The sequence below is a fragment of the Euphorbia lathyris genome, chromosome 7 (genome assembly GCF_963576675.1).
Source record: "Euphorbia lathyris chromosome 7, ddEupLath1.1, whole genome shotgun sequence".
Taxonomy (NCBI): domain Eukaryota; kingdom Viridiplantae; phylum Streptophyta; class Magnoliopsida; order Malpighiales; family Euphorbiaceae; genus Euphorbia; species Euphorbia lathyris.
Genome location: NC_088916.1, coordinates 38,962,742 through 39,034,830, shown reverse-complemented (window position 1 = coordinate 39,034,830; position 72,089 = coordinate 38,962,742). Strand labels below are relative to the sequence as shown.

The 72,089-nt window shown below is 36.9% G+C and overlaps 1 protein-coding gene and 1 long non-coding RNA gene across 3 annotated transcripts; one reads left to right on the top strand and one right to left on the bottom strand.

The window, feature by feature from the left end:
• Window positions 1–4,839: 4,839 nt before the first annotated feature.
• LOC136201454 (uncharacterized) lies at window positions 4,840–5,353 on the bottom strand. Its single transcript, XR_010673843.1, has 2 exons — window positions 5,175–5,353; window positions 4,840–5,072 (listed from the first exon to the last, which is right to left on the bottom strand). It is a non-coding gene; the product is annotated as an uncharacterized lncRNA (long non-coding RNA).
• A 38,160-nt stretch (window positions 5,354–43,513) lies between these two features.
• Window positions 43,514–60,801, top strand: LOC136235718 (double-stranded RNA-binding protein 1). Of its 2 annotated transcripts, none has more exons than XM_066025611.1 (5): window positions 43,514–43,836; window positions 45,688–45,781; window positions 45,872–45,994; window positions 58,404–58,663; window positions 59,615–60,801. In XM_066025611.1, exons 2-5 carry the CDS (start codon window positions 45,721–45,723, stop codon window positions 60,416–60,418), a joined length of 1,248 nt encoding a protein of 415 aa, XP_065881683.1. In that variant the 5' UTR covers window positions 43,514–43,836; window positions 45,688–45,720; the 3' UTR covers window positions 60,419–60,801. The 2 variants fall into 2 exon arrangements, with proteins under 2 accessions (XP_065881683.1, XP_065881682.1); XM_066025610.1 differs by having other exon boundaries at window positions 45,677–45,781.
• The last annotated feature ends 11,288 nt before the right edge of the window (window positions 60,802–72,089 follow it).

Sequence of the window (72,089 nt, the reverse complement as noted above, 5' to 3'; positions counted from 1 at the left end):
TTGGCCCTTAAAATCGACATCAGGAAGGCCTTTGACACCTTAGACTGGAACTTTCTGCTGGCTATTCTTGATCCCTTTGGTTTTTCGCTCAAGTTCAGGAACTGGATTCTGGAGATGCTAAGATCCGCTAGAATGTCAGTGTCTATTGGAGGTGGTATCAAAGGGTTCTTTAGCTGCTCCTGTGGTGTCAGGCAAGGTGACCCTCTCTCCTCCACTCTCTTTGGGCTGACTGAGGACTTTTTGAGCAGATGGATTTCAAAAATGGTTGAGGATGGCAGACTGCGTCCTATGGGATATACCAAGGATGTGGATTTCCCATCTCATCTCCTCTTTGTTGATGACATGTTGCTGCTTTGCAGGGCTTCGATAAGTAATATGAGGTGCATTAAGGAGGTTTTTGATTTTTATGGATCTATGTCTGGTCAGACGGTTAACTGGGATAAGTCACATGCTATTTTTGGCAACCATATCCCTGCTTCTCGTAAAAATCAATTGGCGGACATTCTGGGAATAAGGACAGTTTCTCTTCCCATCACCTACCTCGGTGTTCCGTTGTTCCAAAGAGCTCCCCGCTCTAGGCATTTGCAATCACTTACTGACAAATTTCTCACACGTTTCAGCTTATGGAGAGGTCAATCTTTATCAATGGCTGGAAGGCTAACACTAATCAAATCATCATTGACTGGTGCTCTTGTTCATTCGTTCATGATCTATAAATGGCCAATTGGGTTAATCAAGAGAATCAACAAGGCTATCCGCAACTTTTTCTGGACTGGGGACAGGGATCGACGAAAGTTCATCACGGTTCCTTGGAGGGTCTGCTGTAGGAGCATTGAGCAGGGAGGATTAGGTATCAAAGATCTCAGCCTCTTTAATTTGGCCCTCTTGGCCAAGCTCTGCTGGGATTTGCTGCAGGGGAGCGGATTCATTATTTCTCTGCTTCGAAGCAGATTCATGGACCCCTCGGGATTGGAAAAGAGATTCATCATTAACTCCTCTATTTGGTGCTCTTTGAAAAATCCGTATGGAATTGTTACAAGAGACTCGGTATGGTGGTTTGGGGAGGGTTCCAATTTGAACTTTTGGACTACAAAGTGGATAGTTCCTGCTGTTGCTGACCAGTTGAACATTCCAAGGAAAAATCAATCCAAACTATTCAAGCCTTTGCATGAACTTCGGGATAACGGAACTTGGGGAAATCTGGATTTTCTCCCTTCTAATATCCAGGATAATATCAGGCAAGTTGACAGTGTCGGCACTGATGACTGCTGCATATGGCAACCCGCGGATTCTGGACGGCTTACAGCTAAAGAAGCCTACTATTACATGTATCGGAGGGAAGCAGTTAATTGGCGGAAAACGATATGGAACCCTTTTATCCCTCCTCGAAGAGCACTCACATGTTGGTTGTTGATTCATAGAGGCTTAACGGTCCAGGAAAAATTGCAAACAAGGGGCTTCTACCTAGCGCAGAGGTGCGAATTATGTAAAGAGAATGGAGAATCTTTGGACCACCTGTTTTTCACTTGTAGAATAGCAGCAGGTCTTTGGAGGCTGGTATGTTGTGCTAATTCGGTTAGATGCCCGGCGTTCACCTTGGCGGAATTCTTTAATCAGGTCAGAGACGTTCGAACTAATAGGAGATGCAGGAAATGTTGGCTTTTCTCTGCTGTTACCTGTGTCTGGTATATCTGGTTTATCAGGAATCGTGCAATATTTGACCAAGAGCTTCCTTCAATCCAAATGATTAATTACAACTTGCTGTGTTTTATCTATGAGTTTGCGGGAATTAATGTTGCCCGAAATTGTCCGCCGCCTGAACCGGATATCAGAATCATTCGCTAGATTCCGCCGTCAATAAACTGTCTCAAGCTCAACTCGGATGGTGCCTCGGATGCCAACGGAAGGGCAGGTGTAGGGGGCATTTTCAGAAAGCACAGAGGTTTCGTCCTTGGTTGCTTCGCTGCTCTGTTGCAGAACTCTTCTGCGCATATTGCAGAATTGCAGGCTGTCATTATGACGATTGGGGAGGCTTGGGACAGGAACTGGAAGTCGTTGTGGATTGAATCGGACTCTAGCTATGTGGTCACTCTTATTAACAAGCAATCCAAGGATGTTCCTTAGAGAATCAGAAAAGAGTGGCTCTCCTGTCTTCAGAAACTTGCCGGAATGAACTGGAAAGCATCCCACATCTTCAGAGAAGGCAACCGAGTGGCGGACTGTCTCGCAAGCATTGGACAATCATCAGGGGCCAAGTCGTGGTGGACAGCAGTGCCGTCAACCTATCAGGGTTTCGTTTCGGATGATTTATTCAATGTAGCTCATGTTCGTTTTAGATAGTTGTTGCTTTCTTTTTTCTCTTTTTTTCTTTGCTTCCTCCCCCTCTGTATTCTCTTTTCATTTTTTTGGTAATAATATAATCAGGTTGTAGGCTGCTCCGGGGGGTGCCAACCTAGTTGGGATGCTCGGACTGCTTACGCGTCCCAACCTTCATTCAGAAAAAAAAACTTAATTGAATTGCATAAAATAATTATAATTATAATAAATTATATATATAATGATATATTTTATATATAAATAATTATAATTACAATAAATAATGATAAATTATATATATATATATATATAATGATAAATGATATATTATATATAAAAAATATAATAAAAATTATATATTATATATATATAATAAATTGTAAATTATATATAAGTAATTATAATTATAATAAATAATGATAAATTTATATATAAATAATACTAAATTATAAATTATATATAAATTATAATACATTATATATAAATAATTATAATTATAATAAATAATGATGAATTATAAATTATATATAAATTATAATACATTATATATAAATAATTATAATAAATAATGATGAATTATATATAAATAATATTAAATTATAAATTATAATAAGTAAATAATCATTTATAGTTATTATTATAATAAGTAAATAATTATTTATATATAAATAATTATAATAAATAATGATGAACTATATATAAATAATACTAAATTATAAATTATATATAAATAATACTAAATTATAAATTATAATAAATTATATATAAATAGTTATATTTTTTTTTGGTAAAAATGGAAGAAAAAACAATCAAACAAAAACCTAACCCGGGATCAGTCTAGGAAGACTGACCCCAATCCTATCCTTAAGAAGAGAAGGTAACAGAAAAGAAGGAGGAACGGAAAGGGTAGAAACACCTAACATCCCCCCATGCCCAGCAGCTGCCAAGCGATCCGCCACGCGGTTTTGCTCCCTATAAATATGGGAGAAGGTAAGAGAATCGAAGGCAGGACGAAGCCTCAAGATGGCTTTAATGAGATTCTGACTCTTAAGACAAACAGTCTGTCTATCCGAAATCCTGTTGATAGCCTCCAAATTGTCAGACTCCACCGAAAGTCTTTTAACACCCATGCGAATGGCGAGTTTAATGTCAGACAAGATCCCCCAGAGATCCGTAGTAAAGGAGGAGCCCGTACCTAAGTTATGGGTAAACCCAGCCAGCCAGGCGCCACCAGCATCCCGAAGAACTCCACCAGCAGCAATTCTGCCATTACTAAGGCAGGAGCCATCCGTATTCAACTTGACAACCCCTTCCCTAGGCTTCCTCCAACCAACTAACTGGACCTCTTTAACCGGGGAGGGGTGAACCAGGGGCTCTCCTTCAAAACTCTTTGTAATAACAGAGAGTTTTTTCGAGAAGTAAAACCGGAGGTCAGGAATAAAGACAGTCTTCTCAGCAAATAACTCTTCATTCCTCCATTTCCACATTTGGTGACAAATAATAGCGAAGAGAATAGCCCCGTGCTCCATACTGGCCAACAAATTCTCATTAACGCCTTTAGAGAACCAGTCAATATCAGAGAACCCCATAAAGGAATGAATGATGTGGTGAGGAAGGACCCCTTCCCAAACCTTTCTACTATTCGGGCAATCCCTCAAAGCATGGCACAAGGTTTCCACATGGCCGCTGCATCTGCTACAGGCACCAGATACAGCCAAGTGCCTTCTGTGTCTATCTGCATTCGTGAGGAGCCTGTCTTTGACTCCCAGCCATAGGAAACTCCTAATGCGGTAGGGGACTTTGAGGGCCCAAATGGACTTCCAAATTTCCAAGGGAGGATCAGCCCTATTAGGGGTAAAAGCTTCATAGGCCGATATATAAATAGTTATAATTATAATAAATAATGATGAATTGTATATAAATAATATTAATTGTAAATTATATATAAATAATAATAATAATAATTTATATATAAATAATTATAATAAATAATAATAATTACTTAAATTAACTGAACTGAATGTTGCTGAACTGAATTGAACTTACTTATACTCAATTTAAGTCAAAAAGAACAGAGCCTAAGGCCTTGTTTGATAAACCACTTAATTGCTTAAATTAAAATGTTAAGCACTTATTTAATTTAAGTGCGTTTGATAACGGTTGTTTTTCCACCACTTAAATTAGTTAATTAAGCTAAAAACCACTTATTTTGATAAGTCAAAATATTTAACTTATCATTTTAAGTTAAACATTATCAATTAATATTTTTTTTTAAATTAAATCATTCAATATTTTCATCACTTATAATATTCAGCACTTAAAATTCAGTACTTATTTTTTCAGCACTTAATTTTCAGTTTTATCAAACAACACCCAAGTCTCAAAGACAAATTTAAGAAAACTGATGAGTTTGTATTCTAACATTTACTAATAAGTATATAGCTTAAACATCAAAATATGTAACCTGCACAATATCTTCGGTTCTCATTTTAAATATAGAGCTTCAAAATATCAAATGAGGAGTAATTGCAACACATATCATTTGATTATATTATCCAACAATCCAACTTATTTCCTCGTACCTTTCTTCCTTCCAACTAAAACCACTTAAGCAACAAAACTTTATAAGAATCGACAAAATTGGAGCTGCTTAACAGCTTATAATTGACATAAACAATTTAAGCTTGAATCCGACCTGTTTGTTGAAATGCCACACAGAGAGTCTATGCTTTTGAAAGTAAAATTGAAAGAAAAACCTGTTGAAAGACGTCAAATTGAAAGACAAATCATTTATACACTAACTAACCTAGGGTTAAGGATCTAAAATAAAAATTGGAAGACAAATCAACTACATTAACCTGGCTTGAGACCAATTCTAGCGAAGAACAGAAACTGTGGAAGAAGTGGCGATGGACGATGTTTGAGTCCTGGTGGTAGCCGTCATCGGGAGTGGAGAAGAAGGTGAGAAGAAATTGGATAAAGGCAGACAGGGGCGAAAATGGATTTAGAAGCTGGAGCAGAAAATGAAGGGGAGGGCTGGGTACTGCTTCTATCTATATTCCTAAAGAATTGCTTATTTCTATTTATTTCTCCTCCTAAGAGGTTGTTTGGATGAGGGTATTTTAAAGTAAGTGAGGGTAAGTGAGAGTATGTAATCTTATTTGTTTTGAGGTATAATGGAATGTAATAGTAACTGAGGGCAGGTGAGGTGAAATTTGGCTAATTTTCTTTCTCCAAATTGGAGAGTATGCAAGTGACAGATCTTTCTTTTTCAAAATTACCCTCTATGTTTATTTTAAATTAAGGCATTGTTTGGATATAAAAATAATTTATATATAATATAAAACAGTAACGATGGAGCTGATGTGTCACTTCATTTTTTTAGTGATAAAAAATATAATATAATATATAATATATTAATTTTAATTATATTATTATATTATCTATAAAAAATATTATTTTATTCGTATTGTATCTAAGAATTCTACAGAATTTAAATTAATCCTTAAAATCTCTCTAATTCTCTGCATATCTATATTATAATATAAAACAGTAAAGATGGAGCTGAGTTGCAACTTCCTACTTTTTTACTGATAAAAAAAATAATATAATATATAATATATTAATTTTAATTATATTATTATATTTATCTATAAAAAGATTATTTTATCCGTGCTATATCTAAGAGTATTACATAATTTAAATTAATCCCTAAAATCTCTCTAATTCTCTGCATGTATTATAATATAAAACAGTAACGATGGAGCTGAGGTGTCACTTCCTCCTTTTTTACTGATAAAAAAATATAATATATTAATTTTAATTATATTATTATATTTATCAATAAAAAGATTATTTTATCCCTACTATATCTAAGAGTTCTACAGAATTTAAATTAATCTCTAAAATCTCTCTAATTCTCTGCATATCTATATATATAATATAATACAGTAACCATCTACAACGACTAGTGTGAATCGTTTTCTGCCCAAGCTGACCATCGAGAATAATCATCTACCACGACTAGTGTGAATCATTTTCCGCCCAAGCTCAGAGGCTGAACAAGGCTAGAGAGATCTAGATGCAGTAGTTCCAAAAGACGTTTGGTTGATACAAGATTTTTACTTTTAAAAATTTTATAGTTTGCTTTGCAGATTGACAAGCATTGCATAGGTGATTCTTTTCAAATTGCAATATTAGCAAACCTTCAACTAATTGCTTTCTTGCTAATTTGGCCAGAAGGTCCATGCTTACACGACCAAGTCTTCTATGCCATAGGAATGAATTTTCTTCCTTTAAGACAAGACAAATTTCTTTTAAAAACTTATTTTCCATATTCAGCATAAAAACATTATCTATCATAGGAGCAGTATGGATTATAGAATTAGTCTTACTATCGACGATTTGACATCCAGAGACATCAAATGTAACTCTTTTGTCTTTATCACAGAGCTGAGCCATGCTCAGTAGGTTAAACTTTAGGCCTCTAACTAGGGAGACTTCTTCAATAGCAGGGTTGGTTCCGATGGATCTAGAGCCTACTATTCTTCATTTCTTGTCATCTCCAAAACTTACAGTACCTCCTCTTTTTCGTTCGAGTGTGATGAATTGAGTTTCATCACCAGTCATGTGCCTTGAGCATGCGATCTCTATATACTACATTTTTTCCTACTATGGACATATCAGGTCAACCCGTATCATAATCAATGCCTCTTAGGTACCCAAGTCTTTTTAGGTCCTTTAGGGTTAGTTTTGACAAGTTTTATATTTTCATGATTAAAATAGTCATTCTTATGCTAGCACATATTTATGACTCTTAGGGCCATATTATATAGAGTCTTAGGCATGGTTTTAGGCGTATTTATGTGTAATTATCATCTATTTGCCATAGTTTATGTAGTGTTTTCTCCATTACACACTTAATGTGCACTTTGACGTGTTTCGGGTACAATTGAGGAAGAAATAGAGCAAAATCAAGGTTGAAAATATTCTCTACTCGGCAAGTAGGTTTTGATACTCGGCGAGTAACATTAGCTCCTCGACGAGCTAATTAACTCGTCCAGACCAGACAGTCATCAAGCCCAGTCAACGAAGTTAAGATAAAAGTCAACCATAGAAGCTTGAAACTGGCCATCTACTCGGCGAGTAAGCCCCTTACTCAGCGAGTAGACTTACGAATCCTGCTCTTTCAATTATCCAAATCAAAAAGAAACACTTCAATCTGATTCGGAGATGGAGAGAAGACCTAATTAGACTAGAATAATGATGATAACACTATAAATAGAAGTTAGAACCATTGTATTATATACTGATTTTTAATTAGTCTTAGTTTCAGTTTTAAATTAGCTTTTATTTAGTCATTTTACATTCAAGTAAGTTCAGATTCGTTTTGTATTCAATCAACCAATGTACATTCGTCCCTTAGTTGTAAGATTTCAATATTTGGTTTGTTCTTCATCTCAATTCTATCAATTTACTTATTACAGTTCAATTCTCTTCATCTCGTATCTTCTCTCACATTGAATCTTAATAGTAATTGATGAACATGAGCTCACTCTTCCTTCATCTTATCCCCAATCTGTGTTTTAGTTCCATCATGAATTAAACCGCCATTTGGCTGAGATTAATGGTGAACTACGTTTAGCAATTATGGTTTAAGTCAAGTTAATGTTTAAATTGTGTTGTGAAAAGAAATAAATCAAAAGATTTAGTTAGTGTATATACTGAATAACCTAACCAAGTGATTAATATAGGTGTTGGATTGTGTAGACTAACCAAGCGATCAATCCAACCAAGCAAACCCTAATTTTACCTATACCCTAACCGGATAGTGCGGCTTTGTAATCTAGGTCGCGGCTTAACTTTAGCTTTCATTAATATTCATGCTTCTTAGTAACTTAGAGATTTCGCCTAATCAAGCACCGGTCTAAGGAATTAGGAATAGAGTTGATAATCTTAGGCCGAGGCTATTTACTTCTTAAGGAAAGTATAGTCTTTTAGGTTTAGATCTTTGTCACATCACTACACGACTTGACACCATAGGAGATAAACATTGGGATCCTGATATCTCATCCTCTCACTCATTCATAGAACAACCCATTATTAAATCATTGCTTTTATCTCTCTAGATTAATTAATACAACAACCATTTTAATCGATTCATTAGTTAATATATGATTTTAGTCGAGTAAGGAATAGGAAACTAGTCTCTGTGGGATTGATACCGTTCTTAGGAACGTTTACTACTTAACAACGATAGAGTCCACTTGCTCTTAGGAGTTAGATACGTTTTATCGCTACCAGTGACATGACCTCTTTTTCCACAGAAGCTACATCTAGCTTCTGATCTGTTCTTCCATCCATTTCTATTGGAAGCATAGCTTCCGAAGGTTTGTTGATGGTAGCTTTGTCTTTTCGGAGTCAAATGACTGAATAGATGTGATGTCCTTTCGGAGAGTCTTGGACTCCTCCTGGACTTGTGTGACAAACTTGTGTATGATTTTTAAAATTTCATCCTTCCTAGTATTGTCTTGAAGGAGATGTCAGATGTCTCCAAGTTTTATCTCTTCAATTTCATTACATCTTCAAGTTAAGCTTGTGAATCTCAAATAATAAAAACCCAGGATCCATTAAGCAAATATGAAGTATCAGACCTATCCAGTCTCTCAAACTCACAAGCCCTAACTTTTCCTATTTTGGACCAACACAAACTAAATCATAGATTATGGAATTGTTATTAATACTACTATTTTCATCGGGGTGAACAATACTAAGCCTAGACTTGACATTCTAAACAACTTCATTAATCAAATTAATACAAGACCCATACGATGATAAAAAAAATACAACAGATTGAATAGAGGCAACAAAATCAGAAACCAAGGTGAAATCAGGTGTAAGATGAACACCTATATTAAAAAGGCGCCGTTAAAGAAGAGCATCTCAAATGCCAACCATCCATACCCATGAACCAATTTATGCATTTCGAAGCATAAGTGAATGAAATGTTTTATCATCTACTCTAGTGTGTTGAAAAACTTGATTGAAAATTACTAATAAACATGTAACACGAAGAGATCTAGTTATATAGTTCTAATGCTATCTAGGGAAAAACTAGGATAGATACCATTAACTTCTGAAACTAATTCTCTATGAAAGTAACTTGTATAGCAATTCATATCAACACAAGTGTCAAGTCTAATCATGAATATCAATTTTGAGGCACAATCATGAAACATAGAAGAGAAACTAGAATATATCAGATATGACTGTGATATAGATAATCGCAGTTTTTGCTATTTAGTCGCTCATCTTTTCAACTCATGCAAAGCGACCAATTTTCTACAAATTTAACTTTGGAAAACATGAAAGAAATTCATAAAAAGAATAAATGATGGAAAAATCTGGAACATAGAATATATATTCAAAATTCTATACAGTTAGGCTAATTGGTCCAGATACTAAATAAGGAAGCAACTCTCATTTTCCTGTGAGAATGAAATATTTCTAGCTAAATGAAGTTATGGACTGAGAGAATCATAAGGATGTCTTTCCTAGAGAAAAAAACTAGCAATTAAGCACAACTTCATTTCCTTTCATCGCATTGATTGCTCCATTTGCCACCTAACATGAAATCTATGTGACTTGATAGGCTTATAACCAATGAAAAAATTTAAGGAAGCATTACTTGTAAGCATATCTTACAACAATCATCAGTTATAGCAAAATACTTTTGATGCTTTCGCATTATCTGTAAAAATGGAAAATACACTATAAAACAAAGTATCAATCTTCAAACCCCTAACATATAACTACCTAACTAACTGCATGCATTCATTCCCCTTTCCCACATTACCCCTACAACTCCTTTAGGCATTGCCGACTAACTTTTATTCTCTATCGCTTTTAAATGCCTCCTTATGCATGGATTTCAACTTCTTAAGTTTATTAATACAAACCAGTGCATGCAAATGACCAACGGAATGCAATTTGCACTTAAGCCATACTTTATCAACTTACCATTGTTATAATTGAAGGAAAATAGGCAAACGTTTGGCAGCGGAAATATAAAATTTTAACCTATTTCCTTTAACCAAGATCCGTTAATCGTTATTTCATATAAAGAGGGATAGAATGAAATACTTTTATGACGATCTATCTACCGTTGCAAACGAAGTGCCCACAACTTCAAAAGGATGGAATCTTTCAACCAATCTGTCCCCTACCTGAACAGACCTTCTAGACCTCCGAATGACAATCCCAACGGTGGAAACGTAGAAGAATATGTCTAGAAACTCTTGTCCAAAAATCCCGACGATCCGACGGTTCAATCTCCAGAAATCCGCAAAATCATGAACTGACCTAATGTAGGAGGAACAAGAACGAATTTCTCCCTTTTGTTTGTCTTTTCTTCTTTCATGAACACAACAAAACAAACAAGTAAACGATTAGAATTCAACCGATGAATAGCAACCAAAATAGATTGCCACTAATTAATCAACACAAGATCAAGGAGTAAAAGGAAAGAGATGAAATCAATTGATTCGGAAGCAAGCGGTGAAAGACGATCCACTACAGTAGGGGTCGAAAATTCTCTCTCTCCGGGATAGCAAGGGTCGGCCGAAATTTACCACTAAGGGGGGTTTATATAGCCTCTTCCATCTAAACCCCGGTCAGATAGAATTAGGTTACTGAATAAGAATTTAATTCGGAATAAAACTCTTATTGTTATTATCTGTAATTATATCTAAATATAAAGATAATAATAACTTATTAATAGGATAATAATAGAAACAATTTAATCTCATTAAACCTCCTAACTTATTTATCCTATAATTAATTTAATTCATAATCATAATCTAATTATAATTGTTTAAAAATAAATTAATTCCGTTATGTGACATAGCACATAAAATCGCCCCCCCCCTTGTTACTGGGCCTTAGTGGACTCAGTTGGGCTTCTGTCAATTAATTAACATCTATTTCTCTTTTGGGTTGGAAGTCTTATGTGTGACCCATTAGGTTCTTATTGCTTCTAGTCGTATACAACTATTAAATTAATTTCTCATAATTATATTCAATCTTTGTATAACGGAATGAGTACACGAACTGTGATTGGCAGATCCGAAACATTCCCCCAGAGCTATAAGAAGACAGGTTGATTCCGTCGTTGACCTTTCCATATTAGTTACAGTATAATTCGATCTTTCATCAACTACATCCTTGAACAGAATCTTATGACTATGGAAAATGTCAAGTCATATATAGCGAGACGTTCGTTTTACTTGTACAGGCCGAGTTAACTCAAATTAGATAGGTTAAGTGAAATCTGCATTTCAAGTCTTAAGTTATCACCTTGCAAGGATTTAGAGTTAAGTCTTCCACAAGTGATCATTGGACGTATCTCCTATTTATCAAGAGTGAAATGCTCAATCCAATGTTAACTATCCTGCAATTACTTCCTGTGATACCCAACGTCTACCGTACACACCCCAGAGTCATCCCTGTTATGGACCGTGTTACAACAGGATCAAAGCATCACATTCCATAATCCAGAATCACTAATTAACATTCTTTTGAGTCTGAGGATTACTTATACCTATTAATACCAATGAGATGAATAGGTGACAAGGATAAATCTCTCCATCCTGTTATCTCAAGTCGGGTCCTCAATCCTAATGAACCCCTTTCATTGGATCCATGTAAATGTCCAGATATCTACATATCTGAAGCTTGTGAGATCAGCTCTCTGTCTCGACAGAAAATACTGTTACATGCAAGTCTCAACAGTGTTATGTCAATTCCTATTCAAAACATATCACTTGACTTGCAGTGGTTTTAAGTTTATTAGTTTATTATAATGTTTCTTCTCACTTCATGCTTGTATGAACACTTTATAATCACTTTAAATAAACTTAGGGATTTCCTTTTATTAGACTTATTTAGTTCTTTAAAAGAGGTTGCCTTTATACAGTTATGAAACCATATCTTATTAAAACAAATGACATAAAGAACAATTCATTTACAGCTGGTTTATATCCTAGAACAATTTTCTATAGGACACTAAACCCCAACATACTCCCACTTGGACTAAAGCCAATTGTTTCTAAAAACATTCCCAAAAGCGTTCGCATGACCATTATGAACCTTTTGGGGTTAAGGCATTCTTTAAATGGATCTATAAGATTGTCCTTTTATGGGCACTCCGTTTTGATTCTCACATCTACTCTTGTTATTATCTCTCGGTAGAGATAGTAATGACTGAGGTAGTGTTTGGACGTATTATGAGACTGCGGGTCCTTGGCAAGAGCAATAGCTCTATTGTTAATCTCATTAAGAATGTCAGGTACCACACCTAGTTCATTAATGAACTTCCTTTCCAAACTTCCTATCAGCTGCTTCCAAAGCTGCTACATACTCTGATTTTGAACTTTGGCTCAACTACGGTTTCCTACTTAGAACTATTCCAGCTAACCGTACCTCTTTCAGAATAAACTTGTGTTCTGTGAAATCATCTTTATCTGTTTGATGACTTATATCTGAAAGTCTCCAACTTTCAATTTTATCATCTCCACATACTTGGAACATGTCCATAGTTTATCTTAAGTACTTAAGATTGTCCTTGACAACAATCCAGTGACCATCACTTGGATTGACCTATAATCGACTTTGTCATGCTTAAAGTAACAATGATGTTAGGTCTAGTGCGAAACGCTTTGAGCACTTTGTCAATGCATTTAGACTGGGAGGGGTCAAGCAGTCTTCTTAATCTTAGATATTAATCTTTAAGATGTAAGCTGCTTCTCCTAAGTCTATTATGGAGAATTTTATCCGATAACCAAAATTTTCACCAATTGTAGTGTAGCTATGTCGTTCCCATTAGTAGAATATCATTGAAATGTCATACTAAGTAAACGGCCAAGCTCCCACTAGTTTACATGTAAAGGCTCATACGAGCTCCCACTAGTTTACATGTATAGGTTTGCAAGAGTCTCCTCATAAGCTGTAGGTTCATCGTCTAATACTTGAACCTCTTCGTTGTCTCCCACTAGGAATCCAAATATCTTTGGGATTTCATCGGCTCCCACTAGAAATCCAAATCTCTTAGGGATTTTGATGAACTTGACCAGATCTATGAGTTAGTAATGTCACCAGTGTCTCATCTTGTGAGACAGATTCATGTTCCACCATCGCTTCCGCTATTTCAGCCTATCCTTCCTTTTGAACTTCATCAAGTTCAATTACGCTTTCTATTTGTGTTTCTAGATAAACTCTTTCTTTAGAAGTGTAGCATCTTTGGATACTATTACTTTTGATCATCTGGATGATAGAAGTAATATCCTACTTTTCTTTCGGATATCCAATGAAGAAGTATTTATTAGATTTAGAATCTAACTTATCTGATGTTATGTGTTTAACATATGCTGAACACCTCTAGACTCTCATAAAAGAGAAACTGGGTTTCTTTTTCCATGAACAATTCAAATGGAATAGAACTGGCGGATTTTGTGGATACTCGGTTTTAAGGTACATAAGGCGGTTTCTAAGGTGTAGCCCTATAACATCTTTGGAAGATAGGTTATGCTCATCATGGATTGTAATATATCTAATAGAGTACAATTTCTCCTTTCAGATACATCGTGGTGTATACAGAGGAGTCCATTGTGAATGAATCCATATTCATTTAGATAATTCAGGAAATCATTTGAAAAATATTTTCTGCCTCGATCTAATCGAAGTACTTTAATAGTCTTTCCTGTTTGATTTACTACTTCATTCTTGAATCATTTTAACTTTCTCAAAAGCTTCTAACTTATGCTTCATCAAGAAGATGTATCAATATCTGGTATGATCATCTAATGAAGTGACTGAACCTTTTCTTTACTTGTGTTGATATATGACTAACTACATCTGAATGTACTAGTACTAGAGTGTCAGATACACATTCTCCTTTATTGCTAAAGGGTGTCTTTGTCATCTTTGCCTTTAAACAAGACTTACATGTGTCTTGTAGAGAGAGTCTAAGTACTTCTTACAGTTCTTCTTCCATTTCCTTTCTTTACCATATTGGTAAGGCATCAGCATATGTCCAGGCATCCGCCTTGACACTTTTCATGAGCTCCGCCACCACCTCATCACTATTCGTCAGAATACGCATATCTCCCGCCATATGTAAAGGTTTGGGATTCCAATATGTTGGGAAGCCTAGAGATTCGCCCTCATTTATCTTCATGAAAAAGAATTTTTCGTCCCATCAATGGACGTTGGACATTTTGCCACTAAACGGCGAATACACTCCAAATTTTGCAAAAGTGAGAAAAGACTCCGACTTTCGCTTTGACGGTTTATGAAAGGCTCTGAAGATACGGGGAGTGTACACTACTCCTAAGTTCGAGGCCAGATAGCAATCTAAAGCTATGTCTAACCAGCCATTAGGATGTAATTGGCTAGCCGTAATGTCAAAATAAGCAAGGATGTCCGCCATCATCTTGGGAAGAGGCAGTCGAAATCCTCTTTCTACGTGACTAAAGTACACTGTCAAGAATCCGCTTGGCGGACAGGCGGGTCGTTGATGGGCCTCCGCCAATTGGGTCTCGTAGTTATTTATCCATGGGAATCTACTCACTAGATCTGCTAGATCCGCGGCACTCATACGAGACGAAGTGGACTCCGCTCGAGGTTTCTTTTTCCTAGGTAGGGTAGAAGAAGAGGCCATCCTCCCGGAAAAATCCCTAAGATCTACAGCCGGAGCGGTTCCGGTGATCGGAGTTGAGAGGTTTTGACTACTACTACCTAAACGAGTTCGACCGTGATTACACGCCGAGTCGAGCAACTCAGCTAAATCGGAGTTAACGGTACCTTCGGAGGAAATAGAATTTTCCGATGAAGAAGAGGTCCAGCTAAATACAACCTCGGAAGGAGAGGACAAATTGAAAAGTTTAGAGGTTGACTCAGAGGATGAAGAAGAGCTTCTAAACATTCAAAACACAATATACAGAACGAAAAGATGAACTTACATGAGGAGTAGAAGATTAAAAGATTCTGGAAAAACTCCGAAGAAGCTCTACACAGAAGTCGCGAAAGAAAATGGAGAAGAAGAACGAATGAGGAAGAAAGAGAAAAGGGAAAGAGAAGAAGGCGTTTTCTTTCTCCTCAGGTGATGCGTTTGCCACACGTGTCACTCCATGATTGGCATCGAACAGAGTGCTCATTAATGCAGGTAATCATGACGGCGCGCAAAGAATCTCAAAAGTCCTAAAGGACTTTAAGGGAACTTTGGGGGGGCTTCTGATAACATCGTGATATTATCCCAAGGATCAAAAGGGATATTCGCGTAAAGAACGCCACGTGTTGGCAGCCTGGTACGGGAATTCCGCGGCGTATCGAAGTAAAGAGATCCGACGGGCGAATAACCTAGGACTCGCCAAAGGAGACCCACTAGCGAACCTGTGAGGCGGATCTCCCTCAGCTCTCAATCCGCCATAAGAACGGCTGAGCCGACCTTGCAATAAAGATCATTAATGAGCTATCAATTAGCTAACCGCCAACTTAAGGGTAACCAGTAACCGCCATTAATGGGGCATTAATGGAGACTTTCTAGTTACTGAGAGTTACAACTTCACAACTATATATAGCCTATGTCTCAGGCTATCAAGGTACACATTCACTTACCCTTTGTCAATTCAGTTTGCTCTCTTGTTCTTCCTTACTGACTTTGGCATCGGAGCTTCCCCCCGTCGAACCCAACGACGCCCCCACAGGGATGGAAGTTAATCAGAATTTCTCTGCTTGTCATCAAACGTGAACTGCTGCCGTAAGGCAGCAGTTCACGTTGCTGTTTTGCGACAACAGATGTTATTAGTTTTTATTGAAAATTTTATTAAAACAGTTTTATTGAAAATTATTCGTTTTTAAAATCCAGAAAATAAAACCTCGTTATTAGTTTATTAAAATTGAAACTTATTTAAAGTTTTATTTTAACTATGTTTGATATGTTAAATAAAATTTTATGAATCAATTAAATAAAGATAATCATGATCTTGTATAAGTTATATTTTTGTCTAATTTGTATTCTGATGCATTTAGATTAGATTAAAATATAAAGGGATACAAGTATAAAATTAAATGATAAAAAGGATTAATTTGATTAACTTAAATATTACATAAATAGTTTATGTAATCAACCAATTAAATTTATTTTAATTTAGTCTTTGCATGTTTGGAGTTATGGAAATATTTGGACCCTTTATTTAGTCTTTTGGTATTTTTGGAAAATAGGACCTGCATGTCCTGCTTTATCTACTCTCGGAGAAGGCTCTTGTGAGAACCCTTTTTTAGGTGAACTCTTGTGAGAACCCTTTTTTAGGTGAAGACACCTCCTTATGGTGAGAACACTCAAAACTACGTCGTAGAGGGCTCTTGTGAGAACCATTTTTTAGGTGATGACACTTTCTTATGGTGAGAACACTCAAAACTACGTCGTTTTGAGTATGAAAATTAAAAAAATGTTGCTCTTGATGGGATTTGAACCTTAGACACTTCATCTACACTCCACACTGCTTACCACTGAGATAATTGCTTTTCTTGTATATTATGTTGCACGCTACTTAATATACCACTGCCATTGTAGCTTCTATTGTTTAATATTTGACACATGCACTTATTAATATCGATTAAATGTGCATAATAATAAATTATTAATAGAAAAAAAGAAATGTGCATAATAATGAATAAGAAATTATAAAAATATAAAGGAATTAAATAAATAAGAAATTGGAGCATGTTCTTGGATTTTTTTCTATTAATAATTCATTATTATTCACATTTATTTTTTCTATTAATAATTCATTATTATTCATATTTAATCAATATTAATAAGTGCATGCATCAAATATTAAACAATAGAAGCTACTAGCACAATGATATATTAAGCAGCGCGCGTGATATAATGCATAACAGAAGTAATTGTCTCAGTGGTAAGTAGAGTGTAGTGTAGATGGAAGTGCCCAGGTTTGGGTTGACCATTTATTCCGTTGCTGGCTCAACGGAATAATTTAGATAATATGTCCATAACTACCAATGTGAATTGTATGTGTTTGATGTATGCTAAAACAAATCAAGACTAGGTTAGATTATGAGACTTAAAATAAAAATCTCTCACTAATTAAAAGTTAAGTAAATAAGCTAGTTATTAAAATCGGTTGCCCCTCCCTAATATTATAATTCAGCTGGCAGTATCTGGGGACTTTGGGTTGTTAAGTAAACTCAAGCTCGGGTCTTATGGGTAACACATGAATTATTGAAAATCGTTTTCACGAATATGAGGTAATACTTAAATTAGATTATAGTAATTGGATGGGTAAACTCATGTTATTATAAACTAATGGGCAATATGGTTGGGGTTAATATAAATGTATATTAGTTAATAATGTGGTTAGTAACCCAATAACATAGGAATCACATGGTTGATGTGATTGATTACATGAATCTACCTAACAAATGAGACTAGCTTGTTGAGTAAACTCAAGGTGAAATTTCAGGAGTTAGGATCCTAGCTCACTGAAGGATTTGTGAAATTCTTCGAATTAATATGGAGGACTATTAATTTGGCAAAATAGTGTGAGCAATTTAAGATAAAATGTAAAGTCCTAAATTTTAAATTCATATACTTTAAAGCAAATGAATAACATACGCTACCTTTTCTCACTCTCAGGTTATATTAAACACTCCTAAAATCGTGACTAAAACCAATCTGTAAAACATACTTACTGATACCAAGTTGAACGGTTCAAACTTCATCGACTGGTATCGCAACCTCAAAATCGTTTTGAAGTTCGATAAGATAGGGTATGTACTAGATACACAAATACCCCCTACTGATAGCTCCCATTTGTATCTTTTTAGGATCGTTTTAGATCGTTTTTGCTATGTTTCCATTCAATTATATTATCGTCTTGTTGGTTTTTGGTTGAAATTAGTAATTTCCCTTATTTATTGCATTTTTGGTGTTTTCAGGGATTTTCGGGGCTATTTTAGCGTTTCTTAGTCAAACCCGAGCCAAGTGGAGTTCTTTCGGACTATAAAGGACCTTCGAAGCACTTTTGGGATTCATCAGGGACCATTAGAGCAAATTTCGGAAGTCCAGGGACCTAAACGGAGAGAAGCCGGAGAAAGCTGCCCCATTTGGAGCCTGTCTCGTCGAGACATTGCCTGTCTTGTCGAGACAGGCCCTTGTCTCATCGAGACACAGCCTGTCTCGACGAGACGAGGCAGTATCGATGGTTACGAAAAGGAACCATCGCGGGGTGTCTCGGCGAGACGCATAATGTCTCGTCGAGACACCCTGTCATCTCGTCGAGACCCCTTTGGTCTCGACGAGACGAGATGCTGAGCGTCCCCTTACCTACTAAGCGCGAATCTGGCCCTGGGAAATGCCCAAAATGACCCTAACTTTGCTTGCACTATAAATAGAAACCATCTTTTCCTTTGTTAGGGTTCCTTCTTCCTTTTCTCCTTACTTCATTCTCCTCTTTACCTCTTTCTCTTTTCCAATACAGTTTTTCTTAGTTTTTATTTCTTCCAGTGTAATTTGTTGAGATTTTATTTGAAGATTGGTAGTGGAAGTTCTCTTTTGTAATCAGAATCGGACAAAGACCGGGTTTTAGACTTCTAATCCCTAACTATGTTTCTTACTTTTTACTTATTCAGATTAATGATGATTTATGGTGATAATCTATGCTTTAATTGTTTGGTTGGTTTAGTTATGAACTAATCCCCATCCAATCTGGGATGGGGATAGAATTGATTGCGTAACTATGTATGATTAGGGATTTAGGTTTATGGAATTGCATCCAATTGATTAGATTATGCATGCGTAATGCCCTAGACTTATCAGGAATAGGATCATTTCTAGAATGAGATTCGATGATGATCAACTAGCCTGAAGTTGTGGAACCCAATGCCTTGAATATGATAAATATAGGATTGTAGATAGGTAGTGACCTGACCAAGGAACTATCTAGTCCGAACTAGCATAACCTGACCTTGCTAGAGACCACTAGGAGTGCGGACTAGTGGCTGGGCTACGGTTTTAGCCTTAATCACCACAGAAACTAATGCTTTACATGACCTAGGTTATATGCCTCATCAAGCCGTCAACCGAAAGGATGTGAATAGACTACTTGAGATTGGCCATCTTCACGTGGTTAATTTGATGATTACCATCAATTATCATTAGGATATAAACCCAAATCCCAGCAAGTCATACATAGAATCCAATCATGGAAATCCTATCTCAGATTGTTTCATTCATTAATTTGAATCTTCTACTGTCAAACGCTCTTGTCTTTTATTTTAGAAATTTATCTACTTACTCAATCCACAAGCTTATTCAACTTTCGAACAATTACGTTTCCTTGCTTAGGTCGACTAGTTGTGATAAATAGTTTTTATGGTTCGATCTTGTGCTTAAGCACTATATTACTTGTTGCGATAGGATTCACTTGTCCTATTTATTACTATATACTTTACGAGCATCACCTACCCCAGCTGATGATGCTCCCATTGAAGAGATCGATGCTTACCAGAAGCATCAGTCCGATGATGATTACGCGGGATGCATCATACTTGCATATATGACACCAGAATTGCAAAGGCAATATAAGGAGATGGATGCTTATTCTATTGTCATGCACTTGAAGGAGTTGTTTAGGAAACAGACTCGTTGCGAGCGTTTTGAGATATCAAAGTTGTTGTTTCGCTGCAGGATGCAAGAAGGAACATCTGTTATGACACATTGTGTCAAGATGATTGGCTATATTACCAAATTTTCCAATATTGGTTTTGCGATGGATCATGAACTAAGTGTCGACTTACTTCTTACATCCCTCCCAGAAAGTTATTCCCAGTTCATCATGAACTACCAGATGAATGACTTATAGACCTCTCTTGAAGAGCTCGCCAATATGCTCAAGACTGTTGAGCCCGACATGAGGAAAGATAAGGCAATACCCGCACTTGTCATTAAGGGATCAAAGAAGAGGAAAGGGAATCCTCCCAATCCTAGATATCCCAAGAAGAACAAGAGAGCCAAGCCAGCCCAAGCTAAGGGGAAGCAAGTGAAGAAGCCCAAAGGAGAATGCCACTTCTATGGTAAAGACGAGCATTGGAGAAAGAACTGCATGGAGTACTTAGCCTCCCTCAAGAAGGGAAAAGACGATGCTTCTACCTCTGGTATGTTCTATATTGAAATCAATACAATTTCACAGTCTGAATCTTGGGTATTGGATACCGGATGTGGATCTCATATTTGTACAAATATGCAGGAACAAAGGCAGACTAGGGATTTGAAGAAAGGAGACATAAATTTGCGAGTTGGGAATGGAGCAAGAGTTGCAATACTCGTAATTGGAGATTATGTTTTAAACTTACCATCTGGATTTGTAATAGAATTAAGGAACTGTTTGTATGTTCCAGAGATGTCTCGTAACATTATTTCTATTAGTTGTCTTGTTGATGATGGCTTTAATATTTCAATTAAGAAGAAGTTTTGTGAATTTTATAGAAATGGGATTTTCTATTTTTCAGGAATATCATTGAATGGAATTTATGTTTTAGATGATAAAGTTTCTGTTTTCACAATTGATACCAAAAGACATAGGCTAGATAATTCAACTTACTTGTGGCATTGTCGTTTAGGCCATATAAACAAAAGACGCATTCTTAAGCTACATCAAGAAGGACTTATAGATTCAATTGATTGTGAATCAATGGAAACATGTGAATCTTGTTTAAAAGGAAAGATGACAAAGACACCCTTTAGCAATAAAGGCGACCGTGTATCAGACACTCTAGGATTAATACATTCGGATGTATGTGGTCCTATGTCAGTCCAAGCAAGAGAGGATTCAGATACTTCATTAGCTTCATAGATGACCATATTAGATATGGTTATATATATTTGATGAAGCACAAGTCGGAAGCTTTTGAGAAATTCAAATGCTTCAAGAATGAAATAGAAAATCAAACAGGAAAGAAAATTAAGATACTTCGATCAGATCAAGGTGGTGAATATCTTTCAGATGATTTTCTAAATTATCTAACTAAATGTGGGATTTGCTCATAATGGACACCTCCTTATACACCACAACACAATGGTGTATCCGAAAGGAGAAACCGTACCTTATTGAATATGGTGCGATCCATGATGAGCACTATATTACTTCCAAAGACGTTCTGGGGATATGCCTTAGAAACTGCCTTGTTTACCCTAAATCGAGTACCCACCAAATCTGCCAGTTCCACACCATATGAATTGTTCGTTGGTAGGAAACCCGCTCTCTCCTTTATGAGAGTGTGGGGTTGTTCAACATTTGTCAAATGCATAGTATCAGATAAGTTGGATTCTAAATATGATAAATGTTTCTTTATAGGATACCCAGTTTAGCTGCTAAAAAAAACATCGGGAAATCCGAAGGGCATTAGTCAATCAATGAAAAGGAAGAAGTCTTTGCCAACTAAAAAGTAACCTGATGGTGGATTGTCGCATTTACCGTGGGCACGATAACTGGTACACCAGAGGTGTGTCCTTCCCGGTCCTCTCGTACTAGAGAAAATCCCCCTCAAGCCCCCCCAGCTAACTCCAGCTATCAGGTCGAATTTACCCATCTCTTATGGATTCCCGCACCGCGGTTCAAAGGAAACTATGGGATAATACTTTTATCCAGATGATCAGAAAGTAATAGTATCCAAAAATGTTGTGTTTCTGGAGAAAGAGTTTCTTGAAGAAACACAAACTGGAAGCATAATAGAACTTGAGGAAGTTCAAGAAGAAACGCCAGCTGAAACAACAGAGGTGATTGTGGAACCCAAAGCAGTCTCATTAGATGAGACTCTAGTGCCATTACCTACTCGTAGATCACAAAGAGTTCGTGAACTCCCAGTTAGATATGGTTTTCTAGTGGGAGATGATGAAGAGGTTCCCGTGTTAGACGACGAACCCGAGAACTACGAAGAGGCTCTTACAAGTCCAGATTCCAAAGCATGGCTTGAAGCCATGGATTCTGAAATGGATTCCATGTATACCAACCAAGTGTAGACTTTGGTTGATCCACTCGAAGGGATGAAACCCATTGGGTGCAGGTGGATCTTCAAGAAGAAGACAGACATGGATGGAAAGGTTAGCACCTACAAAGCTAGGTTAGTAGCGAAAGGATATTATCAGAAACAAGGAGTTGATTATGATGAAACTTTCTCTCCAGTAGCCATATCCAAATCAATCAGAATTATGCTTGATATTGCCGCTCACTTCGACTATGAGATTTGGCAAATGAATGTGAAAACAGCTTTCCTAAATGGAAACCTGCTTGAGGATGTATATATGATGCAACCTGAAGGTTTCATATCAAAGGATACAACCAAGGTTTGCAAACTTCAGAGATCCATTTACTCAAGCAAGCATCAAGGAGTTGGAATAAACGTTTTGATGAAACCATAAAACAATTTGGTTTCGAGAAAAACTGCGAAGAAGCTTGTATTTACAAGAAAGTTAGTGGGAGCTTAGTCCCATTTCTCATACTATATGTGGATGACATATTACTGATGGGAAATAATGTAGCTCTGCTACAGTCGGTGAAAGTATGGTTATCAGGTAACTTCTCCATGAAAGACCTAGGTGAAGCAGCTTATATCTTAGGGATTAAGATCTATAGAGATAGATCCAGAAGACTGCTTGATCTTTCACAAGCTACATACATTGAAAAGGTGTTAAAGCGGTTTAACATGCTTGAATCGAAAAGAGTAACTTACCTATACGACATGGGATGAAGTTAAATAATCATCAGTGTCCTAAAATGGAAGATGATAAGAAATGCATGGCTGTAATTCCGTACGCCAGTGTGATTGGTTCGATTATGTATGTTATGCTATGCACTAGGCCTGATGTAGCGTTCGCATTGAGCATGGCGAGTCGCTATCAAGGAAATCCAGGTGATAAACACTGGAATGCTGTCAAGAACATTCTTAAGTACTTGAGAAGGACTAAAGACATGTTCCTAGTGTATGGAGAAGGGGAACTGAAAATAGAAGGATTTTCATATGCCAATCATCTCACGGATGAGAACGATTTTAGATCCCAATCAGGATACATGTTTATCCTGAATGGGGGCGCGGTCAGTTGGAAGAGTTACAAGCAGGGAAGCGTGGCTTTCTCTACGATCGAGTCTGAGTACATCACAGCTGCGGAGGCAGCAAAGGAAGCGGTTTTGATTAAGAAGTTCATCACTGAACTATGTGTGGTGCCTGATATTGTGAATCTCATTACTTTGTACTGTGATAACAATGGAGCCATTGCACAAGCAAAGGAACCACGGTCTCATAATGCATCCAAGCATTACCTTAAGTGATACCACCTTATAAGGGAGATTGTTGCAAGAGGAGATGTGAGAATAGAAAGAGTGCCTACTGAGGACAACGTTGCAGATCCGTTGACAAAGACTTTAACCCAGAAAGTACATGATCGTCATCTGAGTTCTACTGGGATAAGTTGTATAAACAATTGGCTTTAGTCCAAGTGAGAGTATGTTGGGGTTTAGTGTCCTATAGTTAATTGTTCTAGGATATAAACCAGTTGTAAATGAATTGTTCTTTTATATCATTTGTTTTAATAAGATATGGTTTTCAACTATATAAAGGCAATTAATTTTAAGAACTAAATAAGTCAAATAAAAGGAAAACCTTAAGTTTATTTAAAGTGATTACAAAGTGTTCATACAAGTATGAAGATAGATAAAACATTATAATAAACTAATAAACTTAAAACCACCCCAAGTCAAGTAATATGTTTGAATAGGGATTGACATGATGCTATTGAGACTTGCATGTGACAATGTCTTCTGTTGTGAGCAAAGAACTAATCTCACAAGCTTCAGATATGCAGATATCTGGACAGTTACATGGATCCGGTGAATGAGTTCATTAGGATTGGGGACCCGACTTGAGATAACAGGATGGATGGATTTATCCTATGTCACCTGTTCATCACATTGGTATTAATAGGTATAAGTAATCCTCAGACTCAAAGGAATATTAATTAGTGATTCTGAATTATGGAATGTGATACTTTGACTCTGTTTAAACACGATCCATAACAGGGAGGACTCTGGGGTGTGCACGGGAAGACGTTGGGTATCATAGGAAGTAATTGCAGAATAGTTAATATTGGATTGAGCATTTGTCACTCCTGATAAATGGGAGATATATCCAAGGATCACTTGTGGAAGACTTGACTCTAAATCTTTGCAAGGTGATGGATTAAGAGTTTAAATAAAGATTTCACTTAATCTATCTATTCTTAGTTAACTCGTCATGTACAAGTAAAACGAACGTCTCACTATATATGACTTGATATAATCCATAGTCATAAGATTCAGTTCAACGATGTAGTTGATAAATGATCGAATTATACTATACCTAATACGGAAAGGTCAACGACGAAATCGACCTGTCTTCTTATAGCTCTGGGGGAATGTTTACGGTTCTGCTATTCACAGTCCGTGCACTCATTCCGTTATACAAAGATTAAATATAATTTTGGGAAATTAATTTAATGGTTCTATACGGCTAGTAGCAATAAGAACCTAATGGGTCACCCATAAGACTTAGAACCAAAAAGAGGAATGAATAGTAATTAATAGATGGAAGCCCAAAAGAGTTTTTAAGGCCCAATAAATAGGGGGCGAAATACACATGTATTAGACACATGTGGGGATTAATTTATTTAGACAATTATGATTAGATTATAATTGTGGTTAAATTAATTATAGGATAATTAAATTAGAAGGTTTAATGTGATTATGTTTCTTTTAACTATTATTCTATCAAACAACTAAATATTATCTTTTATATTTAGATATAATTATAGATAATATTTATAGAGTATTATTTAGAATAAAACTCTAATTAAATAACCTAATTCTATCTAACTAGGGTTTAGATACAAGAGGCTACTTATACCCCCCTTAACTGCAAATTTCGGCCAACCCTAATCCAGATGAGAGAGAGAATTTCGACCACTACAGTAGAGGAAGAAATTGCTCCGCCTGCTTCCATCTGATTAATTCTATCTCTTCCTTTTTTTTCTTTGATCTTGTGTTGATTTGTTAGAGACAATCTTTATTGATTGTTTTCTTTTTGGTTGAGATTCTGACTAATTTGATCTTGTGTTTTTCTTTGTGCTCGTGAACTCGGAACTAGAGTTGAGGGCACTACGTTAGCAACAGTAGATAGTACGTTATATAAGGTATTTCCTTCTATCCTTCTTTGTATGAAATAACGATTAACGGATCTTGGTTTAAAGAAATAGGTAAAAAAATTTGTATTTCCGCTGCCCTATGATTGCCTATTTTCCTTCATACCTCCTTTCCATGCGTTCGGTCGCTTCTCCTATCTTGGAAACCTGGTTCCCCTCGTGGGTGATACGTTATAGGGGCTTCATCTCTAGGTACTTTTCCCAGTTCGTGGGTCTTTGCCGAGGCTTTGCCCTTTTCCTCCCTCCTAGTGTCTTCTTTTGCCTTATCTTTCTCTAACTCCTCATAGCCCGGGGGCGGTCGCAGTCATCATACCGCACGAAGGTTTGAGCCATGGTCATTAGCTCTTCGATGGATTGGGACATCTTTCGAAAACACTTCTGCTTGAGAGGCTTGCAAGACGTGCCCTTTGCCAGAGCGTCATAGGCGACCTCCATATTGAGGCCTTTGACTTGTGAGGCTATGTGATGGAACATTGAGAGGAAATTGCGAAGCGGCTCCGTCGTTCGCCGCTTGAGGCTGTTGAGATCATAGCTGATTTTTCTGACCTTGGCTGCAGCAGTGAACCTCGAGAGGAACAAGTCTTTGAGAAGGTCGAATGAGTCAATAGAATCTGGTCCGAGTCCTTGGTACCATTCCTGCGCACTTCCCGAGAGCATGGTTGGAAACACTTTGCACATTATATCTTCATCTTTGGAGTAGAGGTTTATGGTGCTTATGAATTAGGCCACATGGTCGTTTGGGTCCTCGGTGCTTGTATATTATGCCAGGCGAGGTGCCTTCCAATCTCGTAGGAACCGGGTTTGCTGGATGTCACGTTGCCTTTCATTACTCCTCCGAGGGCTCTTTTGTTAAGGAAACGCTGGATCTTGGACTCCAGGAGTTCTTCGATATCCACCGGGAACGTAACCTCAGTTCCCGCACCTCGAGTGACTGAAGTGGGCGACACCGCCTCGGGGGCTACCGTGTTGGGGTTTAGTGTCCTATAGACAATTGTTCCAGGATATAAACCTAATGTAAATGAATTGTTCTTTATATCATTTGTTTTAATAAGATATGGTTTCATAACTGTATAAAGGCAACCTCCTTTAAAGAACTAAATAAGTCTAATAAAAGGAAATCCCTGAGTTTATTTAAAGTGATTATAAAGTGTTCATACAAGCATGAAGTGAGACGAAACATTATAATAAACTAATAAACTTAAAAGCACCCCAAGCCAAGTGATATGTTTTGAATAGGGATTGACATAACACTGTTGAGACTTGCATGTAACAATGTTTTCTGTCGAGACAGAGAGCTGATCTCACAAGCTTCAGATATGCAGATATCTGGACAGTTATATGGATCCAATGAATGGAGTTCATTAGGATTGGGGACCCAACTTGAGATAACAGGATGGGTAGATTTATCCTTGTCACCTGTTCATCTCATTGGTATTAATAGGTATAAGTAATCCTAAGACTCAAAGGAATGTTAATTAGTGATTCTGGATTATGGAATGTGATGCTTTGATCCTGTTGTAACACGATCCATAACAGAGATGACTCTGGGGTGTGAACGGCAGACGTTGGGTATCACAGGAAGTAATTACAGGATAGTTATACATTGGATTGAGCATTTGTCACTCCTGATAAATGGGAGATACGTCCAAGGATCGTTTGTGGAAGACTTGACTCTAAATCCTTGCAAGGTGATAGCTTAAGACTTGAAATGCATATTTCACTTAACCTATCTAATTGGAGTTAACTCGGCCTGTACAAGTAAAACGAACGTCTCGCTATATGTGACTTGACATTATCCATAGTCATAAAATTTTGTTCAAGGATGTAATTGATAAAGGATCGAATTATACTGTAACTAATACGGAAAGGTCAACGATAGAATCAACCTGTCTTCTTATAGCTCTGGGGGAATGTTTCGGATCTGCCAATCACATTTCGCGTACTCATTCCGTTATGCAAAGATTAAATATAATTCTGAGAAAATTAATTTAATGGTTGCATACGGCTAGAAGCAATAAGAACCTAATGGGTCACACATAAGACTTGGAGCCCAAAAGAGAAACAGATGTTAATTAATTGATGGAAGCCCAACTGAGTCCACTAAGGCCCAGTACATAGGGGGGCGATTTTATGTATATAAAATACATAAATAATTAATTTGATTTTTAACAATTCTAATTAGATTATGATAGTGAATTAAATTAATTAAAGGATAAATAAGTTAGGAGGTTTAATGAGATTAAATTGCTTCTATTATTATCCTGTCAAGTTATTATTATTATCTTTATATTTAGATATAATTATAGATAATAACTAATAAGAATTTTATTCCGAATTAAATTCTTATTCAGTAACCTAATTCTATCTAACTAGGGTTTAGATACAAGAGAGTATATATACCCCCCTTACATGAGAATTTCGGCCAACCCTAGCTAACCGAAGAGAGAGAATGTCGACACCCCCAGTTGAGGACGAAATAATCAACCACTTCCTCCCGTTTCAATTGATTATTAATCTCTTTCTCTTATCCTTGATCTTGTGTTGATTTATTAGAGGCAATCTACTTTGGTTGCTTTTATACGGTTGAGTTCTAATCATGTTTTGAATTGTGTTTTTGTCTTGTGCTCGGGAACTCGGAGTAAGAGTTGTGGGCACTACGATTGCAACGGTAGATAGATCTTCAAAAGATATTTCTTTCTATCCCTCTTTATACGAAATAACGTTTAACGGATCTTGGTTAATGGAAAAAGGTTTAAATTTTTATATTTTCGCTGCCAAACGTTAGCCTATCATCTTGACACAATGTGTCATTACAGATGTGCCCTCTTGCATCCTGCAACGATATAGCAATTTTGATATCTCGTAGCGTTCGCACCGAGTTTGTTTCCCAAACAACTCTTTCAGGTGCACGATGATGGAATAGGCATCCATTCCTCATGTTGCCTCTGCAATTCCGGTGTCATCGATGCAAGTATGATGCATCCCGCATGATCGTCATCAGCCTTATGCTTCTAGTAAGTAAAGGTCGAACCCAAAGGATTATTACTGATTTAACTAAATTAATAACCAAGAAAATAACAAAATTAAATAAAGGGGGATTTGAGTAGATTGCTGAACTAAGTCAACAAAAATAACAAAATCAAAATTGAAGTTGAATATAACAAATAAAGAAGATTTCAGCTAAGGGGTTCTCAGGCAAAGGTGATCATTGACAGATAAAATAGACTCTTATACACATACCGGATCAGTTTGGAGTATTCTTCCTTAATATTAAACTGGTCAAGCATGGCAAATAACTAGTTCCTAATCAATAAATAATCCAGCCTCAGCGGCCAAAATTCAATCTATTGACAGCCTTATGAATTAGAAGAACCCGACCTTAGCCAACCGACTCTCAGCGACGACGATTCAGAAACTAAGTTACTTGTTCATCCGACTCAAATAAACCCAATTAGTTTTGTATTAATGTCACATGAAAGACAATCTCAGGTTGTCAAATCTGAATATATTCTTTCAAATACAAAACTAACTTAATTTATATTATCGATTGCTACTATGATTGGTTTGTTTAGGTAAAACTCTAACTTTACCAATTCAGCCGTATGACAATCCAATTCAAAGAACGACCTGCAGTTATCATTCGAAGAATGAATAATCAATTGAGAATAAATCCCTAAAATGCAATGAACAAATAAGCGGTAAGATAAGAATTAAAGCACAAAAGCCTCACAATAATGAAGAAAACCTCCTTTGAATTAACCCTTAACTGAAAATAGAAGTTTAGCTATGAATAGCCATGGAGAATAACACTTTCTCTCTTGTGAAAGAGAGAATAAAAAAATAAAAGCTAAACCTAAAAACTAAAAACAGAATGAAAATTGAATTCTGATTATAAATCGGAATTAAAACTGAACTCTCATTAGAGATAGATCCTCTCCTATTTATAGGAGTTCTCCAACCCTAATTAGGAGATAAATACTAGCTAATTATAAAAAATAAATATTCTAACTTTCTAATACTACTTGACTTCTTCCTTCCTGATTTGTAGGCTCAAAACTACTTAATAGACATCTGAAAACGTGATAAATTTGAACAGATTCGCACTTAACATATTTGGAAAGATTTCTGTCTGCCTGCTTCTTAGTCTTGGGCAAGACTAACTCCCAGCTTCGACTTCAGGTCTTTAAAACAGCTCCAGATTTTATCTTTAGCTAAATTAGCTCCAAATAGCCCCAATTCAGCTCCTTTCTTCATAATAAGTCCCTGTAGAGGTATAATACACAAAACAAGCAATAAAACCCATGATGACAATCAAACCGGCTAACAAATAGCATAACAAGTGGGTATTTTATCGCTAAAATAGACACTTATCAAACACCTCACACTTACCCAATGCTTGTCCTCAAGCATACCAGATCATGTCAACAGTTCTTAGCTCTAATGATTTCGTGTTTACTAACCTTTCCCGATCCCCCCTCATAATGCAAAGATTATCAGCCATCAACTCTCCAAGCCAAGAATTTATTCATGTTTAAATACACAATGTACCTACTTGAAAAATCTCACCAAATAAGCTTTTGACCATGTAAATGAGAGATGAATTAAAATCAGCAGCACCCTCACAGAGGTCACTCATTGCACTCAAGTGTTTAAGCTATAATTAGTTTTAAGAAATCACTCAAGTCACAATCTAGAATGAAATTACCATAAGCTTGCCAATATATCAAATCTCCACCACTTAGTATGAATTCAAGACACTAGATCAAAAGGGACTTAAAACAGGGTGTAATATAGGTTAGGGGTAAGGTTTGGAAAGAAAAGGAGGAAGAAAGGGAAACCGAGAGTAGTAAAAATGTACATTCTACTCTGAAAATGGCCAAATGGAAATCAAAGCTCAATTATTTGCAAACGACTTACAATTCTCAAACTTCAGAATGAATGTTCAAGATGAACTTAAACAACTATAAACAGACTGAAATGAAAAAAGTAACAAGAAATTTTTCTTTGTTTATTTTTCTTTTTGTCTTTCTTCTTTTTTTTTCTTTTTTTTTATGCCTCTGACTGTTTTTTTCTTCTTTTTTTCTGAGGCTTTTTTTCTGATTTTTTTTAATATAGAACACCTTTGAACTAGAATAAGAAAGCTGCTATTTTGCAGACTAATGTCTATTTAGACACTTTTTGAAGCACACCCACATATACTATAACTAAAGGACTATTCAATTGAATCCTTATACTTTGATGAACTTGTGGTTTTCGAACACGAAAATTGCTCAAAGCAGCAATTGATTATTGAATAAAGTAAAAGAATATACAAATTCTGATGGCTAAAATGTCCCTGACCAAAGGACTCAAACAAGGGTTGTGTCAATAATGGGGAAAAGGCTCAAATGTGGCTAAACTAAGGGCTAGATACTGTTATTTTTGTTAGTATTGAGCAAGACTAAGGGTTCGAATTTATTGGAAATGGCTAAGAAAAAAAACCTACTGCCCTTATCATTTTTAATGCTCAAATTCATCAGATGTGGTCTCGAAATGCATAACATGGCAAGTTCTAGAATTTCAAACTAAAATTGGACAACACTCAGAAAAATAGAACAAAGTGTAATGTATTTTGTTCTTGCATTTAGGCTCAAAGTCTTTCCAAAAATAGGGATAAAAGTGGTGTTGCTTCATTCAAAATATCTTTCCATGTAAATGGAGATTAATCAAGTAGTTCATATGCATCTTTAAGGCAATTATGCAATCCTGGCCCTTTGAAATCAATGACCTTACTCAATACAAGACTTAAGGATTTCAGTACTAAGTTAGCAACCTAGTTTCAATCAAGTGCAGAATAGAGAGCTAGCATTGGTATTTTTAGGGACGAAGCAAGAGGTGACACCTCACACTATTCTCAACACATATCCCATAAAATTATGCCTAATTTTTGCAACAGCAAATTGCACATAATCCATCCAAATTTCAGCAGCAAATTCGTAAATTTACATCAGCAAATTCATCAATTTATAGCAGTATATCAGCGCCAAAAACCAGCAGCAAATTGCAGATAACTCACCCAGAATTAAGCAGCAAATTAGCACCAAAACCAGAAAATTTCAACAGCAGATTTAGAAATTTAATCTCAAATATACCAGCAGCAAAAACCAAGTAAATCAGCACTTCTAATTAGATTAGAGACCCCTAAATACCTTACACTTAATTTTTCGCAGACAAAGCACAATTAGGAGAAATGACAGTAAAAAAAAATAAACAAAAGATGGAGATGATACTGCCTTGTGATTGATGATCAAATGTAGAGGTCTTCGTGGCTTCGTCTCGATAAACTGAAATTGATGACTTGTTGATGAGAGTTGCGTTGCTGGTAATTATCACGTTGCTGAACCCATATTTCCATATTTAAGCACCGTAATCCATGAAGTTCCTGGATAAAGTAAATAAATAAAAGAGAAACAACCCTATCAAGAAAGAAGAAGACAATACAAGAATAACCAAAACAAAAAAAAAAACAAATGCAAGAATTTAAATCTAAACAGTAGTCTGAACAATGGGCTGCCTCCCAAAAGCGTCTCTATTAACGTCTTTGGCCAGACATCTACGATTTTACATTATCCAATCCCTAATCGTTCATCCTCCTTTCCATCCCAATCATAACCAAAAATATTTTCAAGATTGCTTGGGTTACTCTTTTCATGCACAGTGGAATCAATCAAGCTATCCTGAAAAACACAATGATATTCAATTGGATATAAAATTATACCCTCTTGAATATCCAAATTTTCATTAGCTTTAGATGAGTCAATCGGGAAATTTTGCTCTGAATATATGACTGAATTATTACTTGCATCCAAAACATAAAAATCCTTTGAATAATCCAACTCATCGATAGCTAAGTAATTTTTATCATCAATTACCATATCATTTTCTATTATTTCATCTTCCTCTAAGGCATAGTCATGAACTAAAATTGGAGTGGATAAATTCAAAACAATTTCATCAAGAGACATACCAGAGGTTGATGAATTAATAGAATATGATTGATAATTATCTGAACTTGATTGGTTCCAAAAGAAATTGGGACATGGAGAATAATATGGATCAGAATTCCAGCGGCACTCATTGATGAGTTGAAGCACATGATCCATAATTATGAAAAATCAATCACAGGAACGAAAAAATACAAACCTGATTATTAATAAAATTAAAGCAAGTTAAACTAATCCCCGACAACGGCGCCAAAATTTGACGGGTGTCGAATCCACCAAAGATAATTATAACTTCACAGCCCTTAGGCTTGCACAAGGGTAAGTAAAGGTCGAACCCAAAGGATTAGTACTGATTTAACTAAATTAATAACCAAAAAAATAACAAAATTAAATAAAGGGGGATTTGAGTAGATTGCTGAACTAAGTCAACAAAAATAACAAAATCAAAATTGAAGTTGAATATAACAAATAAAGAAGATTTCAGCTAAGAGGTTCTCAGGTAAGGAATTCAATTATTCTTGATCATTGACAGATAAAATAGACTCTTATACACATACCGGATCAGTTTGGAGTATTCTTCCTTAATATTAAACTGGTCAAGCACGGCAAATAACTAGTTCCTAATCAATAAATAATCCAGCCTCAGCGGTCAAGATTCAATCTATTGACAGCCTTATGAATTAGAAGAACCCGACCTTAGCCAACCGACTCTCAGCGACGACGATTCAGAAACTAAGTTACTTGTTCATTCGACTCAAATAAACCCAATTAGTTTTGTATTAATGTCACATGAAAGACAATCTCAGGTTGTCAAATCTGAATATATTCTTTCAAATACAAAACTAACTTAATTTATATTATCGATTGCTACTATGATTGGTTTGTTTAGGTAAAACTTTAACTTTACCAATTCAGCCGTATGACAATCCAATTCAAAGAACGACCTATAGTTATCATTCGAAGAATGAATAATCAATTGAGAATAAATCCCTAAAATGCAATGAACAAATAAGCGGTAAGATAAGAATTAAAGCACAAAAGCCTCACAATAATGAAGAAAACCTCATTTGAATTAACCCTTAACTGAAAATAGAAGTTTAGCTATGAATAACCATGGAGAATAACACTTTCTCTCTTGTGAAAGAGAGAATAAAAAAATAAAAGCTAAACCTAAAAACTAAAAACAGAATGAAAATTGAATTCTGATTATAAATCGTAATTAAAACTGAACTCTCATTAGAGATAGATCCTCTCCTATTTATAGGAGTTCTCCAACCCTAATTAGGAGATAAATACTAGCTAATTATAAAAAATAAATATTCTAACTTTCTAATACTACTTGACTTCTTCCTTCCTGAATTGTAGGCTCAAAACTCCTTAATAGACATCTGAAAACGTGATAAATTTGAACAGATTCGCACTTAACATATTTGGAAAGATTTCTATCCACCTGCTTCTTAGTCTTGGGCAAGACTAACTCCCAGCTTCGACTTCAGGTCTTTAAAACAGCTCCAGATTTTATCTTTAGCTAAATTAGCTCCAAATAGCCCCAATTCAGCTCCTTTCTTCATAATAAGTCCTTGTAGAGGTATAATACACAAAACAAGCAATAAAACCCGTGATGACAATCAAACCGGCTAACAAATAGCATAACAAGTGGGTATTTTATCGCTGAAATAGACACTTATCAAACACCTCACACTAGTGGGAGATGATGATGAGGTTCCCGTGTTAGACGACGAACCCAAAAACTACGAAGAGGCTCTCACCAGTCTAGATTCTAAAGCATGGCTTGAGGCCATGAATTCTGAAATGGATTCCATATACACTAACCAAGTGTGGACTTTGGTTGATCGACCCGAAGGGATAAAACCCATTGGGTGCAGGTGGATCTTCAAGAAGAAGACTGACATGGATGGAAAGGTTAGCACCTACAAAGCTAGGTTAGTAGCGAAAGGATATCGTCAGAAACAAGGAATTGATTATGACGAAACTTTCTCTCCTATGGCTATGTCCAAATCAATCAGAATAATGCTCGCTATTGCCGCTCACTACGATTACGAGATTTGGCAAATGGATGTGAAAACAGCTTTCCTAAATGGAAACCTGCTTGAGGATGTATATATGATGCAGCCTAAAGGTTTCACATCAAAGGATGCAAACAAGGTTTGCAAACTACAGAGATCCATTTATGGACTCAAGCAAGCATCGAGAAGCTGGAACAAGCGTTTTGACGAAACCATAAAACAGTTTGGTTTTGAACAAAATTGCGAAGAAGCTTGCATTTACAAGAAAGCAAGTGGGAGCTCAGTTGCATTTCTCATATTATATGTGGACGATATATTGCTAATGGGAAATGACATAGCTCTACTACAGTCGGTGAAAGTATGGTTATTAGGTAACTTCTCCATGAAAGACCTTGGTGAAGCAGCTTATATACTTGGTATAAAGATCTACAGAGATAGATCAAGAAGACTGCTTAGTCTTTCACAGGCTACATACATTGAAAAGGTGCTAAAGTGGTTTAGCATGCTTGAATCGAAACGAGATAATTAACCCATGGTACATGGAGTAAAGTTAAGTAATCATCAATGTCCTAAAACCGAAGATGATAAGAAACGCATGGCTGTAATTCCGTACGCCAGCGCAATCGGTTCGATTATGTATGCTATGCTTTGCACTAGACCTGACGTAGCGTTCGGTTAAGCATAACAAGTCGCTATCAAGGTAATCCGGGTGACGAGCATTGGAATGTCGTCAAGAACATTCTTAAGTACTTGAGAAGGACTAAAGATATGTTCCTAGTGTATGGAGAAGGGGATCTAAAAATAGAAGGATTTTTAGATGCCAGTCATCTCACGGATGAGAATGATTTTAGATCCCAATCAGGATACCTGGTTATCTTGAATGGGGGCGCGGTCAGTTGGAAGAGTTCCAAGCAGGAAAGCGTAGCTTTCTCTACGACCGAGTCAGAGTACATCGCTGCTGCGAAAGCGGCAAAGGAAGCATTTTGGATTAAGAAGTTCATTACAGAACTTGGTGTGGTGCCTGACATTGTGAATCCCATTACTCTGTACTGTAATAACAATGGAGCCATTACACAAGCAAAGGAACCACGGTCTCATAATGCATCCAAGCATTACCTTAAGCGATACCACCTTGTAAAAGAGATTGTTGCAAGAGGAGATGTGAGAATAGAAAGAGTACCTACAGAGGACAACGTTGCAGATCCGTTGACAAAGCCCTTAACCCAGAAAGTACATGATCGTCATCTAAGTTCTACTGGGATAAGTTGTAGAAACAATTGGCTTTAGTCCAAGTGGGAGTATGTTGGGGTTTAGTGTCCTATAGACAATTGTTCCAGGATATAAACCTAATGTAAATGAATTGTTCTTTATATCATTTGTTTTAATAAGATATGGTTTCATAACTGTATAAAGGCAACCTTCTTTAAAGAACTAAATAAGTCTAATAAAAGGAAATCCCTGAGTTTATTTAAAGTGATTATAAAGTGTTCATACAAGCATGAAGTGAGACGAAACATTATAATAAACTAATAAACTTAAAAGCACCCCAAGCCAAGTGATATGTTTTGAATAGGGATTGACATAAACACTGTTGAGACTTGCATGTAACAATGTTTTCTATCGAGATAGAGAGCTGATCTCATAAGCTTCAGATATGTAGATATCTGGACAGTTACATGAATCCAATGAATGGAGTTCATTAGGATTGGGGACCCAACTTGAGATAACAGGATGGGTAGATTTATCCTTATCACATGTTCATCTCATTGGTATTAATAGGTATAAGTAATCCTAAGACTCAAAGGAATGTTAATTAGTGATTCTGGATTATGGAATGCGATGCTTTGATCCTGTTGTAACACGATCCATAACAGAGATGACTCTGGGGTGTGAACGGCAGACGTTGGGTATCACAGGAAGTAATTGCAGGATAGTTATACATTGGATTGAGCATTTGTCACTCCTGATAAATGGGAGATACGTCCAAGGATCGCTTGTGGAAGACTTGACTCTAAATCCTTGCAAGGTGATAGCTTAAGACTTGAAATGCATATTTCACTTAACCTATCTAATTGGAGTTAACTCGGCCTATACAAGTAAAACGAACGTCTCGCTATATGTGACTTGACATTATCCATAGTCATAAGATTCTGTTCAAGGATGTAATTGATAAAGGATCGAATTATACTGTAACTAATACGGAAAGGTCAACGATAGAATCAACCTGTCTTCTTATAGCTCTGGGGGAATGTTTCGGATCTGCCAATCACATTTCGCGTACTCATTCCGTGATGCAAAGATTAAATATAATTCTGAGAAAATTAATTTAATGGTTGCATACGGCTAGAAGCAATAAGAACCTAATGGGTCACATATAAAACTTGGAGCCTAAAAGAGAAACATATGTTAATTAATTGATGGAAGCCCAACTGAGTCCACTAAGGCCCAGTACATAGGGGGGCGATTTTATGTATATAAAATACATAAATAATTAATTTGATTTTTAACAATTCTAATTAGATTATGATTGTGAATTAAATTAATTAAAGAATAAATAAGTTAGGAGGTTTAATGAGATTAAATTGCTTCTATTATTATCTTGTCAAGTTATTATTATTATCTTTATATTTAGATATAATTATAGATAATAACTAATAAGAATTTTATTCCGAATTAAATTCTTATTCAGTAACCTAATTCTATCTAACTAGGATTTAGATACAAGAGAGTATATATACCCCCCTTACATGAGTATTTCGGCCAACCCTAGTTAACCGAAGAGAGAGAATTTCGACACCCCCAGTTGAGGACGAAATAATCCACCGCTTCCTCCCGTTTCAATTGATTATTAATCTCTTTCTCTTATCCTTGATCTTGTGTTGATTTATTAGAGGCAATCTACTTTGGTTGCTTTTATACGGTTGAGTTCTAATCATGTTTTGAATTGTGTTTTTGTCTTGTGCTCGGGATCTCGGAGTAAGAGTTGTGGGCACTACGATTGCAACGGTAGATAGATCTTCAAAAGGTATTTCTTTCTATCCCTCTTTATACGAAATAACGATTAACAGATCTTGGTTAATGGAAAAAGGTTAAAATTTTTATATTTCCGCTGCCAAACGTTAGCCTATTTCCCTTCATACCGATGATGCTTCCAAGGGCACGACTGTCACCCTCATTCGTCGTCCCTCAGCCCTCGGGGTTGCGGGCCCTCCAACTTCCTAAAGATATTGCCAGATTTTGGCGTTCTCCTCCTGTAGGCTCCTTTGTTGTTCGATGATCTTCATTTGGGCCGCGGTTTGAACTGCCTGCGCCATCTAGAAACCACAAATCACACTGATGAGCTGCGATGTGTTGTACGCTTCCTCTTCCACTGGGTCTACTTCTTCCAGCAAAGGGCCTAGGTTCGTAGGGGAGATCGGTATGGTGGGAGCTGCTCGATGCTCATTTGTCGCGGAACTTGTTCCACCGATTAACATTTCTTTCAGGGGTGTAGTTTCAGCTGGGCTCTCCATTCTTCTAAAAACCAAAGTTACTTATAGTCCACGCTCACTGCACCAAATAATTAGGTATAAGACTGAATAGTAACAGTGGGATGCTCCTGAAGTATTCTCGAGGTGCCAAATAATAATGTAGAGAGAGAGAGAATGCATCCTACCATTGTGAGAGTTATTGAGAGGTATTTATAGGCATTGTTAGTGGGCCCATCATGCTTTGTGTTGGCCCGCTGGGCTTTGTTATGGGCCTAACCCATATCCTGAATCACATAGTAATTTTAATGATGAAAAACAATAAGGAGCGAGCATGAGTAGTATTATTGGGGATGACATGTATTTTAATGTCTTAAATGATTAAAATTAATTGTTTATATTATTTTTAGAAAGTAGACTAAGAGCCTCTTGGAGATACTCTTTAATATGGTTGAATCCTGAGAGTCCATGTGTTAATCTACAACTGCATAAAAACAAGGTTAAAGGGGAGCCGTTTGTACGGTGAACCCGCTATGATGTTTAAGTCAGCTTGTGGAAAAAATTGAAAGATGATCACAATCAGTAAATAAAGCTGTAAATATAAGCTTACTGAAATTGAATGGATTTGTTTACCTCGAGCTAAGCTTACTCTATTTATACTAATTTTGAGCTATAGAAGACAGTTACAGATTGTGGAGCGGGGTGGACCACGTGTCTCCTGTTGATAAGAGGGAGTGTGCCCAAATACCGGGACTTTTATCCCTCAAGTCCATTTGGCTCGTGATTCTCAAGATCGAGTGTGATTATGGCAACAACTAGATCCTTGACATATGATTATGGCAACGACTAGATCCTTGACATATAAATCAATTTATGAGTTTATTAATGAGTTTGTTTTGAGGCTATTTGTGAATATTATAATCAATTTGTTCACGAGCTTATAACCGAACATCCTTACCAACTTTCGAATCGAGTCATGTTCAAAATCGATACGTTTACGAATTGAAACTCATATTTTCAAACGACTCAATTATAAATCAAACCGAACCAACCATCAAACCGTTGATGATGGGAATGTGTGAGTCGATATTGCAGGTATCAAAATGTATATTGGGTCTTTAAGAGCATCTCCAATAGGGTGACATGGCTCTCTAAATTGTCAAATTTAGCTAGCCATTTAGAAAGTGACCATTCCAATAAGGTGACATGGCTCTCTAGAATAAATAGCTAGCCATTTTCACTAGCTAAATTTGGCTAGTCTATTTGACTAGCTATTTCTATTTTTTATTCATTCTTTCTCTTACCTCTTTGTATCTTTTTTCTACTTTTTCTTTTTTTTTCTTTAAATTTAATCACTTTTAATGATAAAATAATTAAATAGAGAGTCAAATAGCTAGTATGGTTGGAGCAAGACATAAATTTGGCTAGCTAAATTTGACTAAACTAATATTTTATATTATTTTCGAGAGTCAAATAGCTAGTTAATGTTGGAGATGCTAACTTAGGGGTGCCACATGGGATAATTTACACCTAAAAGTTACAATCCATTAGAGAGTATTTGTTACTTCAAAAATTTTGAAGGTAAAAAAAATATAAAAATAAAAGAATAAAGTTGGATTTGTAATTTACACACTAAAAGATCTTCTTTATGCTTTATAGATGGGCCCTAAAGAGTAAAAGTTTGTAGGGTTAGGCTAGTAACAAACTATACTTGTTAATAAGCTCTCTAGTGCTTGGTTATAACCAATTGGTAGAAAGTAACAACCAATTTGGTTGCACTAGAGATGCTCTAACATGACAATCCTATTAATTTTTGTGGGGTGTTGTTAAACATAGCCTCCATTTTCCACCTTTAGCCCCGTGAAAGGACGAAAATACCCTTTGAGGCTTTGGGGTGGGAAATGGAGGATAATTTCCTCTCCCGACACGCGGGCGTGAGGTAATCACGCCTCACCACAGGGTGAGGCGTGATATCCTCACACCCGCGTGGTTGGGATTGGAAAAAATATATAATTTTAACTCGGATTAACGTTTTAGAAATAAAAATTAAGAAATTTAACTCGGATTACCCTTTTACAAAATAAAATTTAACAACATAAACATTAAAATAAATTAATAAACATAAAAGAGTACATATAATTTTAAAAGTGTTAAAATGTAATAAGTTCTAGTAGATAAACACATAAAAACATATATCAGTTCGCCCGACGCCACACGTCCATAAACTCATCCATCTCGCTCCTAATAAGTGGAGCCTCCTCATCAGTTCGGCCGGTAGCCGCTCGCTGTGTGATACGCCACAACCAGCTAACCCACATCAAAAAAATAAATAATTATTAAAAAACAAACACATGTAAACTAATATTAAATAATAATAAACTTACAAATTCGTTGTTGGAGCGAGCATGCTCGACCGGTCCATCTTGTGGGGCATGAAGGAGATGAGGATGCGAATATCGCATGTACCAGTCCATGTAATCAGCATCGTAGACAGTGGGATCGTATCCAACTGGCCGGCATCTCCTCCGATCAATGCCCCGAGTCGATGGAAATCTCCGCCAGGTATCCTCAACTGTGACAGAGGAATGCCTGAGCCTGTACAATAAAGACTTCCATGGTTGTACTGCTCTATCATGTCTAATACGCTCAGCCAGGATAGGCTGAGTATATCCGACCTGGCGTAATGCTCGATCCGGCATATACGGCTCGACAATGTCTCCACACCGTATCCAACCGGTGTAGGACATTCGCAACTGATCATCATCGGGGACAGGACCATAAGGCAACCACGTCACATGTAAAAAATAATACTCAATAATAAATAACAATATACTATAAATAATACTAAATTAAAATTAAAATTAAAAATACTATACTAAAATTATAAATAAAAATATACCAAAATTATAAAATTAAAATAAAAAATATAATTAATACTAAAATTATAAATAAAACTATAATTAATACTACAATTTTATAAAATACCTCGGCTGCCGTCATGCGGTCCAGCTGTGCACGTATGGTCTTTAGTCGGGCGATCGTCTTGCCTGGAACCCCAACCTTCCATCTGCATGCACGGGGACAGTCAGCTGGGATCCTGTGTGGTAGTCTATGTGTCCGGAACACCGGAAAATACTCGTATATCCACGCTTGTAGTAGCGTCAAACATCCGCAAATACCAGAGCAGTCTCCTCTGCTCGTTATCCCCAGCTGCCGATATAATGTGGCAAGTGTAGCAGACCCCCATGGAAGTCCAGCTGCCCATCTGACACTGCTGTGAACCTCAGCCAGATGGGATAGCCTAATCTTATCGTCACTCTTGTTGACAAACAAGGTGGATCCGAGCATAAGCCACATCCACGCCGTGGCCTGAGTCGCGCCATCCCTACCCTTGTTGGTAAGTCTGTGTACAACATCAACAAATACACCTCCACCACTCCAGTATTTTCGGATCCGCGACAGCAACTCCTCCTGATCCACCCTGAACATCATCATGCACATGGCATGCAACCGCTCAGTACTAGGAGACTCAAGGCCATCGCACCGTCGATCGGGATACGCAGAATCTGCCATACATCATGCAGTAGAATAGTCATCTCCCCGAACGGCATGTGGAAGGAGTTCGTATCGGGCTGCCACCGCTCTATGAACGCATATAATAACGGGGTGTCGAGGTTCCTGAACATAGTGGATGGGAGGTGCGACAACCCAGTCCTCTCGACCATATCCCGCAGCTGTAAAATGACACATATACAATTAATAATTTTTTTTTGAGGTTTAGGGTTAAAAATAATAATTAAAATAATTTTGACAGACTAAATTATTCTTACCTCAGGTGTCGCACCACGTAACCGCACCCCCAAATTCTGACATGCTATTGATCTATTGTAGCATGTCAGAAACGATCGAAGCTCCCCTCCCAGCATCCGTGAGGCAACATGTCCTAGAAAACTAGGAATCACGGAACCATCAATGGGGCCACCATCCACCGACCTAGAAACAATCCAACTGTGGTCCTCACTAGCTTTGGGACGTTTGCTGGTCCCTGAAATTTTAAATAAAATTATAAAATTATAAAATACTATACTAAAAATTAAAAATACTATACTAAAATTATACTATACTATACTAAAAATTAAAAATACTATACTAAAATTATAAAATACTATACTAAAATAATACTATACTTTACTAAAAATTAAAAATACTATATAAAAATTATACTATACTATACTAAAAATTATAAAATACCATACTAAAATTATAAAATACTATACTATACTAAAATTATAAATACTATACTATACTAAAATTATAATATACTATATTAAAATTTAAAATACTATACGCAAATTAAAAATACATGTACTCGCAAAGCGACCACCTCTGCGCTGTCTGCCTTGGGTCGGCTATCCTCACCCTCACCATCACCACCAGATACAGGCTGTCGCTGTACTTGGGCTACCTCTTGGAAATAGTCATCCACAACATCAACATCACGATTTCAGTCATCATAATCCATCGCCGCCTCCGCTCCCCGAATCTCGGGCTGATCCAATACAGCCTCCACAATCGGACCCCTCCGCACCTGCTCCATCGCAGCCCCTCTCCGCCTACGACCCGATATATCAATACCACGCTGTCTCTTATGCCGTGGTGTATCCTCCTCCTCATCCATATCTAGACAACGAGCAAATGACGGGATAGATTTCCCCACGATAGTAGACCGCTCCGTCTACAAAATTACATTAAAATAATCTAAACATTTAACATTTAACATATAAATTATAATCAAATTAATCAAAATATTTAACATATAAATTATAATCAAATCAATCTAAACATTTAACATATAAATTATAATCAAACATTTAACATTTACCAATTTAATTAAATGTAATTATAATTATTTAAAAAATAAAAAAACACTAAATACCATTCGGTGCGGACGTATGAACATTACGCCCGACCTGTGGTTCGGGCGTTTGAACATTACGCCCGACCTATGGTGCGGGCATGAGGCTATCAGGCCCGCGCCATAGGTCGGACGTGATGTTCAAACGCCCGAACCATAGGTCGGACGTAATGTTCAAACGTCCGAGTGTGATTCCGGCGATTCTAAAATGACGCACAGATTCAAAAATAAAGCTAAAATCATCAAACAAAAACCGTAAATCGTACCATTTTTGCTTTCCCTTTACCGCCCTATCACGATCCATGGTTTGGTTGAGAAATTAGTCCGGATTTGATCCAATAGCGTTTAGGGTGTTCGAGAGGTTTTGAGTTTTTTCCAAATTTGACCAAAGAATATTTCCGTCTATTGACGGTGCTAGAGGTAAGAAATTGTGGCTATGTATAATAATTTACTGTTTTGTGCGCAACACAAAGATAAAAAGAAAAAAGAAAAAGGAAAAAGGAAAAACGATACGTTTTTAGACGGTTCTCATCGAATTCCCGAAGTCGAAAGGCAGATACAGCCCCCCTTTTGACGTTTCCACCCTTCGCCGGTGTCAGTATCCACTCCCCCTCTCCACCGTCAACGCAACCATGAGACGACCACTGCCAGTCCCTCTCTCTTACGGTTTCGTTGCTACTAGTGACCGCTCCCTATGAAGTCGAACTCTCTTCTCTCCACTACATCTCACACCTGTTTCATTTGCATTTGTCTCCCTTTGCCCCGGCTCTCGCAGTCTTCAGCTATAAAGATCGAGGATTGCAATTGATTCAATTTCATTGAGGTAATTAAAAACCCTCATTTCTTAAATATGTGGAAAATAGTTATTTTGATTTGTGAGCCTTGTTGTCCATGAATAGTTGAATAATTATAGAGACATTAGGATTTTAGTTTTTTTTTTTCTTTTTCTGAAGCTGTAAGTCCATCCCCAATTGTTTACTTAAGCCTTTGTTTGAGGTTAGAGGATGTAAAGGGAAAAGGAAGCATCGATGAAAGTGAAGTTTAAAACCTGACTTTGTTTGGGAGGTTAAATTTAGAGGTAATTTGAGTAAAATGTTAACTCCCATTAACTTTCGTTTCCTCTAAACAAAACTTACGAAGTTAATTTAAGCTCCTCCCAAACAAGGGCTAAAAGTTTTATCCTCCAGAGAAGTTGCGGAGAGGCCACACCGGGTTCATGTTAATTTGTTGTTTCTATTTTCTTTTTCCTCTTTGCTTTTAGAAATTCACATCCAGCAAGCATACTGTATTTTAAGTTCTTTGCCTTCTTTCCATCTGTTCATCAAATCCTAATTAGATAGGTTGGGCTTTGCGTAGAATCCTAAGCTTTTTTATTTATTTATTGATATAATAAGGGATAAGGGCCAAATTTAGTCCTAACTTTCAAATGAAGTGCAAATTTAGCCCTAACTTATGAAATTGTGCAAATTTAACTCTAACATTTCCAAGAAACATCAGCGCTGCCCTATCGAAAATTGATAAATTACACCCATGGCCTCTGAACTTTGCTTTTATTTTCATTATGGCCCCTGAACTTCAAAACCCAGCATTATAACCCCTAAATTTTTGCACTTTACTAACATAGTGGCTCCTTTTAATGTTGATCAAAATGACCACTCCAATAGCAGGTAACCCTTTACTGTAGACCTAATAGAAATGATATTCTAAGAAACTTCAATTCTTGTAACTTTTTGGTTTTGAGGTTATTTAAGTGTTGTTTGGTTAGAGAGAGGAACTTCCGAAATTAGTGATTTGGAAACCCGAAAATAGTGGTTCCATGAGAAATGTGTTTTTAAATAACTTTAGTTCTTGGACTTTTCCATTTTGAGATCGTCATCATTCATTTTGACTTGGTCAACGGTAAAAGGAGTTATTATGTTAGTAAAGTGTAAAGATCAAGGGCCATAGTGTCCAGTTTTGAAGTTCGTGCAAAGTTCAAGGGCCATAATGTCTAGTTTTGAAGTTCAGGGGCCATAATGAAAGTAAGTGCAAAGTTTAAGGGCCATGGGTGTAATTTACCTGATTATAAATGGAGCGGGTGCCTTTTAAAATATTTATTGTTTTTCCTTTTTCTTTTTTCCTTTAGAAGTAATAATAATAAATCTCGTGTTAATATTGAAGTCATTTAATCCATACGCAACATGTTTTACGACATTTTTGTTTTTGGTCCAAAATTTAGTTTATTTTTCAAGTATATTGAAACTTCTGTTATTTTGATTTTGGTTTTAGGTAAACTTTGGTTTGATTTCTATTTTCTATCAACTTTTGATTGGGTTCTTTTTCAGTTTGGTTTGCATATTGAACTGAATTGACCAATGCCAGCCATAACTCTATATTCTTTTTGCTTTTAAAGCACTTTCCAAGAACTATCTTGAATTCTATTAGTGTGGTATATTTTTTCCCTGGTACAAATATATAAAATTAACAATCATTCTTGCTAATTTCCACTGAGCATTCATATAATTATCTCTTTGTTTTTGGTGGGTTGCGGAAATAGTAGCTCACATCTTCTTTTTTCTTTATCATGGAGTTGGCAACTTGTTTTAGAAGGTTTTGTTATCAGGAATATTGACTTTGCATTTAATTTGTAGTAAGATTTTATCTGTTTTTAAATATGTTTTCAGTTTATATGCAGGACTCGCACAAAAGAAGGCAAAGATTCAAAGCGATGCACACAGAAGCTGCTCAGACTGAAGCTTCCAGCTATACAAATGCAGCAGCTGTTTCTGGTTTGCTTGCTATTCCACTGCTTGAGAATCCTGCAGCTGCGGCTGCATATGAGGCACCCTTTCTAACTCCAAGATTTGATTTTTGTACAGAACCTGTTGCTGCATTTTCTTCTAAGAAGAGGAGTGGAGCTGGTAACCAGGCTGCACAAGAATATTTTATGCCTCCTAGTGATAATGGTTCTCCTGCAGCACAGTTGTTATCTCCCCCCCAAGGTAGGAAACTAACTATTAGTTATGAGTATTTATCTGATTTTTTTATTTTTCTGTTTGCTCTTTCATTTGTTGTATTCATTGGCATAGTTGTTAGAATCGTACGAGTCGCGAGTCGACTCGTACGATTTGATTCATGAAGAATTCGAGTCGTATCTATGGTACGACTCGAAAGCTTCATGAATCGGCTGAGTCACCCGATTCGGTTGATTGAGGCCACCATTTAAAAAAAACTGTTTTTTAATTTTTAACAACTAAAAAATGTACAACAAAAGAAGTTCCGAAGAAGATGACTCTTCCCCATAGTTGTCAAATCGAGATTCGACTCGTGAATCGAAATCTTCATTTTGTGAATCTTGACTCGAGAATCGAACCGAATCGTAAGATTCAGTTAAAATTCATAATATTATATAAAAAAAAGAATATTTACCATGTTGAACTCAAAATATTATCAAATATTAGTCTAGAAATGCAATTTTAATGTAAAAAAAAGAAATCATATTAACCAAGTACTTAAAATTCAAATCCAATGAAATGGAATCCTAATAAAACTAATTCACAAGGATTCTATTTAATAATTTAGTAGAGATGATGAGTTTGAATTTCTAACTCTGTTTTTTTGCCTTGTTGTCAACTTGATAAGATGGAATGGAACTAGTTTGAGTTGATAACTTAATAAATAACAATCGGACTCGGAGTGTGAGTTTAGTAGTTAGTGTTGTTTAAGTTTTTGATGAATGGTGATGAAGATCCGGCTCGAAATAAAGCTGAATCGAATCAAATCGAATGTGATTACATGACTCTTCACTTTACAAATTCCAAAACCTTCCCTTTTCTTTTCTATTTATTTGTTATTATCTTCTAATACTCTCTGTTCTTTCTATTTTTTACATTCTGTCTGTCTCTACTTAATATAATTTCTATTTGGATATTAAAATTGCATTTTTAGACTAATATTTAAAGTTAAATATGGTTAATATTTTATTTTTTTTATAATATTTTGAATTTGATCCGAATCTTATGATTCGGTTCGATTCACGAGTCCCGATTCGTAAAATGAGATTTCGAGTCACGAGTCGAATCTCGATTTAACAACTATGTTCATTGGATAGCTAGTTGTCGAATTCAGCATAAGGATGAATGGATGATAATTTTTCCAATGTCAGAGATTTATTGATTTTGTTGTTACTTAGCTGTAACTGTTGTTGACTATTTATTATAATTGTGAATTATGGAATTCTAAGGATGCAAAAACGGAATGAACCTTCTGTTCTTCTGCTCAGTGGGGGCATTGAACTAAATGTACCTGGCATTGCTGATCTTTATCACTTGAAAGAAAGGAATTCAATTTAATTCTTACATTATTTAGAATTCTCTCAAAATAGCTATTTTTCTTAAGAAAATGATTTCTTTAATTTTACTCCTTTTCAAACAGCCGACTTGATGAAAATGGAATTCAATTAATTGAATTCCGTTAAAATCCATTGATATGAGATTTTTCTTATCCAAGATTTTATTATTTTATTCGTTGAAATTTTAGCAAATTTTTGGAACCCTCTCTGTCTTAGTCGACTAGTTACCGACCTTCCTGTTGAAGGTAGATGCCACACACCCTGACCAAACGCACTCCCACACACCCCACACCACGTGTGGTATATTCCTCCTTGTATAAACCTTTAAAACCTTTTGCTCCTTCCTTCTATCGCTATCGCCGCTATCATTGCCACCCGCTTGAGGAGCAGTCTTGTCCTCAAACCGAGGGACAGAAATTGAGCTCGAATAATGATTTCATCCTCCCATGTTGCTTCATCCATTCTTACCCTGCCACTGAATCAACCATTACTTCACCTGTTCTCCATTTTTTGTGGTTATCCGAGTAGCAAGAACTTGTTCAGGTTGGTCTGAATCGTCAATAGACACCTCAAATCTGGCTGTCAGTGTAGGTTCAACTTGGCGAGGCTTGTTTGCTTGTTTTAGAGTGTAGGTTCAACTTGGCGAGGTTTGTTTGCTTGTTTTAGCATAGAAACATGGAACATCTGATGTACTCTTTAGTGTTCTGGGAGTTGCAGCTCATAAGCCATTTCCCTAATATGCCGCAAAATCTGGAAGGGCCCATACAAACAAACTGCCAGTTTCTGGTTAACTCTCCGAGCAACTGATTCTTGTTTGTGAGGCCGTAATTTCAAGTAAACCCAATCCCCTATTTCTTCATCAATTATTGAGCCTTACTCAAATTAAATTTTAATTGAGCAAATATTTTAGTACGGTCGTTGGTCTGCCAATTCTCTTGCCACCCACTCAACCTTTACTACTCCTGGAACATATTGCAAATGAGTAGAGGGTTTTCGACCATACACAACTTCGAATGGAGTCACCCCAGATGACAACTGATGTGATATCATACTATCATGAAAAGGAGTACACATGGACCAATAAGGTTACCTTCCCCGAAAAGTATGTATGCTAGATACGTGGCCCAATCAAAAGAGGAGCTTGGGAAGCACACTTACCTCGTCCATTATTCCCGTCGGAATAAGAGGAAGCAGCGGGCACTCCCAAAAGTAATTAGAAAAGGACAAGGACACACCACTGAGGCATCGCCACGTCGGAGTCTACTAAAATATAGGGTACCCCTAAAACTACTATAAATATAAGGTAAAAATCCGAAAGGTACTTACTCATTCCGCTTTCAGCTACTCTAAAGCTTTCTCACTCAGTATCATCACTGACTTGAGCAATGGAAAGGGGTCACTGGTCCCTTCTTTGACTACTTCTATGTCTTATTTCAGGTGATCAGTACGATCAACAAGCCAAGTTTGGAAATCCAGACATCAATGTGTTAAACCAATATTCTGCCCATGGTAGCCAGTGAGCCCAAGTCCGTGGTTCAACTTAAAAGCACTGCAAATACACCTCCAAACATCTGTTGGTCACTTAGGTTTGACCATTTGTTTTCGTATGGTAGGCGGAGGACATGTGCAATTTTGCAGAAACTTAAACAATTCGGACCAGAATGTACTCATAAAAAAGGGATCCAAATCACTTATAATGGCTTGGGGAATTCCGTGAAGTCAAACAACCTCCTTGACCAGCAATGGACCTTGTCGAATACGGATGCCTCAATGGGATGAAATGATCATATTTGCTTAATCTGTTCCCACCACCAGAATGGCCTCAAACCTTTAGATTTAGGCAGCCCTGTCATAAAATCCATCGAGATCTTGTTCCATACCATGTCTGGAATACTCAATGTTTGTAGCAGTCCCATTGGCGATAACTTTGAAGCTTTAGGTTTCTGACATATGTCACAGTTTCGAACGTACTCTTGAACATCTTTAGTCATGCCAATTCAGTAAATGGTAGCTGTCAAATGCCTGTAAGTACGATAAAATCCAGAGTGCCCCCCATGTGTGAGGAATGGAATTTGTGTAAGAGTGAAGGAATAAAAGGCGAAGTAGCTGAAATGACCAACCGATTTTTGTTCATCAAAACTCCATTTTTCAGCTGGAAATCGGACCTGGATTGCAGATCTTTTTGCAAATCAGCCTTAATTCGAATTAATTAGGGTTCACTATCCACTTAGTGACTTGTGCTCCATCATTCCATTACGGAAACAAGTGCCTAGAGAGCATTGTAGCTACATTTAACTTCCTCCGCTTATAGAATATATCTCATTGGTACCCTAACAACTTGGCCAACCAATTTTGCTCATCACACGTTGTAAGGCGTTGGTTGAGGAGATGTTTTAAGCTTTTCTGGTCTGTGATTACCCTGAATTTTCTGCCTGATAAATAAATCCGCCAATGTTGAATAGCCAATGCTAACCCCATTATCTCTTTGCCATAGGATGATTTTGCTAAATTACGATCTGCCAATGCTTTACTGGAAAAGGCAATTGGTCTGCATCAAAACAACTTCCACTCCCTTTCCAAATGCGTTACACTTAATGTCAAATATTTCTTCAAAATTGGGTAAGGCTAGAACCGGGGCCATGGTAAGGGTGTGTTTAAGGGCCTCAAAGGCTTCTTGTGACGCAGCATTCCATAGAAAATTATTATTATTATTTTTTTTTTGTCAGATCAGTTATAGGTTTCACAAGTTTACCATAATGGGCGATGAATTTGCGGTAGCAACCGGTGAGACCAAGAAACTTTCGCACCCCTTTTACCCGAATCGGCCAAGTTATCACAGCTTCCATACTCCACTGTTACACCCACCAGCTTGGGTGTGTTTAAGGGCCTCAAAGGCTTCTTGTGACACAGCAGTCCATACGGAATTATCTTTTTTTTTTTTGTCAGATGGGTTATAGGTTTCGCAAGTTTACCATAATTGGCGATGCATTTGGAATACTCCACCTTGGCTGGAATCAGCCAAGCTATCACAGCTTCCACCTTGGCTGGATCCATTAGGACGTCTTCTCCCGTGAGGACATATCCCAAATACTCCACTGTTAAACCCCCCAGTTGACACTTCTTGAAATTTGCTACAAACTGTCTGTTAACGCCCGCAAAACATCTTCCACCTGTTTCAAATGCGTCTCCCAACTGTTACTGAAAATAAGGATGTCGTCGAAGCCAGCCAAGGCTGATTTTCGAAAGAAAGTTCTGAAGTTGTCATTCATGGTGGTCTGGCATGTTGCTAGGGCATTGGTCAACCCAAACGGCACAAGGTACTCATAGTGTCTGCCGTGGTCTTTTCTTCATCCAAATTTGGTGGTATCCGACTTTAAATCAATTTTGGAGAAGTACCTTGATCCATACAACTTGTCAAGTAACTCATCAACCACCGGGATGGGATACTTATCCGGAACAGTAACGTAATCCACACACAACCTCCATGTTGAGTCTCTCTTTATGCTCTGCCGCTGTTTCTGTAATCCCCTTGACTTATACCTGTCGTTGGGTTTCATCCTTGTGGTGATGAGAGATACCGATAAGGTCGAACACAGACTCGGCCTGGAATTAAATTAATAGCATGCGAAATTCCACTCTATGGTGGTAATCCCTCGGGCTCTTTGAAAACTGAAACAAATTTGACCGAAAGAAAATTCAGTTGTCGTTGCTGATCCCCTTCTAACTGACGGTTCCATTCTTGTGGCCTTTTTTAATAGCCAGTGTGGACCCCTTGGAGTTCTATCTGTTTCCCGTTTCCTCCAAAATTTCATTCTCTGCAATTTCCGGTCGTGACTTGTGCTCCATCATTCCATTACGGAAACAAGTGCCTAGAGAGCATTGTAGCTACATTTAACTTCCTCCGCTTATAGAATATATCTCATTGGTACCCTAACAACTTGGCCAACCAATTTTGCTCATCACACGTTGTAAGGCGTTGGTTGAGGAGATGTTTTAAGCTTTTCTGGTCTGTGATTACCCTGAATTTTCTGCCTGATAAATAAATCCGCCAATGTTGAATAGCCAATGCTAACCCCATTATCTCTTTGCCATAGGATGATTTTGCTAAATTACGATCTGCCAATGCTTTACTGGAAAAGGCAATTGGTCTGCATCAAAACAACTTCCACTCCCTTTCCAAATGCGTTACACTTAATGTCAAATATTTCTTCAAAATTGGGTAAGGCTAGAACCGGGGCCATGGTAAGGGTGTGTTTAAGGGCCTCAAAGGCTTCTTGTGACGCAGCATTCCATAGAAAATTATTATTATTATTTTTTTTTTGTCAGATCAGTTATAGGTTTCACAAGTTTACCATAATGGGCGATGAATTTGCGGTAGCAACCGGTGAGACCAAGAAACTTTCGCACCCCTTTTACCCGAATCGGCCAAGTTATCACAGCTTCCATACTCCACTGTTACACCCACCAGCTTGGGTGTGTTTAAGGGCCTCAAAGGCTTCTTGTGACACAGCAGTCCATACGGAATTATCTTTTTTTTTTTTGTCAGATGGGTTATAGGTTTCGCAAGTTTACCATAATTGGCGATGCATTTGGAATACTCCACCTTGGCTGGAATCAGCCAAGCTATCACAGCTTCCACCTTGGCTGGATCCATTAGGACGTCTTCTCCCGTGAGGACATATCCCAAATACTCCACTGTTAAACCCCCCAGTTGACACTTCTTGAAATTTGCTACAAACTGTCTGTTAACGCCCGCAAAACATCTTCCACCTGTTTCAAATGCGTCTCCCAACTGTTACTGAAAATAAGGATGTCGTCGAAGCCAGCCAAGGCTGATTTTCGAAAGAAAGTTCTGAAGTTGTCATTCATGGTGGTCTGGCATGTTGCTAGGGCATTGGTCAACCCAAACGGCACAAGGTACTCATAGTGTCTGCCGTGGTCTTTTCTTCATCCAAATTTGGTGGTATCCGACTTTAAATCAATTTTGGAGAAGTACCTTGATCCATACAACTTGTCAAGTAACTCATCAACCACCGGGATGGGATACTTATCCGGAACAGTAACGTAATCCACACACAACCTCCATGTTGAGTCTCTCTTTATGCTCTGCCGCTGTTTCTGTAATCCCCTTGACTTATACCTGTCGTTGGGTTTCATCCTTGTGGTGATGAGAGATACCGATAAGGTCGAACACAGACTCGGCCTGGAATTAAATTAATAGCATGCGAAATTCCACTCTATGGTGGTAATCCCTCGGGCTCTTTGAAAACTGAAACAAATTTGACCGAAAGAAAATTCAGTTGTCGTTGCTGATCCCCTTCTAACTGACGGTTCCATTCTTGTGGCCTTTTTTAATAGCCAGTGTGGACCCCTTGGAGTTCTATCTGTTTCCCGTTTCCTCCAAAATTTCATTCTCTGCAATTTCCGGTCATGACATCTCAAACCCCCTCCCTCCCCCCCCCCCCCCCCCCACACACACACACACACACTAGCATTTGCAGCCATTCGATACCCAGAATCATGTCCAAATTACCAATATCTAGGACCAGTGCTTTTATTTGGCACTCAAATTCTCCCGTTACTAATTTGATGGCCGGATCCTGATAGCCATCGCCTAAACGAATAGTCATCTCCTTCCCCTCTTCTAACAAGAGTTCCAGAGATTTCAATAATAGTTTTCAGATGAAGTTGTGGGTGACGCACTGTCCACCAAAATTGAGATGGGAATTCCCTGAATTTTGCCATTGAATTGGCAAGTTTTAAGTTCATCCTCGTGTTCCCCACTTTTCCTTTCCATTCCAGAGTTTGGCACTCTCCTCTACCTCCTTCCATATCATCCTCATCTCCTGGCTTAATTGCTTCAGCTAAAATTATTTCCCCATCAGCACTCATCTCTTCATCATCCACGAGGAGCAGAAGTCTCAATTTTCCCTCAGTGCAACGGTGAGAAGGGGAGTAGTGCTGCTCACAGCGAAAACACTGACCCTTTTTCTTCCTCTCATCTCATCCCACTCCTTATGTGTTGTTGTTCTGATCATTTTATTTTATGTTATATTATTTACGGATTTTTATTATTTAAGAGTCTTTATTATTTAGGAGTCTTTTATTATTTATGACAACGGCTAAGGGATGTGAAAAAGGGGAGCTATACTTAGTGCTATGTTGAATTCTGGACCTGGAAATGAAGCGGCTTGACTTACGGGAAAAAAAGAATGAAACAATTGGTGATGATCACATACTCTTTATAGAAAGGCATTCCCAAGACAAGCTGATTCTCTTTCAGCCTGGAGTCATTCATGGTTGCCCGGCGCTTCAAAAGCATGAAGGAAATCGATAGCAATAGGAAAAGATGACTGATAACTTTCGCTCAAGGACCTTGTCTGCTGTGATTGCTCATCCAAGCTTTTATTTTATCCTTGCCTCTCTTAACCTCCCATTTGAACTTTCCTTGGGATTTAGGGCTAAAGCTTTCTTCCTGCCTTGCTTTCGTTTCCTCCCTTAGTTGCTATCATCCCTATCATGGAAGTCATCGGCCTCATCCAATCTTACTTGATAAGCTCAGGGCAGCACCTTTCGCTATTCAAGCAACTCTAACTCTTATTCAATCAAGCAAGGAAACTCTAACTCTTTCCTGATTGGCGGTGTAACCTACTGTTTATCTTTCCGAGCCTCTCAGTGAAGTTTTTCTCGTCTTCATCCTCTTATGCTGAGGTAAGAAAGTCTCGTTAGGAGTCTTTTGTTATTTAGGAATATCTTTAGTATTTATCATTTAGAATCCTATTTTGGGGAAGGATACCTTATGTGACGTGATCAGGAATCATTGTACCTCTTTAAAAGGGGATGTTTATCGAATAACTTGGAGGAGAATTTTAAATCAAAAATATCAGGAAGAGCTGGAGATCTCTTAAATAAAAAAATCCACCATCGTTCATTGAGAAAATAAATCCTACAAAGAAGGGCAGAAATACCAATAAAAGAATCACATCAGATTTCATTATGGAAAGACCTGTGACGAGATCCTATTCGCGGACCCATAACAAATTGGTATCAGAGCCTATCGTCATGGGTGATTTTGAGCAATAGATAGCCAAGGTTCAGGATCTGATCGCTGGCTAACTGAATCCGATAATTTTTTTTGCCACGAGTTGCGAGCGTTAAGAGAAGGCATGAAAGGAATTCAACATTTGTTGGAGTTACACCTTTTGGGAAAAGGAAAGGAACACGAAGGTGGAGCTGCAACTGGAAGCGATGAACCAGAGGCAACAGGCAATCACAGTGGCCAACACCGAAATTCAAACACAGTTCCAAAGTATACCCGATTTCAGTTTCCCTCTTACAATAGAAAGGAGGATCCTCTAGGCTGGTTGTATCGCGTTGAACAATTTTTCAGCAATGAAAATACAGACGGAAGAGAGAAGGTAGAGAAGCACAATTATGGTATCGCCGACTCGAACAAGAGCAGTCCGGACTCACTTGGGACCGGTTCAAGTCCTATTGTTTGCTGCGTTTTGGGCCACCATTGAGCAGTAACCCATTGGGTGAATTAACTAATCTCCGTCAAACAGGAACATAGGAAGAGTAAAAAGGGCGGCCCGGTGCATTACGCGTCCCCGCTAAGCGAGGGTCCGGGGAGGGGTCCCACCACAAGGGTGTACTGGGGGCAAGCCTTTCCTTGCCAAATTTTTTTGGCAAGAGGCCGCTCCTAAGACTCGAACCCGTGACCTTCGGTCACACGACAACAACGTTTTACCGTTGCGCCAAGGCTCGCCCTCGAACATTAGAAGAGTACCAAGAAAAATTTCAGACCCTTGTGGCGAGGGCTGAGCAACAAGTCTGACATCTTTACTGCTGGACTGTCTGAAACCTTAAGGATGGATGTGGAGATGCAAAATCCTCCAAACCTGGTTACCGCCATGAATTTTGTGAGGGCTTTTAGAGGAAGTTGTTAATCAGCCAAGGATTAAGCATGGGGCAAGCCATTTCTTGTGGGTGGTCCCACTCAACTCATCACCCTCAATTCAAACCACCATCAATGATCAAAAGACTTGTGCGAGTAACACCTCATCAATTTCAAACATGAGTAATAGCAAAATCCGCCTCCAATCAAAAGGCTGTCCCAAACTGGAATGGTAGACCGCTGGGCTCGAGGGCTGTGTTTTAATTTTGATGAACTTTACTCACCAAGACATAAGTGTAAGAAATTCTTCTGCCTTTTGATGGACGAACTTGAGGATTACAGATATGAATTCTTTCCTAGATTCGAGCTTGCGGACAAGCTCTAGTCGAAGAGGGAAGAAATGTTACTATCATTTTACTATATGTTATATTATTTAGGGATTTTTATTATTTAAGAGTCTTTATAATTTAGGAGTTTTATTATTTATTATTTAGGAAGATTAACGTGTTTTTATTGTTATTTAGGAGTCTTTTGTTATTTAGAAATATCTTTAGTATTTATCATTTAGAATCTTATTTTGGTAGAATTCTATTTGGGGAAGGATACCTTATGTGATCAAGAATCATTATATATACCTTTTTAAAAGGGGATGTTTACTGGAGGAGAATTTTAAATCAAAAATATTAAGAAGAGCAGGTGATCTCTTAAATCAGAAAATCCACCATCCTTCATTGAGAAAATAGGTCCTCCAAAGAAGGGCAGAAATACTAACAAAGGAATCACATCTGATTTCATAGTGGAAAGACCCATGATGAGATCCTATTCGCGGACCCATAACATATGTGCTTAGTGCCCTTATTACGCAGAGAAGCATTTTGTGTTGTAGACCCAGCCCACTTATGATTATCTCGGCCCAAAGGCCCACCTCCCAAATTAAAACCCCTCCACGTGCTTTGAGCTCCCCTGTCATTCGTATCATCGCTGCTCCCTCTGTAATTTGCGCACCACCTCTGACATTTTTTTGGGGGCTTTTTTGCGGTCCTGGCCAGCCTCATTGCTTTCCAACCTGGTCATGGTATTATGCATCCTGTCCTGCTTCCTAATATCCTCCTGTAAACCTTTGATGAAATAACCCACATATTGTAGTTTTGGTTGCTGTGGAACCAAAGAAGCCACCAGCTCAAATTCTTCGATTGTGAAAGCTCCTCCTTGAATACATCCAATGAAAGTTGTGACAAGGATTCTTGGAGAATCATAAACCAGTTAGTCGCTGGTTCCTCCATACAAATCTCTGCATTAGAAATCTTCAGCTCCTCTGGTGTATGGTTGATGCGAAAATATGTTTCTGCCCTGGTTAACCATCCCCTAGGATCCACCCCCTCAGATAGAGGTAATTTCACCTTTCATCCCACCAGATGAGTATCTACTGCTGGATTCGCATAGCCGCTGTTTGCAGTGGCATGACCCATTTCAAGCTGCTGCCTTGGACCAGGAGTGGTGTTTTGGCCAGTCATCGCTGCATCTCCGGTGCTACCTTCAGTCCCCTCTAACCATTCAGCTCAGCCACGAGAAATAGTCTTCCTCATTCATCGGCTGCTTCTCCTGTTTCTTCACCCAGTTCAAAAACTGAACTCAAAACTCCTCAAAGGAAATCTGCATCATAGTCATGGATTGGGATAAAGTGATGTCCTGATTCCCCATTCCGGTAAGTTGTTTCTCTACCCCCAGGATTCTAGCATCTGTTGAGTCGAACTTACTCTGAATTCGAGGGTCCATATCTCCAGCGTTCTGAGAAATGAGCAAGCTTTAAAGAACAATGGAGGAACAAGTTGATAATATTGCTACTAATTAGAAAACAGTAGCTGTCTGCTCTCAAAAGAGAAATATAGGAAAAGGAAATAACACCCACATGGTCAGTCACCACCTTAAAATGCCTGCTAACACAGGAGATTCCCAAAATAACTAACGTCTCTCCTAATTCCTTCTTTCATCCTCACAAACCTTATCTAATAGACTCTACTACACTAGAAAACACTATCACCCACATAACAACACTACAAACCACAGACACACCCTGACCAAACGCACCCCCACATACCCAACACCACACTACATGTGTCGCATATTCCTCCTTGTATAAACCTTTAAAACCTTCTGCTCGCTCCTTCTATTGTCATCGCTGCTATCACTTAATAACTTGTTTTTTAAACACAGATTTTTGTAAGACCCAGGTGGGCTAAGTTAGAATTTGTTATCTGGATTGTTTTTGCTGAAGTTTGCTTTTTCATCTTTTTTGTTACTTATCTTCTGCAAATTTATAATAGGAGGTTTGGAGTTATGTTGCAAGTTTTCAACCACTTAGGGATGTATAGAAGCAATAAGTGGTCGGCATGAAACTTTAAGCTTCCCTTTTTGGTATTTCATGCATCTCATTTGTTTTAAGGTGCTCAACAAATATGTGATTACTCATCAATGATAAGTTCTTCCTACTTCTTAGGAAACAGCATTTTTTGATTTTATTGCTAAAAACACAAGAGTTATGACACTACAGAAGGTGATCAATGCAAGATGTCTCCAATTTGCTTCTATTTGCCTACTTTTGTTGTCTCTTCTATGCAAGAAAAGCACAAACTTCCACTGCTTAACTTTCTTATTATTATAGGACATATCTGGTATACAGAAGAGGTTATATGCTGTATATTATATTTTCCCATCCTCGTTGTTTATATATCTTGCTGCCATAAAAGGATTTGACAATTGTATGATGAAGTTAAATTATAAGATATCAAACTTGTGCTCCTTTCATGGTAATATTTGATATGATTATTTAGCATGTTTTGTTAATCTTATTGCAATTCCTCTGAAGCGATCACATGGTAATCTGGAGTCTCTTTAGATATATCAAGAGTGGTGTTTGGCAATTGAAAAAGATCTTGTGAAGCATAAAATTTTAATGTCCATGTTTGGCTCGCTTACCTAAACAAATATAATCCGATAGTTGCTAATAAAGGTTGTGCATATGAAACACATAAATTTATTGAATTCGTGCATTCTACATTGTGGGCCTTATATGGAATCATAGCATAATAAACTCAATTAGATGTTTGATGTCTTTGAGATCTAATATTGTGATTATTTTCACTTGCTTTCTGGCAAATGTCAGGTGTATCCAACTGTTATGTTTTTAAGAGCCGATTGCAAGAATATGCACAAAAAAAGGGGCTGGCAACTCCTGTCTACGAAACCATCAAAGAAGGTCCTTCTCATGAACCTTCCTTCAGGTCAACGGTGATTCTTAAAGATGTTAGATATGATTCATTGCCTGGTTTTTTCAATCGGAAGGCTGCAGAGCAGTCAGCTGCTGAGGTTGCTTTAACAGAGTTGGCCAAGTCGGATGGAGTTAAATGCATTTCTCAGCCTGTTGTGAGTTTTCCAATCATAAATAATTTTTTAAATGGAGGTTCTAGCGATGCATATTTTTTAGATATTTACCCGTGGATGATAATTTTTTATTGTAATCCTTCGACATGTTATTACATACAAGGTCATTGCAGTGATTTTAAGAATATTTTGATCTTGGAATTTTCATTTTCAAGTCGTCTAACAAGTTAATTTGTTGAGCAAGAGATACGGCTAGACTTCCAAGCAAGTAGTATCCATATTGAATCAACTATTTTGATCTGAAAGTTGAAGTAAGATATTCGTTGCCTTGTAGTGTGCACAACTTTGGAGTAAATGTAGCCCCATGAAGTGTTAAAAAGTTGGTTGCTGTGCACAATGATTTTATGCAGCTTAGTTGCACACAAATGCTTGGTCTTGTGCATATAAAGTGCCTATTGATTGAAATTCTCAATACTCGGTGTAATAGAAATTAGTTATGCAAGGCTTCTTTCCGTTGATAACAGTAATAGTTTGTTTTTCTTTTCCTTTCTTTTATTAGTTTGCTTTTCTTTAAGTGGCAATCTGATCTCATTATTTAGAAAACTGGTTGGTTGTGGGTTGGAGTTGGTGGTTTCTGTACTTCCCGATGTGGAAGGCAGTTGCTAAATTCAATTTCACATCAAATGATTTTGTTCAACTGTGTAACGCACCTCTTGAAAATAATGGGTCATTTCTCATGCATTAGAAAGTGAAAACATTTTGATCTAGAGATGCTATTTTGTTGATACAAAGACCTTCTTTGCCAGCATTTTGCACTGAGGTATTATGTATTGCTTGCTTTTGCTGATTTTAACAATCCACCTATGTTCATCATCATTTTGGTAGTTTCTTACTTGGTGAAACAATATTTCATGATTCATTCTGACCATTTACTGTTCATTATTCATATTTTGTTTTCATTTTTACATATATATAATTTTTTTTTTTCTTTAGCATGAAACAGGACTTTGCAAAAACTTGCTTCAGGAGTATGCACAGAAGATGAATTATGCCATCCCTCTATACCAGTTTCAAAAGGATGAAACACCTAGTCGAGCAACAAATTTTAAATGCACGGTTGAGATTGGTGGGATTCAGTACATTGGAGCATCAGCAAGAACAAAAAGAGAAGCTGAAATCAAAGCTGCTAGAACTGCATTATTAGCTATACAGTCGAGTACTTCGGAATCTCATATATCACTTGGCAACTCTCAGTTAACTGTAATTCCATTCAGAAAGAGGGGAGCAGAGACTGTCACTGGCTCTGTGGAGGCTGTAATTGTTCCCAAAGCAAAGAAGGCTCGGTTCAAAAAGAAAATGCCGAAAAAGAAACTCTCTAAGATGAAAGCAAAAAATAATCAAAGTAAACAAGCAGGTAAGGTGGATGTTATTGCAGATCGACACACAAGATCAGAATCAGATCAGACTTGTGCATCATCTGTGGTTCAAGCAATGGGAAAGGCACTGTTACCGGTGTCTGCAGTTGTGAGTTTGCAAGATGGAAGCATAGTTTCTGAACTCTGCAGTAAAGAAACAACAAATGATGTCATAGGTACAGAGAATCAAAATGTTGCTACTGATTCTGAAAAGAGATCATCAAGCAATTTTATTCAAAGCCTACATGGAATGTCAACTGGAATATCGTCCGAGTCTAACGAGGATGCAACTAAGGTGTCTGGAGTTGCTCTGACTGAGGTAGGGTCTTCAACTGTCATGGCTGTCTTGAATCCTTTAGCAGACCGTGCAGGGCAAATATAGGAATTGCTAGAACTTAGGGTTTTATTTAGGATAAGGTACAAGTTTAGCCCTATGGTTCTTGGTTGAGAATGGATTTAGTGTAATCTTAAACGTAACTTTTAACGTTAGAGGTTGGAGAGTGGACAGAACATGAAATTGCATATCTTCTTTTACTGAAAAAAGCTTTGGTTAATGAGGCTTGAAAATGTGCCATCCGTTAAATGCTAGAACGTCAGATTATAGTGTTTTGTACGGTAGATTTATAGCTTCTCCGGTTTTATTTTAACTACATGAGTTGATTTCCCTCCTTTGGAAAGTAGGGAATTTATGGAGATTGTTGAAATTGGATAATTTTATAGGGGTTAATGTGTGTTATAATATATGATGCCATTTTCGTTGTTGTATCATGTATGTACTCTCTTCTGCTGGTTTGCGTTATTGATTGCTTGGCAGTAGTGATTATATGGAAGAAGCTGATTGGGTTGGCTTTATTACTATTGATATATTAGTATTGTGTCCACCCGTTGCAGGGTCTATAAAAATTTTGTAAATTTTTTTAATATTTTAATATATTTTTAATTATATATCATTTTCATATAATGATATTAATGTTTTATTTTAAAATAATTTTAAGTTAAAAAAATTAATAGTTTAAAAAAAAACTTTGTATAATTTCTGTCTAAAAGTACAAATGTGGTTGAATCACTTAAGTTTTGAACTATTATCTCGAGTTTATATTTATATCTATAATATCTTTATAATGTTGTTTAATACTAAAGACGAATCATTGTATTTTATTATTAAGTTATACATTGTATTTGCAATTTCTGGTTTTCATTCATATACTTCACATCAAAATGTATTTATTTTCTTTCGGAAAATTTCAAATGCTAAATAGTGTCATCTGAATACTAAATAGTATCATCTGAATTTATCGTTGATATTTTTTATTTTAGCAGTCATTGTGAAAGTCTTTCTTGTTAAAATTTATAATTATTATAATAATATTTTATTTTTAATTAAACTGTATAAATTTTACATGCTACTTTGATTCACATCGAATTTTTTTAATATCATTTATATTAACTCTATTCTTGAACTTTTTAATTCTCCAAATCTTCATTGTTTGCCTTCATTTAGATCTTGGTTGTTTACTTATAATTAAAATAAAGTATTTTATTATATATATCTAGATTTTTTATCTATTTAGTAATTATGTTTATTTTTTTTGATTAAAGATTGGTTAGCGAGGAAGGGTAATAGTAATTGTGCTTATATAAACACTTCTTCATGGTCATTGATGTTAAAATAATAACCAATGGTTGGTCTTTTATGAAAATTGACCTTCCATCAAGATGTATGTTTGCTTCCCCCACAACATGGTTCTAGTCATTTTTTCTCTATAATTATATATTTATTTTACAAAAATAAGAAAAGTTAAATTGCCAAAATTTAATTATAGATCGTACTCATAATTCATCAGTTCGAGTTCTACTTTCTTTTATTTCTTTTCACTAACATTAATTTTACTTATTGAGGTTATTGTTGTGATTCTTCTAACAACATATGTAAAGTTAACATTGTAAGATCAATTAAAATTAGGGTTAAGGTGCAAAAATACCCCTAACGTTTTGGATCAGGAGTAATTTTACCTCTAACGTCTAAAATGGTGCAATTTTACCCCTAATGTTTGTAATCAAGAGCAATTTTACCCATAACGTTGATAAATTGGATCAATTTCAGACATTATTATAAAATACAGTCATTTTTTTCCTTTATTTTGCACCAATTGCATATCAATTTGTTCTAAAAAAAGGATATAACGTTTTTTATAATTTAATAATAAAATTGGAGATTAATATTTATAAATTCGGTGAATTTTTTGAATTTTTTTGTCTAATTCGTACAAAAGACGGTATATTTTTAATATTTTTTTCATATCCCAACATATGTTTGTGATTTGTTACTGATAAAATAACGCATGTGTGAAGTGTAGATGACAAGATTCATGACCGAGAAGACAATTTGATGAATTATTTCTCAAATTGACCCAATTTATCAACGTTAGGGGTAAAATTGCTATTGGCTTCCAACATTAGGGGTAAAATTGAACCATTTTAGACGTTAAAGGTAAAATTGCTCCTTACCCAAAACGTTAAGGATATTTTTGCACCTTAACCCTTAAAATTAATATTTACTTTGAAACTGAATTAAATCCTAAAACTATTTTTGAAATATCTCACCAGTTAGAATTAAATGGTTCTGACACCTATCACTAAGCTTGTTAAAAGTAACAAATTCAAACTTTTGTAAATCAATTTTGCAATCAATCTCACCAACTTGTGTTACTTTAGTTGTTAGAAGGAAGACAGTCTTATTCTCATTAGGAATAGACTTGTAGCTTTATAAAGTTGACATAATTTTAAAGTTCTCAATAACATGAATTTTGCCTTCATGTAATTTGGTTCGAAATTGGTCAATTTAGGCTTTACGGACACTTCCATGAATGGTGCTGCCCTGTTTTGCAATAAAACTTATACCAATATTTTTATATTTAATGAATATATAAAAATGTGATACAAATATCTCTCTATCTAACAATATCATATTCAAACTCATTATAAAATTATTCTCTTTTGTGTTAAGTGTTTCCCATAACCTAATTACCCTAACTATTATTTTTAACGTATCTTTTTTAGGAGAAAGGTAATTAATTTAGTTGAAGCGAGCATTGATTTGCAACATTTTCATACTGCATGAAAATCAATTCATTAAAAAACACACCGAATACATTTTTTTGGAAGAGTAATTTCTACATTATTTAAGAGTTGAATTTTATAAGAAATGTATAATAACTTAATCATAACTTAAACCAATAAAGTGATTTTTAAATAAACAATCCGAAGAAATAATGCTTATATTACACAATTTTTAAAAGTTTTATAATCTAAAACTAATATGAAAAATTTATCACAGAGTATGTAAATTTGTGATCACAAAATCCTTACATGATTATATAATACAATAAATTAACAAATTAAAAATGAAATAAATTGTTTGGGAACATTCTATAATTGAAAAGTCAGTAGATGAAAAGTTAGTATTTGAAAGCAAATATATAAATGGGTTACATCATTTAAGGATATAATAATTGTTATTTATTATCAATAATTGGAAGTTTAAATGTTACGGGTAAAAACCAAATTTAATTTTAACGTTTTAAGGGAAGTGTACATTTTGCCTTGACGTAAACGTTTTGAAGTAAGATCAATTTTAGGGGTAAATTTCATCAATGATGTACAATCTTTGCCTCATTTCACACTTTGGTGTACAACCTTCATTTTGTCACACTAATATATACGACCTTATAGGTGACCTGCCACTATAGTGTATATGACCTGCTATAGCAGGTTAATCTTGATATGTTGAGTAAATTACATATGTGGTGTGCAACTTTTATATATTTTCACACTTTGGTGTACAACCAAAATTTTTTCACACTAAAGTGTACAACCTTTTAGCGACCTCCCACTAAAGTGTATAACCGGTTTTTGTGAGCGGTCAACACAGGTCAACTATGCCATGTCATTATTTTTCACCTTTTCTAATTAAATAAAGTGGGACCCACCTCTTACAAATCACTAAAATACCCTTACCCTTATGTAAATTACTAAAATACCATCATCCCATTCTTTCCCCATTTTTATGCAACCGATTTCTCTCTATCTTTCATTTTCTCTCTCCATCTTTGTAAATAAAAGATCAGACGTATAAGAGTGAATTTATCTTTGTAAACAAGTTTGAGAGTAGTCCTTGTCGAGCTGCTGACTAGCAAAAAGGCGGTGTCTTTTGATCGAAAGGAATAACAGATCTAGGATTCTGGAAATGTGTTTTCTTTTGTCAATGAACCAAAAAAATTGTCTGAAATTCTAGATATGTTATTGGAAATGAGGAAAACAAAGACCACATCAATGAAGTGTCTCAGCTAGCAAATCGGTGTCTGAGTTTGGAAGGAGATGAAAGGCCTTGAATTGGAAATGGAGGTGCATCCATGGGTTCAACTGCTCATGGTAATGGTAATGGTTTCATTATTTCATCAACTAATATTAATTGTCTTTGTTTTTCATTACTTCATCTTGTTTAAGTCTAATAATGGATAAATTATGGAATAATGCTTCTTTTTTCAGCTAGAGAAGTAACTCTTAGCTGGTTATTCCGCATACATACATACATGAAGTTGGATGATAATGTTAATCTAGTGGACTTACCTTTGTTGTTTCAGTAATGAGTTGCATAAAAACGGGGAAGGAAAGGGATGCTGGTATTTTAGTAATTTATATAAGGGTAAGGGCATTTTAGTGATTTGTAAGAGGTGGGTCCCACTTTTTTAATTAGAAAAAGTGAAAAATAATGATGTGGCATAGTTGACCTGTGTTGACCGGTCACAAAACCCGGTTGTACACTTTAGTGGGAGGGCACTAAAAGGTTGTACACAATCAGCCGTCGATGGTAAGTTGTTGACATCGATTCTGTGTAGGAATGATCTCATTTCGCCTCAGTAGGAATCAAAGTTTGGATCTGCATGCAAAAGACAGATTAATCTGAAATGGTACATGAATTTTTCAAGACATGGATAATGGATCTAATATAAAAGAAATTAATAAAAGCTGAAAACGATTCACTAAAAAATTAAACATAATAAAAAGTCAGATTTGTGTTATAAAGATGACCGGTCACATGAAAAGAAAAGCAGATAAGAAAAATAACTTTTATTTTAATTTGTTTTTTCTTTTAAAGGACGCTCAAATTTCTTAGCAATATCTTTGTTTCTCGAGCTTACCTTACCTGTTTTGTTGTGCTATATGTGATTCTGACCTCAAGTAAGATAGATAATTAAATGAAGCTCCAATTGTGCAATTAGACGATAAAGAGGAGACGAGTTAGAGAGAGTGGAAGAAAGAGTGGGAGAAATAGAAGTGGAATGAATATGCTAGAATATACTATAAAGAGAGGAGTTAGAGAGAGAAGTGTTGCAACCCAGTTTTGATTAAGTTTCGATTATGACAAAAATATTAATTAAGGAATAAGGACCCTCTAATAGGATTTAAATCCAGAATTAATTATATTGCGTTCTGTACTAACAAGTTTGTTAAGCGTATAAATTAAATTAAAGCAATAGCAATAAGCCCAAAATATACCTTAAATATCATTAATAATTACGTTAGTTTTGTATTAAAATCATGTTAATTATATTTATTTAGAATACTTTGTTGGTCCCGTGTGATTAGTTCCAGGGGGGGGGTTAAGAACTAATATAACCTTTTCGGTTTAGTTAAGCTGACTTAATATAGTTTCTTGAGTTTGTTAACTCAGCTTAGGTCAGCACGGCCGATTGTAGCGTAAGACAGCTTTAGTCAGAAGCTGACTAGAGCTATTTTACATATGAGTTGGGAATTGACACTTTTGTGGCCAGCTTCCAACTCAGCACTCCTATTTACTCAGTGTCAGTTTAAACAATTTATATGCTGAGTAAATATGACAAGCAACACATACATATATATATATATATATATATATATATATATATATATATATATATATATATTAAGAGAGAGTTAGAGATTACTCAATACGACTTATCCTGGTTCGGCCTCTCTGCCTACGTCCAGTCCCCAGAGTTCCTCCGAGCTTTTTAAATCCAATACTGAGCTCTTTAAAGGTAGAGCACAAACCGTTTACAAGGCAGTTGAATATGCAAGAGTACCGTCCTCTATTCGTCTACTTAACTCCTACTAAGTGCTATAACCGAACACCTAGATTTCTCTACCACTAAGCACTCAACACCGAGTACTCAGCACAACACTCTCAATTTTACAATTGATACAAATTGTTCTTTTCGAATGAAGAACACTTTAGATGATTACAGAAAATCAATCTAGCTTTTACACAAGAATAAAAGTTTGGTGTAAGATCTCTTTTGGTTTTTGTGTGCTTTGTATGTATACTCTTTTTGTTCTTGTTGTAATCGGCCAATGATCCAAGAATGATCATGTCCTTTTATAGTTGAGGTCTGAAGCAAAAATGGTTTGGACCTTGGATTTGTCCGTTGGTCCAAACGGCTCCTTTTTGAGACAAGTTCTGGTCAGCTTCAGATTTGCAGGCCAATCCTGTCGTCTGAATTGCACAGGCGTCAGGTTTGTCTTCTTCTTGCAGGTTTCGTCTTCTTGTGCCAGTTTGTCTTTTAGCAAAAGAACAGTTGACCCATGCATCTCGAAATTGGCTTTTGCGTAATTCCAAGGTTTCTATTATTGGTGCAGACAATTGTCGGAGCTTGTCTTTTAGCAAACGGATCATTCATGCTGTCCTGAAGATCACTCAGCTTGACTTTGATAACCGCAGTCTTCGATTACAGATACTGAGTTTTCTTTTACTCAGCTTCCATGGTCAGCTTCGTTCTGCATGACATAGTTCTCAAGAAGACTCTTCTACTTTTGATACTGAGTTTCGTTCCACTCAGCTTCGTTGATTAGCTTGATCTTTAAGCTTCTGTTCTAAAGATAACTTATCTTCTTTTTCGTTGAGTTCCACTATACTCAGCTTGTGCTGTGATCTTATGCTGACTTCGTCCTGTCTTACTTTTTATTTCTATTTGTATTTATATTTATACTCAACATTGAACAAACATATTAGTACAATTAAATCAAAGCACTTAAATTTAATTGTCTCTTAATCATGGATTAACTTAAGTAATTTTGTCAAATCAAAATCATGTGGAAAGGTGTTTCAACAAACTCCCCGATTTTGATGTTGGCAAAATATTTAATTGATGGAACTCATCATTGAGATTCCCATGATTGAAATTCTTTTTATGCTTATGAAATTACTCCCCCGTAAGGGTTGCATCTTTTGACTTGACTTAACTTTAAACCTTCTAAGATTCAATTGGGTAAAGTTAAGGCATGTTTATACTGACTTAGTTCAGTTCTAGACCTTCCAAGATCTAATTCAGATGAGCCTAGGTCAGCTTTCAGAAGAGATCAATATGTGGAATATGTTTTGACTCAGTTTTGATACATGGTTCGTTTGATATCAGAGTTATGGGAAAACATTATCAGAGCAGATGTATCAAGTATTAGTGTGTACTGAGTATATTCCTTTTTCTTTTATTTGTTTGTTCAATTAAGACAGATCAGCATAAAGATTAATCAATTTGGAATAAGAGATGCATAATTTTATAGATAGTTAGCAAGACAAAATACATCGGATAAGAAAAAGATACAAGTCAAGAATAAAAACTAGCAAATCTAGCCAGACTATTTCTTCCTATTGACTTGGGCAGAATTGACTTTGCCTTTTCCCTTTTTCTGCTGACTACCAGATGCTTCTCCTGTGTGCTGAGTTCTATCAGCTTGTTCTTTCTCCCCCGTTTTGCCAGCATCGGCTGGAGGAGGAACGAAGGTGTCGTTGAGAGCAGCACGAGTTAATCTGACGGAATACGCCTTGAGCCTTTTCATGCTTTCCCTTAGACCATAAAAAACTGGAACACCATTGTCCAAAGTAGAACCGGGAATTCTGATAGAGGCACTGAGCATACTTAATATGTATTCTTGGGATTTTCCTACCCATGTGATAGTGTCAGTCAGCATGGCATAAGCTTGATGGTACATCTTAAGCAAAGCCGAATCATAGAACTGACGTTGAGCATTCGTGTGGCGCACATGTTTGTAGGTGGCTCGGGAGTATTGCAACAGTTCGTTTGTCTTGAGTTGGTCAGTTTCCATTTCTTCCTTACTCAAGTTGAGTAGACGGACAGCTTCGCTAATTTGTTCGACCGAACATTGAGAAGTTGAGGAGATTAGCTCGCGAGTGCCGGTCAGCTCAGAGTTCAACTTGGTAAAGTGTTGATTCAACTCAGCAGAAGTAGCATAGCCCATGTTGAGTGCAGAAAGAGCATTAATTTGGCCTTGAAGGGAATCCATGTGATTTACCATCATTAACTGCATTTCGGCCAGCTTGACGATGGAGTCTTGCTTGGGTTGCTGTGTTTGGACTGTTGTCATGACACTTACTAGATCTTTGAGACCCTTGATCTCATTAAGGAGCTGAGTGATAGACAAGATTTGTGGTGACTCAACATTTGCAAACCCGGCAGCATCGGCATGAGAAGTGTTCAAATCCTGGAGAATAGTTTGAGCGGAGTCAATAATGCGACGCCCGGACTCAGTAGCATGAAGATAGGCAAATGTTACCTCAGGAATGTGCTCAGTTGCCGGAATTTTAGTGGAATTGGAAGGGCCAGCTTGGTTAACAGCTGGGCTTTTGTTTGAAGTAGCAGCGAAAACAGGCTGCTCAACATTTTGCGATATTGGATTGGAAGGAGGTGGATCAGCAGAGATATTGACATGCTCAATGTTGGTTTGAGTTGGTGCAGGAGGAGTCAACTCAGTTCGAGCAGGATTTTCCTTTGCATGCTTTTCACTTTGAGCAGCTTGGACTTCGAGCTCTTGCTCGACAGGGATTGGATTTTCTAGAGTCTTGGCTTGTTCCTCAGGATGAGTAACAGAGGCTTGCTTTTTCTGAAGTTCCATTGGAGAAGGCTTAGTGGGATTGGAGAAGAATTTGAACTGCATGTCCGAGAGATCAGTGATGGGATCACGAAGAGGAGAATCACCCAGAAGGTCAATAACTGGGGATTTGTGAGCCTTTTTCTTGAGGCACCTTAATTTCTTAGTCTTTGGAGGAGAAGGGTCAGCTTGAATAGAGTCAAGAGATTCAGAAGGGGAATTTACCCCTAGGTCAGCTTGATCCTTTGCGGTTGGCTCAGTTTGTTCTTCAACCAGCTCAGTGTTAACTGTCTCATGTTGCTCAACATTTGCTGTCTCCTCAGCATCAAACTGACCTCCGAGATTACCCAATTCTTCTCCATACATGTACTAGCTATTTCCCCTTTATGGTCCTCCGGCTTACAGAATGTCACGACGTGGTCAAGTTTCTCCTTTGTAGTCCTGAATTCTTTCCCTTTGGCTGGAAGTTTTAGCAGGGTTGCGAGATAAGATGGGGTAATCGTTATTTTTTGGTTTTTGACATGGGTTACCAGATGGTCAGCATCTTCTTCGTCAACACAGAGGTTGGAGTAGAATTCCCTTACCAACCTAGAGTAGATTTTACTAGGAAGGGAGAAGAGTCCACCCCATCCATTTTTTGAGATCCACTCACAGAACGGTTGCTCAGCCGTTACGAAGCTCGGAGAGAACCACCGACAACGAAGTACCTCATGGTTCTTAACACTTTTGTAGACTTTAAGGAATATCTTTTCATTGGGCTGCTTGTCCTTCTTTTTCTTCTTCTTTTTCGAAGAGGTTGTGAGGTCAGCTTGAGGGCTCTTACTTGGAGTTTGGTCATGCTGACCTTGTCCTTGAGACTTGGTGGGAGTCTCGCTATATTCCTGCTGAGAAGGAGATTTAGGGTTTTCATCGGAGTGATTCCTGCCGTAATCACCACCGGAGAGATTTTGGGAATCCGACATGATTAGAGGTTTTGAGATTTAGAGAGAGAGCGATGAAAATCAATTTGCCAAGGATTGCGAGTGTAAAGAGGGATAAGTGGGAATTCTTCCACTATTTATAGATGTTCAAATTGATCCTATACGTTGAACTAGCCGTTTTACCTCGAGATGATCAATCGACAAAGATCCTGGCATTTATGACACATTCGGCGCGTGTATTTTCTTAATTATTTCCTACGTCATCCTAGGTGGCTATTTAATACGCGTGCCAATATTTAATGGTGCAAGTGGGCTTTACTCAGTTTGTTAGAATACTGAACATTTTGTGGTACTGAGTGCACAGTTTTACATAGAGGGTTTTCATACTACTTTAGTAACTCAGCCTAAGATAATCACTTAGCATGTATGTCTTACTCAGCATAGGGTGATTTTCTATAACATATATTAAGCTCAGCATGTAGGAGTTACCAAATTAGCACAAGTCGCTCAGCATGGTAATCACTCAGCATTCAATTAAGCACATAGTATTATTGAAGAGGATTAGACATACCGATAGCTTCCCTCAGTATGTTGAATTGCTCACGAGCCAGAGGCTTAGTGAAGATATCTGCAAGCTGTTCATCTGTTGGAACGTAGGTCAGCTTGATCTCACCCTTGAGTACATGATCTCTGATGAAGTGATGCCTTATGCTGACATGCTTCATCCTGCTATGTTGGATTGGATTTTTAGATAGGTCAATGGCGCTTTTGTTGTCGCATTTGACTTCAATTGTTTCTATTTTAACTCCATAATCCTCAAGCTGTTGCTTAATCCATAGGACTTGTGCAACACAGCTTCCAGCAGCTACGTACTCAGCTTCAGTTGTAGACAGGGCAACTGATGACTGCTTCTTGCTGAACCAAGATACTACACAGCTTCCAAGGAAGTGACATCCTCCCGAAGTACTTTTACGTTCTAGCTTATCTCGTCCATAGTCAGCATCAGTGTATCTAATGAGTGTGAAGTCATTTGAGGTTGGATACCATAAACCTGCATTGACTGAGCTCTGCAAATATCTAAAGATTCTTTTTACAGCTATAAGATGAGATTCCCTGGGGTCAGCTTGATATCTTGCACAATAACATACTGAGTACTGAATATCAGGTCTACTAGCGGTAAGGTAAAGTAGAGAGCCAATCATACCTCAATATAGCTTGCTATCTACAGATTTACCTTTCTCATCTTTGCATAGGACAGTGTCAGTACCCATTGGGGTTGATATGGGTTTACAATCTTCCATATCGAATTTCTTTAGCATTTCTTTGGCGTACTTGGACTGACTAATGAAGATGCCGTTCTTACCTTGCTTGATTTGAAGTCCAAGGAAGAATTTGAGTTCGCCCATCATAGACATCTCGAACTCAGTTTGCATCTGTTTACTAAACTCTTTGCACAAGGATTCGTCAGTAGCACCAAAGATTATATCGTCTACGTAAATTTGTGCTAGCAGGGTATGTTTACCCTTTTTCTTAATGAACAAGGTTGTGTCAGCTTTGCCTCTAACATAATTCCTGGTCAGTAGGAAGTTGGTCAACCTCTCATACCGAGCTCTTGGAGCTTGCTTCAGGCCATATAAGGCCTTCTTGAGTTTATAAACATGGTTTGGAAGTTTTGGATCTTCAAACCCTGGAGGCTGACTAACATACACCTCTTCGTTTATAAAGCCATTAAGAAAGGCACTTTTAACATCCATTTGATATAATTTAAAGTTCATATAGCTAGCATATGTACACAATATACGTATAGCCTCTAACCTAGCAACAGGAGCAAAGGTCTCACCATAGTCAATGCCCTCTTGCTGACTATAGCCTTGGGCTACAAGTCGGGTTTTGTTTCTGACCACATTGCCTTGCTCATCTAGTTTATTTCTAAAGACCCATTTAGTTCCTATGGTCTTTTGATTCCTAGGTTTTGGTACTAAATCCCATACCTCATTTCTTGTGAATTGATCAAGCTCTTCTTACATAGCATTGATCCAATATTCATCGCGCTCAGCATCGGTGAAGCTCTTTGGCTCATTTATTGAGACGAATGCAACATTCTCGAGATACTTTCTAAGCTGATCTCTTGTCATCAGCTTGTTGTCAGTGGCATCAGGAATGGACTTCTCCGAATGTCCTCTTGGAATTTTTATTTCTTTAGGTAAT

What these genes read in the sequence shown, in the direction of transcription:
- LOC136235718 (XM_066025610.1), top strand. Translation starts at nt 45,682, where the DNA reads ATGCAGGACTCGCACAAAAGAAGGCAAAGATTCAAAGCGATGCACACA. An exon ending in AAATGCAGCAGCTGTTTCTG is followed by an intron (nt 45,782 to 45,871) that starts GTTTGCTTGCTA and finishes ATTTTTGTACAG; the next exon opens with AACCTGTTGCTGCATTTTCT. An exon ending in AATGCATTTCTCAGCCTGTT is followed by an intron (nt 58,664 to 59,614) that starts GTGAGTTTTCCA and finishes TTTTTTCTTTAG; the next exon opens with CATGAAACAGGACTTTGCAA.